Source organism: Pelecanus crispus, chromosome 6, assembly GCF_030463565.1.
Source record: "Pelecanus crispus isolate bPelCri1 chromosome 6, bPelCri1.pri, whole genome shotgun sequence".
NCBI lineage: Eukaryota > Metazoa > Chordata > Aves > Pelecaniformes > Pelecanidae > Pelecanus > Pelecanus crispus.
In genome coordinates, this window is record NC_134648.1 from 54,875,045 (window position 1) to 54,947,133 (window position 72,089).

At 38.9% G+C, this 72,089-nt stretch overlaps 2 protein-coding genes across 2 annotated transcripts in view; one reads left to right on the forward strand and one right to left on the reverse strand.

The window, feature by feature from the left end:
• The window catches only part of PSMC1 (proteasome 26S subunit, ATPase 1), a 10,903-nt gene extending 1,937 nt beyond the window's left edge, over positions 1–8,966 (forward strand). The window contains exons 3-11 of the mRNA XM_075711766.1: positions 1,047–1,143; positions 1,561–1,685; positions 2,419–2,604; positions 2,797–2,925; positions 3,886–3,982; positions 4,164–4,353; positions 5,753–5,904; positions 7,671–7,825; positions 8,643–8,966. Coding sequence (XP_075567881.1) covers positions 1,047–1,143; positions 1,561–1,685; positions 2,419–2,604; positions 2,797–2,925; positions 3,886–3,982; positions 4,164–4,353; positions 5,753–5,904; positions 7,671–7,825; positions 8,643–8,777 — 1,266 coding nt within the window. The 3' untranslated portion in view covers positions 8,778–8,966. The remainder of the gene's footprint in view (positions 1–1,046; positions 1,144–1,560; positions 1,686–2,418; positions 2,605–2,796; positions 2,926–3,885; positions 3,983–4,163; positions 4,354–5,752; positions 5,905–7,670; positions 7,826–8,642) is intronic.
• Positions 8,967–11,957: 2,991 nt separating this feature from the next.
• NRDE2 (NRDE-2, necessary for RNA interference, domain containing) lies at positions 11,958–45,850 on the reverse strand. Its single transcript, XM_075712124.1, has 14 exons — positions 45,772–45,850; positions 38,276–38,384; positions 36,029–36,253; positions 33,794–33,943; positions 31,851–32,313; positions 31,250–31,652; positions 26,903–27,036; positions 24,980–25,100; positions 22,766–22,941; positions 21,676–22,062; positions 19,823–20,751; positions 18,421–18,559; positions 12,893–12,964; positions 11,958–12,211 (listed from the first exon to the last, which is right to left on the reverse strand). The coding sequence occupies exons 1-14, from the start codon at positions 45,848–45,850 to the stop codon at positions 12,086–12,088; spliced, it is 3,513 nt and encodes a 1,170-aa protein (XP_075568239.1). The 3' UTR covers positions 11,958–12,085.
• Positions 45,851–72,089: the final 26,239 nt, after the last annotated feature.

The following is a 72,089-nucleotide window of genomic DNA, read 5'->3' on the forward strand; positions in this document are numbered from 1 at the left end:
GTCCCCTCAGCCTCCTCTTCTCCAGGCTAAACAACCCCAGTTCCCTCAGCCGCTCCTCATAAGGCCTGTGCTCCAGACCCTGCACCAGCTTTGTTGCCCTTCTCTGGACATGCTACGGTACCTCAATGTCTTTCTTGTAGTGAGGGGCCCAAAACTGGACACAGTATTTGAGGTGTGGCCTCACCAGTGCCAAGTAACAGGGGGACAGTCACCTCCCTGCTTCTGCTGGCCACACTATTCCTGATAGAAGCCAGGATGCTGTTGGCCTTCTTGGCCACCTGGGCACACTGCTGGCTCATGTTCAGCTGGCTGTCTACCCACACCCCCAGGTCCTTTTCCACCAGGCAGCTTTCCAGCCACTCTTCCCCAAGCCTGTAGCGTTGCATGGGGTTGTTGTGACCCAAGTGCAGGACCTGGCACTTGGTCTTGTTAAACCTCATACAGCTGGCCTCGGCCCATCGGTCCAGCCTGTCCAGGTCCCTCTGCAGGGCCATCCTACCCTCCAGCAGATCAACACTCCCACCCAGTTTGGTGTCATCTGCAAACTTACTGAGGGTGCACTCAATCCCCTCACCCAGATTGTTGATAAAGATATTAAAGACGACTGGCCCCAAAACAGAGCCCTGGGGAACACCGCTCGTGACCCGCCGCCAACTGGACTTAACTCCATTCAGCACAACTCTCTGGGCTCGGCCACCCAGCCAGTTTTTTACCCAGCGAAGAGTATGCCTGTCCAAGTCATGAGCTGCCACTTACTTTGGGCTTCAGCCTTCTGTGTTCTATATTCACTGAAAATTGGCAGAAATCTAAATTAAAAAAAGGGATATAAAATGAACAGCAGAAGAATTTTTTTAACTTTCTTAAAAGAACAAGAATAATATTCCTTTTGGGCTTCTTGCTGTGTATCATAAAGGAGACAATTTTGTTACGTAGCCATTCAGCTTAAGTTGTGCTTTCTCTCAGTCTGTGCGCCTAACATCTGTGTGTATTTTTTCATTGTTAATATCCTGATTTTTTTTTTTTATGGAATTCTTTTTATGAATAAGGATAAGAAGAAGAAATATGAACCTCCAGTTCCAACCAGAGTGGGGAAGAAGAAGAAGAAAACAAAAGGACCAGATGCTGCCAGCAAACTCCCCCTGGGTAAGCATTCTGCCTGCCTCGGCAGTCCTGTGGACTGTCCGCTCTTCGAGAAGTGCAGAGCCATCCTCTCCCCTAGACCTGGCTGTATGTAGGTTGCAAGTGATTAAACAGAAGGCCAAATGTAATTTTATTTCTAATTAATGTAAAAATACAAAATAAGGTTGTTGTTATACAAGATGCAGCCCATGAATTTCGAGGTAAGAGAGAAAGAAATTGAAATGTGGAGAAATGCAGGGGAAACACTATCTTTAAAAAAGTTTTTTACCTAGAATTACAGTGGGACAGGTGAAATAGTGACTGCTGCTCGTATAGAAGTTATTGTCAGAAAATGAAGCAGAATTTCTGATATTGAATTAGTGAATAGTTGGTATCGTGTCAAACTTGGTCTAAAAGATTGTGATTCTGCTTTGATTACAGTGACTCCTCACACACAGTGCAGACTCAAATTGTTGAAATTGGAGAGAATTAAAGACTACCTCTTAATGGAGGAAGAATTTATCAGAAATCAAGAACAGATGAAACCTTTGGAAGAAAAACAAGAGGTGAGGTTTGAGTAAACTGTTACTTCCAATATTACAGTAAGTGCTCTGAATGTAACCTACTTTGTACAAAAGCAATGGAAATAAAGTGCCATGAATGTGTAAGTCAATACAAATGTATTATGTATATCACAATTTTTCATTAAATCTCAATTACTGTCCAGAAAACGTTTTTTTTTCCTAGTGGTTTAATATTTTTAATATGTTGATTATTTTTAATATAATAATTTTAATAATTCAATTTAAAAATAAAAATTAAATTAATTTGTTTTTATTTTAAAAAATAAAGTTTTATTTGTTTTTAATTTTAAAATTTATTGAATTTAATAAATTAAAATATCCATTTTAATAATTTAATAAAATAATAACATATTTTAATACTTTATTTATTTAAATCTTAGTAAAAATTTTAGTCCAAGCATGGGTTACTACAGATGAGGCCACAGTGCTTTTTTATTTCTTAGTGGTCTGTCAAAGTGCAGCTCCCAGATATCCATCAACAGAGAAAGAAAGAATATTCTAGCTATGCACATCCATATAAGTAGCGTCCATAGGATAGGACTAAAATAATAGCGGATTTTGTTACTGGCGTATGCTTTTATGCCTTTTGGGGCAGTGAAACAACAATAGCAAAGACTGGTTCGGTTACGTTCGGTGTGAACTGTTGAGCCAGTGTTGTACAAGAATGTTTTTGGCTGTATTCTTGAGTTGTTTCTTGGATTCTTCTTGACAACAGGAAGAAAGATCCAAGGTGGATGATCTGAGGGGAACACCAATGTCCGTGGGTACATTGGAGGAGATCATTGATGACAACCATGCTATCGTGTCCACATCGGTAGGATCAGAACACTACGTCAGTATTCTGTCTTTTGTGGACAAGGATCTGCTAGAGCCAGGCTGCTCTGTTTTGCTAAATCATAAGGTGAGTTGCCTTTATAAATGAAGCACAAGTTCTTGTACTGTTTTTAACTGGCCTTTTTTTCTGAGGATCGTAGGGTCTGAGAGCTAATGCTGTTTATTTCACGCACCTAAATGGATGGGCATTGGGTTTAGGCTTGAGCTTGTATTAATAATGCTGCTTGCTTTCTTTGACAACTCTTAATGCTTGAATTAGGTTCATGCTGTGATAGGAGTCCTGATGGATGACACAGACCCTTTAGTTACTGTGATGAAAGTGGAGAAAGCTCCTCAAGAAACGTATGCTGACATCGGTGGCCTTGACAACCAGATTCAAGAAATCAAGGTATTCGGTTGTACTAATTTACACTGTTAAGTAAGCTGGCAACGTAGCTGTTGTGCTGGGAGCTTGAAAGCCTAACAGCAGGACCAGCTGCTGGGCGGGTAGTGTTCTTTTGTATCTTGCTAGTGCGTTTCTTTATTTGATTTTGCTAGGCAGACTCATGGACCTGAATCTCTTTAAGTGGGTAGCGTACCCATTCACAAACGGTACACAGAGAAGCCTTTCACAGTTGCTATGGAATCTGTAGAGCCTTGAGCTCATAAAATCGGTGCAATAACTTCTTATTTTGCAACATGTGAAGTCATTGATTGTTGCAGGATGAGAGTTAAATTGTAAAAAGTACGGAGATTGGTTTGAGTGTCTGATGCCGTGCAATCTAAGGATTTTGGTGGGTGGGGTTTTTTTGGCTTGTTTTGGTTTTGCATTTGTTTGTTGTTTGGTTGGGGGGTTTTGTGTTTGTTTTTTGTTTGTTCTTTGGGGTTTTTTCCTACCAGCAAAGCTCTGTCTGAACCCTGGTAGAACTCAACTTACTTGCTTTGGGTAGGTGTCCAAAATCACAAATGCTCTTAAAATATTGATCTGTAGTATCTGATAACTCATGGTTGAAGGCTTCCATTCATAAAGAGTCCCCCACCCCAAGGTCCTCCATGAGTGTTTGGGAGTCAGGAACTCCCAGGTTATAAACTCAGAATGATGCATTTAGGTTGGAGGATGGGGAACGCTCACTGCTTCTCTTCCATATGTCAAGTGGAAACAATAGGAAGACCTGTTCAGATAGAGCAGCTGTCTGCCTTAGGATTAGAGGCAGCAGAGACGCATAGTTTTCAAGGTCTGTCTTGAAATTAGTTAAGTTGTTTTTGCTTTCGTTGCTTTTATTAATGCTGTTCTCAAGATCTCCACAGAAGTTCTGTGGAGAGCTCTCACTCCTTATAAAAACTCAGGTTTGTTTTTCTTGTGCTGCAGGAGTCTGTGGAGCTTCCTCTCACCCATCCTGAATATTATGAGGAGATGGGTATAAAGCCACCCAAAGGAGTCATTCTGTATGGCCCACCTGGCACAGGTATCTCACAGTACAGTAACAACTGTGCTGAGCTAACACAAGTAAAATAAATTGTGCTTGCTTAGTGTTAAAGCATTGCCAAGTCTGTCACAAATTTCATATGACTGTTTTGTTAAAGCACTCATACGCCCCACCCTGCCCCCTGCAAACTAATTACAGCATTTCTTTCCACCAAAAATAGGTAAAACTTTACTAGCCAAAGCAGTGGCAAACCAAACTTCAGCAACCTTCCTGAGAGTGGTTGGTTCAGAACTTATACAGAAGTACTTGGGTGACGGTCCAAAGCTCGTGCGCGAACTGTTCCGTGTGGCTGAAGAGCATGCTCCATCAATTGTCTTCATTGATGAAATTGATGCCATTGGTACAAAGAGGTACAGCATTCTAGCTCCCACTTCGCGTGCAGGCATTGCCAGGGACAATAAAAGATTTACTAGAAACGCTCCTTTTGCAACCGTATTGATACTCAGTTTCTCAGCTCTGCTGCTACCATTTTCATAATACTTTTTTTGATGTAAGGATTTTTAACAAGTAAAACTTCAAATAACTTATCTGAAACTAAAGTATATCACCAGCTTTTTGTATTAAATAGATATGACCAGAGACTTAACCTCTGTTCTCTTGCTACCTGGTAGCATCTCTATGATAGTGTCTTAAACAGAAAGAGACACTACGCATAAGTTCATATGGTATCCTTTAAGTGTAAATCCAAATCTACAGTAATCGGCTTTAGCGATTTGACAGTAAAGCAGTGTACTTAATACAGAATATATCCATTTATTGTTTGCCTCTCCAGATAGGTAGCTAAATACTTATGCTCTTAGAATATTATATGGTAAGTTACAGAGTGTGATGTCATGGAGAAGCATCGCTTGTGCCACACAAAACTATTGTTCAGCCTGTATCCGACTTGTATTACTTTGAAAATTCCGTAGGGTGCTTGGAACTGTCCAGTACAAATAGTCTCTAAAATAGTCAAATGTCTTTTAAATAGATAAAAAGGTGCTCATCCATATTACTACACCGCTACTAGCCTGAAGCTCCAGTATAAGGCAGCTTCTGCCCCATACCTTTCAGCATATATAGAAAGGATTGGACTGATGGTGAAGTGCATAATGCGCAGAATTCTTCATAAATGTTACATTGCTTCAAACTGTTCCTAAACATGGGTGAGCTGTTTTGGATGTAGATTATGTAGTCTGATATTAGCAAAATGGAATAGCTAACCTACAAAGCAGAGAAACACAGCCGCTGGTACCTGCGTTTCAGGAAGAGCAGAGTTAAACCAGGATCCACGTTAGTAAGGCTAAAGGGCATACAGCTGTAACTGCGTGCATAAGGAAAAACTCTGAAATGGAAAAATGAGTGACAAGCTGTATTTGCTATGAAGCGGCTGCACGTGCTTTTAAGAATTAGGGTTTTTTTTCTTTTTTTATGTTAATTTGTTAATTTTGTTAGGGGAAAAAAGAGATTTACAAATACATAACAAACATGGAAAAAGGACCCACTTCTTTCACATGATTGCTGTTACTTTCTGCAGCTACAAGAATAGTTCAGTGTTTACTTACCTAGATGTCACAATATGATTCTGAAAACCTGCTTTTTGTTTTCTATGGGTGAACATTAAATGAAAAAAAAAAAAAAATCTGTTAACGGCTGTTTAAAAAAATCCAAAACACCACATGCTATTTTGTTTATACGTTTGTGGCAGTTATGTGAAGTATGTTCTTAAATTTGCATAGTGCTTTTTCTGACTGTATTGTTTTCTGAAAGGTATGACTCAAATTCAGGTGGTGAGAGAGAGATCCAGCGTACAATGCTGGAGCTGCTGAACCAACTGGATGGCTTTGACTCCCGGGGGGATGTTAAAGTTATCATGGCTACAAACAGAATAGAAACACTGGACCCAGCTTTAATTAGGCCAGGTAAGAGACCACCTGCTGTGTATGCTTCAGTCACTTTTCTTGTGAAAGGATGTGTCGTAACTTGTCAAACATGGGTAAGAAGAATGTAACTTACTGGTTTGTCTTTATTCACCATCTCACCTGCATTGGTGTATCTGTTAAAATCAGAACCCATTCATGTTTCCACATGGGAAAAAAAACTATAGAAGAGAGGAAATGTGTTAATTCCTCTCACATATATGTAAACAATTTGAATATTCTTCCTTTGTATTAAGATGGCACAGCTATTTTAAGTAATTATTTTAAGTAATTCGTTAACATCTTCAGCAGCTGGGGGGCGTCAGGCAGTACCACTTGTGCCTCATAGATGAGAACTTAAGCCTTAACAATGAGAGCCTGGATTTTGATGCAAGGAAACCAGTCTGCCTCCTACTGACCTGGCATGCTATTGTCGTTTGGGGGAACAGGTGAGGGAGAAATAATATCTTATTTTGACAGATGTATTACATGTTGAGCCAAGAGCTTGAACAGGCACAAGTAGTATTTTTAAATGGCCACTAAAAATGCACCAAAACATAATACATCTGTGGGGTCTGTTAAATCAGAAGGTAGAAAGCAATACGGAGATCAAAGGAACAAGCTAAGCCTCCTGTTGGTGTCCTCAAGTAAAGCCTAAGCATTAAAGAGGTTGTAAAGATCTTCCTTCTTAAAGTAACAGAGGTAAGAGAGCGCGAGCAGAGAGAATTTAAGATTTGTCAAACAGCTACTCTGAACAGTCACTAGACTGCATGGACCCAAGGAGTTTAGACAAAAACAACTTCACAGTATGAAGTTGCTGAGGTGTGTTTTGTGTTTGGAAAAAAAAGTCTGGTTTTTGTCACCATCTTAGCCTTACCCCCTCCACATCAGAAACAGTGCCATTAGGGTACAGAGGAGGTAATACTATACCAGTATTAAAGGACAAGGTAAGATGATCTAAAATTTGTTGGAAGAAAACTTCTACACCTGCCAGGTGTTTAAATTATAACCATTGCTTGAGCAACCAGGGCACTTCTAGCAGCTCAGCAGGCTGATGTACCAATGTGTATAATAGTTGGGAATATCACGTGGTGCCATCAACCCTTTTTAGAAGATACTGTAAAACTAAAGGAAAATGGGAGTGATTTGGAGATGGAAAATATCTTTAAAAAGATTGCTCATTAAAGCCGGAACAATTGAGTACCTGAACATCCGAAGTCCCTACTGCAATAAACATCTGGTAGGGACCTGCAGCAGAACTATTTATGCAGAACCTTCCTTATTCAGTTACGTTTTTGTTTGGTTTTTAGGCCGTTGGTTATATAGGGAGGAAGAGTTCTTCAAGTTGCCACAGTGATTTATTTTGTGTCTCTGTGCGGCAGAAAATTAAACTTCAGAGCTAAATGTAATCTCAGAGTAGAATAAAAAAATTATTACAAGAACATAAGTATTTGACTAATAGTTTTCTGTGCTGTGACACATGGGGTTTTTTTTATATTTATTTGTGACTCAAGGAAGGTTTTCCATGTTTCCCAGGCGAGCTGCCTCTTACCTGCACCGACAGAGACTTTCAGCAGGATGGCATCTTTCAGCTCTGGTAGCTTCCTGTTCATTGCAAATAGTCTGATCTCATTTTCTACTCTAAGACATGATTGATTGTGGTGTGAAGAAACAGTGGCTGTCAGTCTAACCTTGAAATGTTCTTCCTGCTCAGTTTCCAATAGAACTGCATGCAAAAAAACCTAAGACTGAACTTTTCTTTTGCACAGGACGTATTGACAGGAAAATAGAGTTCCCTCTACCTGATGAAAAGACCAAGAAACGAATCTTTCAGATTCACACAAGCAGGATGACGCTGGCAGATGATGTGACTTTGGATGAGCTGATTATGGCAAAAGATGATCTCAGTGGTGCAGATATTAAGGTCAGTGTACATCACCATTGTTATACTTCAAAACACAAATCGAATCTTCTGCATCCAAAAACATTGTCTTTTGAAACTGTTCTCTACCTACCTGTGGTTACATCACTGAGGGACAGTTTGATGGCTTTAAAGTGCCTTTTATGAGTGCCACGTACTCAGCTTTACAAATGGGAAATTTATCAAAATCTTAATTATGAGGTAGCTTGTGTTGATAAGAACACACACCTGTGTTATCGGAGTATGAAATTTTAAAAGTAGCAAAGTGGAAATCAGAAGGGGAATGTGGAATCTTGCACAAACATGCAAGCTATCTTAAACATTACTAAGACAGTGCAGGGTAAGAAGCATTTTTAGAGACTGGTGCAAGCAGATAAAAATGCAACTGTAGATTAGGATGCTTCAGACAGACAGTCTGCTTTTCGAAAGTAGCTGGAGCCCTTGCTGGTTACACCAGTGAGCTTAACTAAACATGGCATTACTCTGTCCTTCTGCACTGAGGTGCTAACACAGTCCACTTGACAGAGCTGGATACATCTGTTCCTCACAGGAGGGAAACTCTCTTGTTAGGAAGCTGCCTTTCTGTCATGGAAGTGTTACTCTGACAACAGGAGGACATACTCATCTAGCTTTAGCCAGACTGTTTTACATGCTTCAGTGCTACTGAATAGTATTAAACTTAACAAAATTTACATTCTTAACACTCTTCACTTCTACTACAGAGCCCGTTGGAGCAGTACGACGATGCTGCTGTCTTCTGAGGTGCAGCTTGAGGGGGTTGCAGAGAGACAGTAACTTATTCTTGCTTTCTCTGTTGCAGGCAATTTGTACAGAAGCTGGATTGATGGCTTTGAGGGAACGGCGAATGAAAGTAACAAACGAAGACTTCAAAAAGTCTAAAGAGAACGTTCTCTATAAGAAGCAGGAGGGAACCCCTGAGGGACTCTATCTTTAAGTAAGTCCCCTGTCTCTTTGGGGACTATCAGGACCTCTCTCTGTGGCTAGGATGGCAGTCCTGTGTAAAACCACATAGTCAAGCTAATTTTCATTCTTGAAGAGGTTAAATCCTGGTGGGTTGTAGTTTTTCAGTCAGTGTAACACTTCATTTCCCAATAAAACATTTATTTGAATTGAACTGTTTGTTTTGGTGGCAAAGACCCGCTAGTTACATGGAACCGTCTCTTGCTTTAGTCAGACTTAGACTTACTCTCAAGAAAAAGTCCTAGCTCCACAAGAGCGCTTGTCTCAGCACTCCAAACCACAGCGTGGCACATGGGCAGGGTCCCCACCTGTCAGTCCTTGTTTGGCATGGCAGTCTTTTACAACTACTGTATAATTGCTGCTGCCTTAAAGTAATTACTTTTCTATATCTCTTTTTAGGGGCTAAGTAACTAGGACAAAAGTCACTTCTGAGTAACCTCACTGTCCTAAAAATTAATGAAAAACAGGCAATCTTAAGTAATGCTCAGATACACTGTAAAAATACCCATCTCTATCTAGCACCTATGCTTACAAGAAAGCAAGGTGGACACTCAATAGTATTCTTAAAGATCTAAACATGTTTGGGTAAGGTACTTGTAATGTTAATGAGTTTTTCATAAGAGGGTTACAGTTCATTATAAACGTACTTTCTAAGTAATTTCCAAATGTTGTACATGTGATTTTTAAGGTTTATATAAAAGTTCCATATACAGACCACAGTTAAGCAATGCGCAGTCTTTGTTCTGGAAACTTTCTGTGGGAGCAAATGCTGGCCATTAACAGATGTTTGAGAGTTACACACAGAGCAATCCCTTTGATAACTGCCAGTGCTGTAACAACAATGGTAGCAGCGAGGCCAAGAGAACTTGGTTTTCTATGTAAAAATTATGTGGCTCATTGTTAAAAACCAACCCGACAGATGAATGGAGTCTTTTATTTACTCTGGATGACAGGAACCCTGAACTAGAGTTGTTTTTCATCTGGAGATAGAAAACCAACAAGTTTTATTACCCATTCTTACAAACCTTATGAAATCTGTCTCCTTGGAAAGGTCACAAAAAGCCAGTGATTTTTTAGCACTTGCCAATCATGGCAGTTGATCTCATCATCGCTTGAGGGGCTGAAAAGCTTTATGATGTGTGGCGAGCAAGGCTCTTTTTATTCAGGACGTGGCTGTTAACACTGGCTAGAAGCACCAACCATGAAGAGGTCGGTTCAAGTGACTGAAGGAAAACTGCAATGTATTAAGCTGAACCGAGAGCTGTGTTCTGGTACGCTGTCTGCTACAACAGTAACTGAAAAAGAAATATATTTGAAAATTAAATTCTTACCTTTTGCAGCAGACTTTAACTTCTGCCACCTTCTCCAACATTTCTGGACTTGAGTCACAAAGATCAGGAGAAAGTGAACAGCGAGTATATTCCCCGCAAGGACAGAAAAAGCCACTGGGGCCTGAATTAACATGCAGGACTTACTCCAGCAGCTCCAGTAAGTGGGCAGCTTCTGACCACCCCAAGCGAAGGATGTAGCGTGAGTGCTGCGATGGGAGAAGCTGTGCAAAGGAAAGGGCCCAGGGAGGGGATGCATGGAAGGGACAAGTGGCTGAAACAAGAGTCATCACTGCCGTCACTGGAGGTTTTCAAGATGCGACCAGACAGGGTGCTGGATAATCTCACCTAGGCTCCCTGTCCCACAAAAGGTTGGACCAGATAATCTTTTCGAGGTCCCTCCCAACCTGGGCTGTCATTTCTGAAAGCAGCATGTATTTTAAAAATAAAATATGGGTTTGGTGGTTTGTTTTTTTTTTTTTTTTTACAAAGACTTAACTACTTTTACAGCAAAACCAGCATCACTTGCAACCACAGCAGTATTAGAAGGCTCTTAAGAAGTGCTATAGTGCCATTTAAAATTCTGCGTATTCCCTGTAATATTTAAAATAATTTTAGAAAGGAATAAATGAAGTGCAGCCTAAACTAAAATGTATCGTATCTTGTATTGTGGTGCTACAGGCGAAACCGAGCCATAGGTTGTACGGCTTTGTCCACCCGTAGTTTTCCATGTAATCACATCTCACCAGCTGGATGACCCCAATTGTTTTAGCACTGTTAGTGACAGTTTTCTCCTGAAAAACCTCTGAAACAGTTTTGGGTTTTCCGTGGCTGCAGGTATCCTCTTTCCAGATGAAGATCCAGTTTCTGATTACTTGGGTCTCAAGAGTAGGGATGCTAAACGGTCTGTTACATATTTCAGCATATTCTGTCTTATAAAATAAATATATAACATAACTATATTTTTAAATTGTTACCATATTTCATATTAGTCCTCTAGGAGCTTGCCGAAAGACTCCTGGAACAGAAGCTACTAATTAAACAATCATGTTTTGACTACTCTGCCTTCTTTGGTGAGGATTAAATACAGACCAGACCTCTACTTCTCTTACGATGATTGCCTGTATTTGGGTCAAAAACGAGTAATCAATTACAAAAACTTGTTTAAAAGTGAGCTGCTTAGAGATGTATTATGGATACATTCTCATTTTTAATACACTCGTGGTTCTATTGAATTAAGAAATAAAAAATAATTCAAGTTCCTTTTGAATTTTCAAATAGTCAGGTATATTTTTCATAAATATTCATATTAAAATGGTCATCTGTCAAAACATACAAATACAAGTCCAAAATAGGTGCCTGCTCAAGCAAAGATTTAGCTTTTACTAGCAGTATATGTACAGATGTAACGGCTGTTCTGTTTGACTTAGTAGTTATATATACACACGCACGCATACCAAGCTGAAGGAAATTACGGAAGTCTGCCCACTGGAGGACAGTGGAGCATCCATCTGGCAGATGTTTATTTCCTGTGCTGCTCACCAAACCATAGTTGGCATGTACTGAATCTCTGCTGAACTCTAGGGAATGTAATTTCAAACAATAGTCTAAGAAATGTGGGCAACATTCAACAGGAGGCTATTTATAAGAGGGTATCCTTCTGTGGGAGCCAGCAATACTTCAGAGAAATGGATGCATTTTTGTGGGTAAGATGCAGTACTTGATTCCAGAATACTTGCAGCTAGTAGAACTCCATTTTAATAGCAATTTATATAAAAGCTTAAAAAAAAAAAAAACCAACCCAAAAAACCCCAAACAAAAAAAACCCCCACCAACTTAAAAAAAAGTACATAGTACCTAAGTCCCAACAGAGTTCCTGTTTGAAAAGAGACAGGTCTAACTGTTAGCTTTGGAACTAGCTTCTGTACTTTCTCTGCTCATCTACAGTGTTCTTTTAAACCTCTAATAGTAGATCCAGCTCTTCCATAGGTACCCGTACTCTCAATTCTTTTTCAGTCATTAGATCAAGCGTCTCTTGCAGATGATCAGGGAAGTACTCTACTGCATCCATATAGAGCACCTAGAAAGACAATGAGAACATTTTCTGTGCTAACCTTCTATCGTAGCAAGAAACATAGTATAAAGAAGTACATAGATATGCAACCAACTCTGTAACAAGAACGTAAGAAATACCATACACTTCTTTAAAATAATAAAACAGAATTAGTACTTCTACAGTGACAGCAATGTAGATGTTTAACCAAGTCTTTTCCAACTTTTACTAAATAATTTTATTCAAAAAGATAAAATGTAGGTCAAGAGGTGCTGGAGCATTTGCAGCATATACAGACATTACCTGAGGAGTTGCAGGTGCTTCTGAATAATTTCTTATACTATTAACTAAATACATTTTTATTTGCCTATATATTTCTGCTGCTACCATGCCCATGATAAAACATGGTACAAAAGACATGATCACTTCTAGATCACACAGAGAGGAATTTATTATCTCCTTGCCTCATGCAATGCAACACCTTTCTGTTCTGAAATGCAAACAGCACTGACCACTATGTTTGTTTCCATTTTGGATGCATCTCTTATTTGCAGAAAATCTTACAGTACTTCTCCTTCAGAAATCTCTCCTTTCATTTGCATATAATTCATTGCAACAATTACTAAAGTCTAACTTTTTTTTCCCCTCAAATACAGAACTTCAAAAATTAGAGTATGATGACAGGTTTATATTTTTTTCTATGCTTACCTTTGCCCAAGGACAGTTTTGAAGGGCTTTATAAAACAAGCCTTTGCTTTTTTCTTTTTTTCCTAGTGAAGCCTGTGTGAGAAAAAGATGTTCATACTTCAATGCAGTAATAGCTGAAATAATAAAACAACTATCGCTGAGACAAAGAAATTATTGCTGAAAAGCTCAGTGTTGTTCTGCTGAGGAATCCTTATTGCTACAGACTGTGGCAGCTACACAATTTGACAGGTTACACTGGTCACACTCTTCAATGTAATCAGAGATGTCTTTAAGGAGTTTCAGGGCTTTACTTATAAGACAAGTAATAGAACAAAGACTAGCAGAAAGAGCCTCTGCTGAGTGTTTCAGTTAAAGTCAGTGCCTTTGCCTACATTTGAAAATAATACTGCAATGGGCAAGACTGCAAATCATTAACCAAAACTTACACCCGATATACTACACAAATACTACACAAGAGCATCTTTGGTACAGTGAAGGTGATATTACATTATTTTTGTGCACTGAAGAGATCATGCACATACATTTTCTCACTCAGCTTGTTAAAGCTGAATCCCCTTACATACAAAAATGGATATGTCAAATTAGCATCTATCTGGAAGGAGTTAAACCTTCCTCCTCAAAGTACCCGTCCAACTATGTGATACAAGTACAGAGCACACAGCTATCATGAAGTTTAAAAAGAGAAGGGTAGCAGAGGTCAGAGTGCTGAACAGTCTCCTTAGCTTCAGTCATCCCAGTTACAGGTAGAAATAATTATGATTTCTTGTGAAGAAATCTTTTTTAATTGGGCTACTTTAAAAAACACTTAAACAGCATTTTATGACAAATCCAGAAAAAGCAGTAATTCCAAAATACTGAAAATACATTAAATGTTTTGAGGTCTTTGGAGAAGAAGAGATCTTCGATACTGACTTTACATTTTCCCTTGTTCTGACTGCATCAATACTGCTGCTAAAAATCAGCAGGTTCCGTTGTCAATCCTTAAAAATCTAGAAATTCTTTTTCATATTATTGATACATTGGTTGTAGAAACTTGTGCTGTTCTGGTGTCATGATCTCCCTCCCTGCTGTCAGAGCTGTGCACTAAGATGCATACACATCTTTTGCAGCTCTGCAAAGAGCTTTCAGTCATGTTCTGCCTCTATTTTTTTTGCAGAATCAGACGTTGGAAGGGACCTCTGGAGACCATCTGCTCCAACCCCCTTGCTCAAAGCAGGGTCAGCAAAAGCAGGCTGCTCAGAACCATATCCAGTTGGGTTTTGAGTATTTCCATGGATGGAGACTCCATAACCTCTGGACAACCTGTTCCAGCATTTCATCACCCTCACAGTAAAAAGCTTTTTCTTACGTTTAAATGGAATTTTCTATACTTCAATTTGTGGCCATTGCCTCCTGTCCTGTCACTAGGCAGCCCTGAGAAGAGTCTGGCTCTGTCTTCATACCCTCACATGAGGTATTTATATACATTGACAGTATCTTCCAGGAGCCTTCACTTCTCCAGGCTGAACAATCACAAGCCTCCCAGCCTCTCCCTGTACAACACATGCTCCATTCTCTTATTTATCTTCATGGTTCTTGAATATTCAAAGGGACCTGGACAGACCAACAGCAGAATATTGTGCATCAGCCACTCTTGATTTTGTATCATCTGCAAACTTGCTGACGGTACACTCTCTCATCATCCAGATCATTAATGAAGATGTTAAAGGGCACTGGTCCCAGTATAAATCCTTGGGGCCAGTACCAGCGGCTAGCCTGCAGCAAGAGTTCACACTGCTGATTACAACCCTTTGAGCCTGGCAATTCAGCCAGATTTCAGTCCGCCTCGCTGTCCGCTTACCTAATCCATGCTTCATCAGCTTGTGTGTGAGGATGTTATGGGAGGCAGTGGAAAAGGCTTGCTAAAGTTGAGATAACATCCACTGAGCTAGTCATCTCATCATAGGCAGCCCAGATTGGTCAAGCATGATTTCATAAAAAAATATATAGGAATTTAAGAGAAATAATTTATTTCAAAATCTATATAAAAGCTTTGTGTTTTTAAACAGTGAGAAGCTTTTGCCCAAAATACCAAAGACTGAGTATCTGGACACACCCAAAGAGAAAACAGGTATCTACAGAACTTAGGGTAATACTGGACGATCACAACTTCTTCTTCTATGACTATATCTGAAAATTTTCATGTTTCTAATTGATTGTGCTTCTCTGAATAATGTTATTCAAAGCTATTATTGTAAAAGTATTATTTTCCTCCACCTTATTAGCATCTAATAAATATTCCTTCTTGTTCTTGTGAAAATGGTATCTTCCATGAATGAATCATTAGGGATAAAATACACACTGGGTGATTTTACTTTGGCATTTGTGCATACTGAAGTCTCATTAGTAGTTTGTAAAGAATAACAGCAATTCAATTGTACATTCCTATATACAAAGTTGTATAAAATATTTACAAGCATGTATTTGTGTAGAAATGGTCACACTAACAGTCCCACACAAGAGATCTTCTCAAACACAAAACAAGAGTCTCTCCTTCCCCTGCTTCCTCTGTATTTCACAGCTTGCTAACTGCTCTTCCCCTCTGACAACTTATTACACCAGAGGGTGTGAACAGAGGAGTAATATTGTGCAATGAAATTCCCCTTACATGAGTTCCAAGCATTTCTTTTGTGTTTTCATCTTCCATATCGTACTTTGGAGAAGCAAGAAAAGAACCGAGATGACAAAACTGCCTACATGAAGTTGATTTTATTTATGTACTTCCATGGTGAACTACAGAAGAAATAAACATTATTGCTTTTTGGTGTTATTCTGCAATGCCAGTTAGCATAACCTTTATATGCAGCTTTTAACATTCAAAAAGACTGTGAAAATTCAAGGCAAGTTATAAAAGCTATAGCTATGTTTTCCTTACCATGCATTTATTTTGCATGTGGACTGTACCTTGCTTGCTCCAATGTCAATCAATCAAAAAATCTTGGTCTGGGAAAGTTTTTATAGTATGGAGAAAATAGAAGAAAATATTTGAGGGGTCCACATAAAATAGTCTTTTTTACCATATTCTTTATTCCACCATAAATCAAAACCATACAGATGTTCATGCATTGTTTTTTTCTAATTCATATCTGGAAGCTGTTCCAGGGATGAAGTTAGGAAAGCTGAAGACCGATTGGAATTGAACCTGGCAAGGGATGTTGAAAACAACAAAAAGGGCTTCTGTCTGTACATGGGTTAACAGAACGAAATGTAGGAAAAATATGGGCCCACTGCTGAATGAGACAGGGGACCCGATTACATGGAAAAGGCTGATGTATGGAAGGCCTTCTTTGCCTCAGTCTTTAGTAGCAAGACTGGCCTTCAGGAATCCCAGGTCGCAGAGACCGGGGGAAAATGTGGAGCAAGGAAGATGTACCCTTAGTGGAAGAAGATCAGGTCAGGAATAATTAAGCTAACTGGATGTGCATAAGTCCATGGGCCCTGATGGGATGCACCCACAAACGCTGAGGAAGCTGGCAGATGTCAATGCAAGGTCACTCTTGGCAGTCTTTGATTGATCACAGCAACTGGGAGAAGTGCCCAAAGACAGAAGAAAGTCAAATGTCACTCCTACCTTCAAGATGGGCAAGAAGGAGGACCCAGAGAACTACAGGCCAGTCAGCCTCACCTTGATCCCTGGGAAGGTGATGGAGCAGCTAATCCTGGAAACCATCTCCAGGCACATGAACAAAAAGAAAGTCATCAGAGGTAGTCAGCATGAATTCACTGAAAGTCACACTTGACCAACTTGATAAACTGCTATGATGAAATGACTGGCCTGGTGGATGATGGAAGAGCACTGGAAATGGGCTATCTGGACTTCAGTAAGGCCTTTGACACTGTCTCCCTTCAGATCCTCCTAGACAAGTGGTTGATGTAAGAACTAGATGAGCAGTCAGCAAGGTGGACTGAAAACTGGCTCAACTTCTGGGCCCAGAGGGTGGTGGTCAGTAGGACAAAGTCTAGTTGGAGGCCAGAAACTAGCAGTGTGGGGTCAATATTGGGTCGAATCCCATTTAGGATCTTCATTAATCATCTGGCTGATGGGACAGAGTATACCCTCAGCAAGCTTGCAGATGACACAAAACTGCGAGGAGTGGTTGATACACCCGAGGGTCACACTGGCATCCAGAGGAACCACAACAGACTGGAGAAACGAGCTGACAGGAACACCTCATTAAGTTCAACAAGGAGAAGTGCAAAGTCCTGCACCTGAGGAGAAACAACCCCAGGCACCAGTATGTGCTGGGGGCCACCCAGCTGGAGAGCAGCTTGGCAGAAAAGGACCTGGGGGTCCTGGTGGACACCAAGTTGAACAGGAGCCAGCAATATGCCCTTGCTGCAAAGAAGGGCTAATGGTATCCTGGGCTGCATTAGGCAAAGCATTGCCAGCAGGTTGAGGGAGGTGATCCTTCCCCTCTACTCAGCACTGGTGAGGCCACACCTGGCATCCTGTGCCCAGTAGTTAACTTCCCAGTAAAAGACAGACATGCACACACTAGAGAGAGTCCAACGAAGGGTCACTAAGATGACTAAGGAACCAGGGCACCTCTCCTATAAGGAGAGGTTGAGAGAGCAGGAACTGTTTAGCCTAGAGAAGAGAAGGCTTGGGGGGGGGATCATATCTATGTATATAAATACCTGAAGCGAGGATGTAAAGAAGAGGGAGCGAGGCTCTTTTCAGTGGTGCCAAGTGACAGTACCAGAGGCAACGGACACAAAATGAAATGCATGAGGCTCTGTCTGAACATCAGGAAATACTTTTTTACTGTGAGGGTTACTGAGCACTAGCATGGGCTGCCCAGAGACTTATGGAGTCTCCATCCTTGGAGATACTCAAAAGCTATCTAGACACTGTCATGGACAACTGACTCTAGATGGCCCCGCTTGAACAGCGGAGTTGGACAAGATGGTCTCCAGAGGTCCCTTCCAACCTCCACCATTCTGTGATTCTGGAAGTTATACAAAATCAGGATCTAGATTTGACTGAAACATTAGAGTCCTCCTAATTTCCTTACAGAACCCTAAAGTAGGTCTAAAACACAAATACCACTCATGTTTGCTGATTTTACTTACATTAAAAATAAAATCCTAAGTCCCTACAATTTGCTTCCCCTTTTCTTAAATTTTGTTGCCCTGCCCACTTACCTTTATATTGCAAGTAAGCCAGGTGGAATCCATCTATTGACATCTTATGACATTTTTTTTATCTATGTAAGATGGCAGCCACAATTACTTGCCTGAACCTACACTGTCAGAAGCTATACATCCTTCTAATCCATGTGAATTACATTTTCCTTAATATTCCCAGCTTCCCAATAAGGAGCATTACAATTTACCTTTCAAATCATATAGGTATGGCAGCAGTTAGTATTCCTTTTTTTTTATACAGCATTGCAGTTGTGTTCATGAGAAATTCCAAATATTGAAAAAAAAAAAAAACAAAACCCAAACAACCCTCCCATGCCCCCCAAAACTGATACTCTTCTTACCAGAAAGTTCAAATACATTCTCCACAGCAGTGGACAATGGGTACCATTTTCAGTCTGAACTGCATGTTCAAACAGAGCTACAATCCGATTTGTTAACCCAGTTTCAGGAATAGTAGAATGTATTTCACCAACATCTGCCCTGAAACAGAGAAGAAAAGAAACCACAGTCCCTTAAATCCAAGCTAAAGGACTGCATCCAGGTAAGAGAGGGTAAAGATCAATGTACTGTCTCTGTTCACATAGCACTGTATATAGCCAAGTTTTTGCATTTCATGCTACAAACTCTGAATGTTATAAACCAGATTTTTAGCACTCGCTAATGTAATCAACACATTTCTAAATAGGAAAAACAGTTAAAAAAAGATAAATGAAGTATTTTTGTGAAAATTCTTTTAGCATGTTGAAAAATTCACCCTGTCCAACTAGAGGAGATTATACTCTTTGAGTACAATAATCCATTATCATATGATCTTAAAACACTTATCTTAGTCTTCATTCAAGATCATTTCTCATTCCAAGCCTGGCATAGCAGCTCAAACCAAACTCAAGCCTAGGTCAGCAAGCCTTCTGGTGCCCAGGCAAGCCGTCATTTTGAAGTATACTGATAATTCTGTAATTTCATCAAGTGTGATTATTGCAAGATTACAGCTATGTAAAGCTTCCAGATAACATTTTCCTAGAAATCTCTGTTGCTACGTGCAGACACAAAGAACCAAGTTGCCAATGTTATTAGAGATACGTAGGTAGCAGTGGATAGGTAGCTCCACGCAATGGGCAGAGAACAGTTAGAGACTAAGCTTTAAGAATGAACACATACCTCTGTTCCCCACATCTCCTACCCTTTTCTCCTTTCCCAGGAGCAAAAAATCTGAGCCCAGACCACACTGCAAATTCAGGAAATTTCCAGCCTCTTCTACCTAGCAACAGCCCCATTTGAAAACTAAACTCTCAAGCACTCACTATGGAAACAGATCTGCCACAACTGTATTCTATGATCCAGGAGTAAAGTAGGGCAGCGCAGCTCTGTATTATGCTCTTTATTGCTGTAGTATTAAAATGCAGCAGTTTCTAAGCTCACAGTGTCTACTTTAGCCATCTAAGCAGGCTCCTAGTTATTGAAAAATTACTTAAAGAAATGCATTCCAACTTGATGTCAGTAACAAGTAATCAGACACAAAGCAACACACAATCTGATCCAGTAGAAAGGACGTGAAACTATCACCTGTCTTTAATTCTATTCAGGATTCTGCCACTGACTCACTACTCAGTCTTGAACAAATAACCTTCCCTAGCTACAGCCTCTTCATCTGCAAAATGAGAACTATGATAGCATTTTCTCTCCTCTGTTAAGTGATTAGACAGATCAAAAAAAGCATAATCATAAGGAGTTGCAAGATATTACCTCTGGACATTCTCAATGAGTTTTTTTCTCATCTGCTCTGCTTGGATTGCAAACAGCCATGGCTCTAAAGAGTTAGTAGACCTTGTGACACCATCAAAAAATCTTCGTGCTTTGCTAGCACTGTGAGACTTCCTTTGGATGTGGATATATGACCTCCAAAGAGACTGGTTGCTAGGATACCGTTTCAGAGCCTCCGTTAGTGCCTCTCGCAGAGGATTCAAAGGATAAACACTAATTTTCATGTGGAATCTGAGTAAATTTGTATGCAGCAGTGTGACACCTTCAAGAGCAGTGGGAAAATTTTGAATGCCAAAATTCTCTCCAGTATTTTCACATGTCTGTGGACCAGGAGCTTCAAGTTTTTCCAAAGTCTGTGTATATATTAATACTGCCGCATCAATCCCAACAGTCAAATACTGGAACAGTGCATAACAACCAACCAAGTTAACGAGCTGATTAGCATCGCTGACCTGATCCTGATCAGAAACTGGTGTTTTACTTAAATAATCTTGCAGTGCATGCTCGTATGTTTTACGAGCTTTCAAGACATTCACAGATAACACTTGTCCACTATAGGGCACATATGGCCCGCTTTCAGCCAATTTGGTCAATATATGAACAGCACGTGACATAACAGCTCCTTCTATGCTTTCTAGTAGTTCCACTTCCAGCTGAGCATAAAGCAGACTGAGGCTGCAGAGCTGGGGACTCTTTAATCCTCCTGCCCCTGCCATGCAAAGAGCTGTGTCAAATACCTTCCTGGCATCATCAGTGTTACCAAGCAGCCATTCTAGGTAAGCATACAGTTTCCAGAGAGAAAGGTGGTTTCGGTTGTCAGGTGCTTTAAGGAGATTCTTGGCCAACTTTTTACTCTTCCTCCCTTGTGCTTTCAGCTTCTTCTTGTTTTTTGCTTGGAGGCATTGAACTACCTGCCGGGGAGCATAAACAGAACAAATTTTGAGAGGGGTGGGAGAAGAAAGGAAAAAAAAAGCTCACAGCATTTTTTAATTTCATTACTGTGTTTGTTTTCATATTGTTCCATATTTCACCACCAGCCAGATCTGTTGCTACTGAGTACTGTAAGCTGTCACAACTGCATGTTGTCAGCTCCCTCCAACATAGCCAAATACACAGGCTTATCATTCTTACTCCTGCCACTGCCATTAAGTAATATCAAATTTCACTCTTTTAAAAGGCCAACTGCTTAAATAAAGAGCTGCTAACCTGTAATGGTTGAGAAAAAGAAAACAAATGATCCTGTCTGGCCAGATGCAGCTTATGACTAGCACAATTAAACCTCCAAGTAGCTTTTCACAGGGGGAATGTGCTGACAGACAAATGTGGAGATTGGATGGGAAGATTACAGGAGATCTTCTGGTCAGGTAATGTTTGGGTAAGAGACAGAAAACTTCCCCACAAGGAAACACAATACTAAACTTGCTGAAGCGTAGGAAGACAACCTGGATTTTCATCCTTCTGTGGGCATCTATTAGAGCAGTTTTACTTAAATAAATCCATATTCAAGTGAAAGGGTCTTATTTCCTTCAAGAGCACTACAAATGTAACTTGTATAGGAAGTAGTAAGTTTCTTGATAAGGTGCTCTTATCATGGTATTGGGGATTATGCACCTAGTAGCATAGTTTGGTAAAAGTACTTGGCTGACTCACTTTGCCTTTAAAAATATCACTTGCATCCATTCCTGTCTAGCATACAATGTATCATATAGTAACATTTATCCAAAATGGCAAAAAATATTTTGTTACATGTATGCCACTGTGTAACAGGTACTGAAGAAAGGGTAAGAAAGACACATCACAAAAGCAATTACATGCAGATTCCTCATTACCATTACCTTAGATATTTCATACTGTAACCAACAAATGGACAGGTTAGATTTCTCCTTTCCTGAAAATAGCGTGAATAGAACATGAAAAACATTCTGTATGAACTCCTCTCCTTCTTTATAGTGGCCTATGTGATGTCGCCCTCGTAGCATCGTGTCCATATGACCAATACTGTTGAATCCAGAAAGTGGAAAATCAACAGAAGTCAGTGGCTTTTCATCAGAAAGCACACTGTCAAAGATGTTATTTTCATCCATGGCAATATAGAGGTTGGAAGGAAAGAGTTTACTTGTACATGGAACTCCCAGGAACTGCAAAAATGAGTACAGTAGTTGACGTTGAAGATCTGGATTAGAAAGCTGGATTAAAGATGGTCCAAGATCATCAAATAATACCTAAGAAAATCCAAATTAAAACAAACTCCATTAATTTTTGCAATCAAATAAAATTAGCAAACCTGTAATTTATGTAATTAAAGAACCTTTTCAAGTCAATAAAGATTTATAATTACTATTAAATGGTAACAGAATGTCATTCAAATTAAAAACAGACAAATGAAACAAGCAATATGTTCTTCCAGTCAGACTGTAAATTTGCTATCAAGAGATTTCTTTGCCCTTTAGTATCAAAGACCTCCACAGAAAACTTACACAATGAAGGTCTGAAAGATAGTATTGCTAAGGCTATGAAACACATTTTTATTTGAAAATCAATGTCTGACTTGACCTATCTCCCAAGAAGATTGGGGAAAAAAAAAAAATATCCAACTATCTGACTTGGAGGCAACAAAACCTTTGTTTACTTAATGCGTCTATCTTCTCAAACACAGATTTCTGTGACATTTCCACATACAGATGAGAGAAATCACAAAATAGCAAAGGCAGACTATTTGCCAACAGCTCTCTCCAAAGTTTACCATGAGCTTCCCATGCATTTCAGAAGTCTCAGCACAAAACCTCAGGTAAAGTTTGACTTCCAAACACAGAAAATATTTTTTTCCAAATGAAGAAAATGATTACTCCTCTGAAATATCCATGAATTCAGATGAAAGGATAATTTGCCTTATTATCTCCCCTTGTTTTATTATATCACAGTGACCTGTCTTTCTGGATCTTCACAATCTTCTTCAGTTTCCTTTTTGGTTTTGTCTGGCCTCCAAGGTAACCAATGCCTTGCTTCACGAGAATATTCAATATCCAACCAAATATGCCACTTGGGGAGAGTTTTATCCTTTATTTCTTGATCCTCATCTATCTCTTCATCATCATCATCATCTAAAACCAAATCAAGACACACACACAAAATTATTAAAGAAAGCCACCAAATCCAAAGGCCAGACTTGACATACAATCAAACTACTTTAAAAATGTAAACACCTACATTGTTAATAGAACAGACACAAGACAGAGCTGAAAGTTTCACATCATAGTTCTGGGTTTTGACATCAGCTCTGTAAGAGTAGGATGTTTTCAAACTTTTTGAACCAGTGAATCAGTGTCAGCACTCAAAGTTTCTCATAGAGGAGAAACAGAAAGACTGACAGGCTGTGGTCCACTTTTATCAACAGCAGTTTGCAAGCAAGAGCCAAGAGTCAGTCATCTTTTTGTGCAACTTAGGTTCTTCACTTCATACCTGGGCATAGAATCTCAAATGTGCTCTATGAGTGCTCATGTGCATAAAACATTTAGAGAAAAACACTGTAAGTAAAAAGTAGTACTATAATGTTAAACATCACAAATGAAGTTTGACAACATCACTTTAAAATACCTGGTATTTTCAACATTTTAATTAATGTGCAATTGAAACAACCAGTGTAGTGAAACACACACAAAAGGAAGTGCTTAACCACGTCCCACTTTTATGATGATCTTTCTGGACTATGAGATACAATTAGCATATTGTTCCTGTGACAGCAACACATTAATTCTGTCCTGAAACTGATGAGCACCTGTAGGCTAAGGGAAAGCTTGTAGAGATTTTTTCAAATACTTTTTTCTTTCTTGTTGTTGAGGAAAAAAAGTTCTCAAAATTTATGGTTACCTGCACTATTTTTTTCGGTACAAAAATCAGGCCATTTCTATACCACCTCCAAATTCTTGATCCTGACGTTTGCCATTAACTAGGTGAAACTGTCCCACTTCCAGTTCTTAAATTTCAGGTAAAACAAACATGTGGTGGCAAGTTTTTTACTCTCTCTATATTTTTTGTGATCTATAGCCTCTCCTTTACTCAGCAACTCTATGAAAAATGACAGCATTTCCATGATCTAACCAAAGTTAAAAAAAAAAAAAAAAATTGTCAGTTTTAGAGATTATGCTCAATTATAGATTGCACCTGAACTTTTCGGCTTTACAAGCATGGGGAAAAGCACTGATATATGCTGGACCTGCCCAAGACTGGCAGTGGTCATCTTCTCTATACTGAGTCTCCTCAATTTGTGGGCAAAATGTCTATAGCCATCAGCAGTGGAACTGCTGACCTCAGTTAAGGGGCAAGGAAATTCCATCTTAATCCAGGGACAAGGGAAGCGCAGGATCATTTTTCAGTTCCACTGTTTACTAAAAGCAGAGCCAAACTTGCTTCATTAGAGTTGCTACAGCAGCAGGAGCAGCAAAAGCAGAGACAGCTCATCTTTGGTCAGACACATTCCAGCCCCCTGCTTCCCTTCAAGATGTATCTGTTAGAGAAATAGTCCTTGACAGTAAGGGAAGCACTGTAGACCAGAAGACAAGGTGGGACTAAGCAGCAGAAAGGTGCTTTCTGCATCCCTGCTCACCCAGAAGCATTCCAGCCAAGTGAAGATGCAATTCCTTTGTTTTCTGCATCGCAAAGAGAAAGGAAAGGTTTTCCTCTTATTTCTACTATATATTTGCTCTAAGAAACTGAAATCTGCTTCTAGAAATAGAATCATTAAGCTAGGAATCCTTGAGGCAACTGTCATCTAATACTATAATCCCACCTGCTCTACCAATATGATGAAAGGGTCTTAAGGGAAGTAGCTTCCTTCCACTTTAGATAGGCGTGGGTCTCAACCAAGTACTCACACCTTTAGCCTTTTCAGCACAGAGTGGAGGACATGCCACCCTCTGCCTTAATTCTCATACCTAGGAGGAAAACAATATTCCATAAACAATATTGTACACAGAACACTCAACACGTGCTTTTCCCTGTGAAGCATGATGTACTTCATCTTGGGAAATATTTTTTAAAACTTGTATGCAAAAACATGAGAAGCAGCAGCTTGTATCATTCTAATCAAAATGTTTAGAAGAACACATGGACATATAACTACACATATTGACATAGGCATACCAGGCTTAAGAGCAATCCAGCCACCCTTTTCTTGTTGGTGCATCCATGCTTTCCAGCCTCTTGCTCCTTTTTCTCCAATTCGTGGTTCTCCACTATCCCAAAAGGGTTCAAAGAATTCCACCTGTTGTTTTGGGCAGGGAGAACCAAAATAAAACACAGAGGAAAATAATTTTTGCTGACGTACAAACACTACCTGGGTCAACTTCGCTTTTCCAGACCCTACAATCACTTATCTGGGTGCAACTTCTGTATCTGAAGACTTTGTTAGATGCTGCTTAAGAATCAGCAGGAACAACTGACTACTTCAATTATGCCTGTGGCTCAGCAGGACTGTCATCAGCTCTTCCCATGAACAAAGATTGTTTTTAAAACGTATTAGGCTTTAAAGAAAGCCAAAGACTTTTGTTCCAAATGTCCTATACAGATCCTTCAAGGATAAGGATCCAAAGTCCCCAGGATGTGGCTTTTGGAAACGAAATGTCCCCTCCTCCCTATCTTCCATGGGACCATGAATAACTTGGCTAATGGAATGATAATTCAAACAATCATACACCTATGGTCAAATCAAAATGTTACAGTTGGACATAAATATGACTGGACTGAGGACAAGAGGAAAAGACCAGTAAGGTCTTTCTTCTCTCAGGTTTCAGGGTGGTCAACAACTTCAGGGCACTTTCCAGTAAATAAGAAGTCCAGGGTTCTGGTCCCGACTTTGTCACTGTCTGTATGCAATCTGTCATCTTTAGATTCATCAATTCTTCCCCTGCTTTGTGTATACTTAGCTATAATGACCATCTCCCTCCTGTTATATGTTTTTGCTGTGTATCAAACATTGGTTTGGACATTGAGATGTGACTTAATACAAATATTAACAATAAGATTTACTCTAAGAAAAATCAAGCGTCAACATATCAGAAAATGCAGGGCTTAATGGCAACTGCAAAATCTAATTCTGCCCCTTATGGATTTATTCTTTGCTCCAAGTGAGAAAGAGAACTGTGGAAACAGTACGGAAACAAGTAATTCAAGACTGAGTCATAATGCTTCTGGAAGAGGGCAGAATGTGCGATCAGCTGTAAATCTGGCATTTGCCTATTTTCAAGAACTGCACTTCCCAAACTAAACACTGTCCTTTTAAATAGAGGTTCCTTTCCATCCTGCTTGCTTAAGAGAGTTTTTAAACACTACAGATTTCTGTCCTCTGTGGCAGCCCAGCTGCGTAACTGGTGGCCCTCCCTACCACTCATTAAAAAGGAAGCAGCTCCTGACAATTCAGTGGGATGATGCTATACCGGCAACAGCCCCCTCTAAATATTAACTTAACTGATTATTATTAAGGTGCACGCCCAACATTCTCCTCAGCAAATCAACAGAAAAAGTGATTTAGTACTTTAACAGAATAAACTGAATGGAATCTCATTGATCAAATACAAGATACTCTAAAGCATGAAGGTGTTCCTAATGCAGCCATCAAAGAATTACTGAAAACAGCAGAAAACAGAGAAGCTTAGAAAAGTTTACAAGAACTGTCTAGAACAGAAAGAGATTATAGGTCCTATCAGCTTTCTCCATCAACAGCAACAAAACAACAACAGTTTTGGGGAAAAGAAGCAGGGGAAGTGCTAACTAGACACAGACACGGGTCAGCCAGCTCATTTTTTTCCATCTTTAATTAGTAAAAAAAGAAGACATGAAATGACTGGTTATCACATTTCTATTATATATAGTAGAAGCAGCCATTTGACATGTAGCTCCAGAGGACCCACAAGCATTTTTCCAATGCAAGCATCACCTTGAAGAACTGCAAAGTAAGTTGTGATTCAAAATACTTCCCTATGTCCTTAAAAATTCATCAACATTTTTCTGTTACAGCATTCTCTGTAATGCACAAGGACATACACTCATTTAAATGGAAATTGCTACCTGTCCTCTTGTTGGCAGATCTTTCACACTGTCAGGTTTAAAGAAGGTGAAGTCAATCAGAGCCTGAAACAAAGATACTGCTTTCTCAGAATGGCCAGCCTGTCTCAGAAAGTGGCACTGCTGAATAAATATAGCTGTAAAGTAAAGAAGATAACATTTTAATATTTGAAATAAATCTTGTTGCAAGTATTTTATTACAGCCCACAAATATCCAAAAGACATACATGAAGTGCTGTAGAGCATAATTGTTTTGGAACGGTATCAAAATCCAAAGCACAGGGAGTAACTAGCATAAATGCATGTCAAAAATATAGTTCAATTAACTTTAAGACCTCTCGCTTTTAAATGCAACAAAGAGATGACTTTTCATTCGTGCCATACATGCACTGTCCTTGTTGATGAATAGAAGTTATATGCAATGGTCCCAACTCCAGTTTATCCAACATCTGTCAGAGTAGGTCATAGCCCTCTCTGAAGATGCTGGGCATTATTACAATATTACAATTACAATGACAATCACACAGTCAGTGATTACAACAAAAATCTTTTTTGCCTCATTTTTGCATGAGATAGTTACATTGGTAATATGTTGGTAATATACCATTTTCATTCCAACTGTGATTTGCACTTTCTTTTCCTTTACATAAGAACACAGTTAAGAGAAGTCCGGTCTTTTGGTCAAAGCATTACTGCTTGAAAGTAGAGAAGACTCCTATCCGTTGCTCTTCAACAAATTATTTCTGTAATCACTGCCATATCGCTACTACACACTGAGCCTCAAGTCTCAGCTTAAAAAGCAAAGCAAAACCCCAGTTTTTCTGTTCATGTATTTGCAATGAGAGTCTTAAATGAAAGAGCTAGAGAAATAACAGGTATTATAAACACCTCTATTACTAGGCAGTTCAAGGACATTTCAGAGACATTCCATCATGCCAAATTACACTCAAGTCTTAACAAAACAGTGGCTGTTCACAAATCAAATTGCTTTAAATCATAATCTTAATTGGCTTGCAAAAACACCCAAAACTTAAATAATTCATTGACAGTTTTGAAAACAGTTCTTCAAAAACTATTGTTTCTTCACTAAATGCATTGGCTTTGAAAGGTTTTAAACAACCAAAATATTTAAGTGTCTAGATACAAACATGTAACAACATAGGTTAGCATCAATTGCTTCTAACGATCATCTTATTTTTTTAATACTAAGAAGTGGCAAATGATTCACTCCTTTTACCTGTATTCAGATTTACACCAGATGTGTGCACATAAAAATTTGAATTCAGCTAGAATACACAAACTAGACATTTCATCCAGTTTTGCTGCAAAGTCAATGATTGTTTCTGGTAACAAAGACTCTGAGATTTCTGAAGCTATTTCAACAACAAAAAGTACATTTAAGTACATAATAGAATCCTCCAAAGTATTTTAACCAGTTTAGGCACTGTGTCCAACTGACACTAAGTTGTCCTTTCCTAGTTTCTCAGATTCAGACAGATGAACTTTGATTAAAACGGTCTGAATATAGAGAAAATCTCATCAGGACTTGGTGCCAAACTGGAGCCAAAACCAATTTATAGCATAAGTTTTTCTGCATGATAAAAAAGAAAAAGATATTTGAAGAAATGCAAAGATCAGCATTTTCTTTGTGGTAAAAGCTGAAAACAATACATACTTAATTCAGTCCATGATGTTAAGACACTTCTGCAGCTGAACTGACCTAAAAGATAAGGATGTTTCTCCCCAACCAGTAGGTATAATTTGAAAAACAGGACTCCCTTTCCACAGCAAAATTTGAGAATGCTTACCTTCATCTGCTTTATATTAACAGTTCCCAGCAAATTTAAAATATTACAAATACTACTCTCAAAATTTAAGTAAAAAATTTTCCTGGTTTCAGCTGAGATAGAGTTAATTTTCTTCCTAGTAGCAGGCATAGTACTGTGGTTTGGATTTAGTAGGAGAATAATGCTGGTAACACACTGATGTTTTAGTTGTTGCTAGGTAGTGCTTACACTAGTCAAGGACTTTTCAGCTTCCCATGCTCTGCCAGGTGCACAAGGAGCTGGGAGGGGGCACAGCCAGGACAGCTGACCCAAACTGACCAAAGGGCTACTCTATACCATATGACGTCATGCTCAGTATAGAAACTGGGGGGGGTTGGCTGTGGGGCAGTGATTGTTGCTTGGGGATGGGCTGGGCATCGGTCAGCAGGTGGTGTGAATTGCATTGTGCATCACTTATTTTGTATATTTTTTTTATTATGATTATTATTATTATTACTACTTTCTCTTCCTCTGCTATCCTATTAAACTGCATTTATCTCAACCCACAGGTTTTACTTTTTTTTTTTCCAATTCTCTTCCTCATCCCACCAAGGCGGGGGAGGGTGAGCGAGTGGCTGTGTGGTGCTTAGTTGCCAACTGGGGTTATGCCACAACAAAACTGAGCTATAATTTTAAATTAATTTTTACCTGCTTTCTTAAATTTAATGGTTTTTAAACACACACCCACCTTTTTCCAAGCAGATAGCACTGTGTACTGAATTGAACACTAGATGGCATAGTCCAACACTATTTAAAATTAGTTCTTGCACATTGTCATTAGCAAAGGTCAAAGGTTGAAGATATAAGCCTACCATACATCTACACTGCTACTCACCTCATAATTAATTTGTGAAACTCTTTGTATATTTATCTTAAGGAACAATTTGGTAATCTTCCTAATAAGTACACTGTCACTTCAAATTCAGCCCAAAAAGTAGATGGTTACAGTAATTAAAAAAAAAAAAAAAAAATCTCAGATCAAAAAGTCTCCCCGCTGGAAATTTCTCCACTCCTATCATTTGAATTCCAAAGGCGGGGGGACAGACCCCAAACCAAAACACAAAACCCTCATCAGTGTTCATAAACAAGTCACTGTAATCTTAATACAGAACAAGACATTAAGAGTGGAACAGAAACACAAATAAAGTTGAGTTAATTTTCATTTTAACCTATCTATAGACATTGCCAGCAAACAAGTATTTTGAAAAATGTCAATCTAATATAGTTAACTAGTTAAAGAAACTCCATTAAAAACCAAATTTCTCATAGCACCTGACAAACAGTATGTAATGAGTCAAATGTGTTCTGTGCAGGGAAACAAAATGAAAGGAAAACCTTCCTGCTTGAAAAAACAGATGTTGAATAAAACATTGGTCCTGAGAATCATTCATTGTGGTTAGCGTACAAAGTGACTGAAGTGTTGGAAATTAGAGACAGTAGAAGCAATTGGAAGATATCAGGCAGTACAATATCCACCTGCCAGCACAGGATTTTTTCTTTACAGCACTTTTTCCAGTGCTTGATCCAAGATGAATCAACCAAAGACCGTAAGAGATCTGAACACCTGAAACTAATTTGTAACCCAGCATCTCAATCTATAAGTCCAGACTGGATATTGCATAATAGATAGCATCATTGCTCAAACAGCAATTACAGCACTTCGATAAAAATAGAAGTTCCTTGGACCACACATGAAGAAATGCAGACTGCTTCATAATAGTCTCCTCTAGATTTAAAAAAAAAATTAAAAGGAGAAAAAAAACCCCAAACATATTCATGGTGACACTATTATTTCCCCCTCCTCAGTGTATTCATAGATTAATAATCACAATGACCCCCCAAGGTAGAGAAGCAAAACTGAAATGGGATAGGTTAAGTCATTTAGCTCCAAATAAATTTAACTGAGCATGAACGCGTTTCTTCCCTGGATCCAGCCCAGCATCCTAACCATCTGACTAATCTTCCTTCCAGGGATAATTATATAATAAATTAAAAGTGGTAGATATATGCATACAATAAATACAAAAGGCATGATCACATGGTATTACAGTTCAGAATTCTCCATCTATGAACTGGGATGCTCAAGAAAATTTCACATCAGACTTCCCATGCCCCTTCTCTTTTCTGGATTAAAGTAATTAACTATAAAACTTTTGAACAAGAGATAATTGTTTCTTTCACAATCTAACCTTTTTTTTAAATAAACACTTTTCAAAGATAAAAGCACATCTCTTGGCTGTTGGCTGCAATTCTCCAGCTTTGACGTTTGTACTGTAAACTGCTCAGCACATTAGACTTTACTGGATGTTACATCACAAACTCTCTTGGGGAAGAAGAGCATCTGCTATATCCATATTTGGTTGGAATAGCTGCTTTAAGTCTTAGCTAAGAAATCAGGATGCCAGACATTTTGAAGTGAATAAAATCTTCCTGTAATACATAGGAAAGTCTATTCTTATAGAGGATGTAGTCAACTCCTATGAAGACCATTCTTACCATTGAATAGAAATAGAAAGAACCTTACCTAGCATAGCTTCTTCTGTGCCAGGCAGTAGAGGATGTGACACCATACTGCCATCCTGTACAGCTGCCAATGTAGTCAAACATTTTCCATAGAGACTATTGATTTTTGAAACAGAAAAGGTAGTGAACTGACTTTGACAGAACAGGAGATATTTCTTCCACAGCTCTGGATTATTGGGATGTAAAAAAATGAGCTTCTGCCATTCTTTGATCAAAGCTGGTGGTTCCCAGAATTCTGTGCAAAGCTTCAGCCTGGCGAGTTTCAGATCAACATTACTTGGATTGCTTTCAATTGCCCTCTCTAAAATAGCCAGTTTCTTTTCTAAGATTAGCTTCAGTGATTTTCTTCTTACTTCCTGCTCTCCTTTACTGGCATAAGGGCTAGGCCCTCTCATTAATTCATCCTTAAAACAAAAGAAAAATCATGACATTAGGAAGAATCATCACTAGAATCACGAGAAGAACGCTGACATTTGTGAAGATGAATTAACAGCTCATTCTTCACCAGTAGGAGATACACAGTCTTAAACAAATGAAACTGCAATATAATGTTCATGTATTTATTACTTATAATATGCAATTAGGTCTCTTAGAACACATACCTGAAAAGAAACAAATTCCATCCAAGCATTAATATCTCTTGGATTTTCTCTGACTTTCTTGTTATGTTCTTCCACTTTTGTCATTAGAATGGAGTTAATGTTTACCCCAGGCTCTTGAACTGTTTGCTGCATATTCACAGGCTCGTGGTCTGCACTCTTGCACCCTTTTCCTTGTAGCCACACTGTAGTTGATGGATCATAAATCCCAAGAGGATTTACCTCCGTTGTGTCAGAAGGATCATCAGTTTCCATTTGGAAAACTGGTATAAAAGCAGTTGGGTCAGACGGAGAACTTTTATTGCAAACAGGAATCCCATCTGTGTTCAGCATCTTCACATTGTTCTTTGTGAAGTAGCGCTCAGGTCGCCTCTGTAATTGCTTCTTTTTTGATGCAGAACTGTCCCAGGTTATACACTGTTTCTTTGCATCTATGCCAAGACAGGACTCTCCTCTCCTTTTATATCTTAGAAGGAAAAATACAATTAAACATCTTCTAAAATACATATTAGAAAAGATGCCTCCTTTTTAAAAGAAAGCATGGAAGAAATACTTCAAATTGATGCAAATAATGTATGCATAGACCTTCAAAAGTTTAAAAACTTCGTAACTTTCTCCTTATTTAAGACTTCAATTTATGTCTATTTTCAATGTCATAACAATTTTTATTATCATTCTAAGTTTCCTCTGAGTTCAACAATATCTGTCATACTCAGCAGAAGAAAAATTTTTTTTCCTCCTATCACTTCAAGCCATATAGACAAACCTGGAGAAAGAACAAGAGACAGCATTATTTAAGGCTATTTATATTTGCTTATTTTAAACTGAAAAGTCAGATACCAGTAGTTCAGTCTGGTAATATCTTTCTGTATCCCCAAGCCTCTATCCATTTTATATGCCAAGAAGTGGGGGGGTGGGGAACGGGGTGGAGAGGAAAGAGACCAGGTTCATAAAGGCCACAATAATCCTATGGATTATTAAAGGAAAACACCATCCTAAAATATTACCAAGAAGTCATTTCAGTGGCAGACATAGTGATAAAATAACACTTTTCATCTCAAACAATAGCTGACAATCCAAAGGTGGCAGAAAATTGGAATGGATCATAACCAGGCAATTTTACTGCAAAGGTATATACACTACAAAAATAAAACCCACAAATCCTCCCTCCTCCACAAATAATTACTTTTTATATATAGTAAACAATTTTCCCTGTGAACATCATGAAGCAAGTGTACATACATAATGCACAAGACCGGTGTAGGCTCCTTTAAATGGGCTTCTCCGTTAATGCGGGGAAATGTTCTGAAGGGTCACCATAGTACCAGTAACCCGCTAAGGATGTTGAACATGCAATTTGATCTAGTCATCCGACATGTAGCAATGCCTCAGACAGATACCCTTTGGCACAACGTCTGGGTGATCTATCACAGAATCTGTTTGCTAAGAAAGTATCTGTACCATTTTTTTGCAAGGTTATCAAACTACTCAAGTAAGTCAACCTGTTGGCAAATCTAGTATGAAATAATCAGTACCTTCACTTCCCTTTCAGACACAGAAACAGAACAACAGAGATTAAAAGGGGCAACCTCCCAAAGACGATCTATAACAGAACCTGGGATTTCTGACCTCAAAACCATGCTTTTGCATCTGCCCCACACTGCCACCTCCAGATGGCAGTTCTACAAGTTCACATGCCCAGTCTACTACACAGACAATGTTTTTAGAAAAAAATGAAAATCATGCACTTTATTCCCATTATTTCATGGCATCTTTTGCCTTTTAAAATATTTCTGCCCAATGCAAAGTCAAATTTTGAAATAAACCATTCAGTTAACTTATTTTCTCATCTTCTACATAAAACTCCACAGCCAGACTCAAGTTAATGATTCTTGAGATAGTGACTCTGTGATAGTCTGAATACCATAGAAACCAACATATTGTACCTTGCTATGTCCCCTCGATACAGGGATTTGTAGGCCCAGTTTGCAGGGTCTGGTTTCTTGTCTATTCTGAAGGTTTCTGCTGTGAAAGCCTGGATATCATCAAGCCAAACAAATCGATTGCTGGTAAGATCTGATGTTTTCTTATCTAGACTGAAGAAAAGGAGAAGAAGTATATTCCAAACATTGGTGGCTATATTCAGCATTTACAAAAGCCAGAAAACATTGCATTTCTGTAGTTCATAATAATTTAATTTACTCAAAGTCACGGTACATGATCTATCATCGCAAAGTCAGTCACACACTGGGAAAGAAACAACTAGAAATACACTAATAGGGCCATCAAAACAAGACACAAACACTCCTTGCACTTCCAAAAATTAGATTTAGGATTATGAAATTAATTGCTTGGTAAACTATAATCTAAAAGCCATATATTACTACTTTTAAGATTTATGTTTTTCTTAATTGTAGCATCTTACTAAAAGAGGATAACCTGTAAGAGGATTATGTTGATTAGCTGTAATTACACCCATGGATTTGACAAAATAGTGTGCAAAGGGCTTTACGGATTACAGTTACACAAATGAACTTAAGTGGAAGTTGTCACCTGTCTCCAAACTGAACTTGCAGTCTGAATTCATGTTACTAATATGTAACTTAGTAAATGAGTTTTATAGTCTTGAGAAGCTTTCTAAAATTTCACAAGACCTGTTGCATTTAGAGCAATTTTGTGGTTCAGGTTTCAAAAACAGTCTCCTGAAAACTCAATATTCTCTCAGTATCAACAACTTATGGGAAGAAGTGAAAATAGACATGCTGAGAGAACTTCAACCCTTTCATCTGGGCAAAGCACTGGCTGGTTGGCCCAGTCTAGCAGACAGCTGATGAACCAGGTTCAGCACTTAAGTCCATTCCGTCCAGCCCAGTCACCCGTCCAGCAAAGGCAAGAGTGACTGGGCAGAGCAGAATAGTCTTAGCATCCCAATGATTTTTACTGTCCTTCCTCAGAGCCAAGTAGGCCTTCACCGTCACAAGCTAACAAAAGAGTCTTCATACGGGAGGTGGTGAAGGTGGCTAGAGGCAGCAGACAACTCCTCCAGTACCACTGCTACTCTTCCACAGGGAAACAATGTTAAGAGCCCTTGGCATAGACACATGCCCACAAGCCTACGCTCTCAGCTCCTGGTAAATCTGCCTTGGGAAAAGTAGTAAATTGGGTGAAAGTCAAGGACTGCCTGGACTGTACCAAGCTGTAACAACAATTTCTCAATGCCACCAAATCCTCACTCTGCCCCCAGGAGCAGCTGCAGTGCTGTGAATTAGAGCCAGAGCTGCTGATGCTGAAGAAAAAACAGGAACTAGGGAATCAGAGAGGCAAAATGGCTGCTCAAACTAGCGAACATGAGAAATAGGGAAAGGTGACTTACACAGCCAGTTAGATAGGGCCACTTTGAATGGAACAATCAAAAACCAACAGATTGAGAAAAACACAGATAGGTATGCCAAACCTGAATACCCAGTGTGTTCACAGAACCTCTTTTACTGCTCAAAGATCATGCTAGTCACTAGATACCTATTTTCTTGTTCCATATAAAAATGACACCTCCACTAATTACACAGTACTCTAGAGCTCCTGGAATTAACAAAAAAGATCTAGCAAACCAATTTCAGTTGTTCAAACACTCATCTAGATGTACCATGAGCAAGAAGTACAAAGCATACAACAATAAATGGCTGAACATAAATGTTAAATCGTACAACAAACTTTGTCTTAATATGAAAAAAAAAAAAAAGTCAATGTTAACTGTGTCAGGAGGAAGTTATACCACAAGACAAACACAGCTGTACGTTAAGACTTTTGCACTAATTAAGAATAACGTTTATAGCAATCCCTCTCCAAACTCTCCCAGTAAATCAAAGATCCATGAAAGGAAACAAGATGCTTACAAAAACTCAACATAAGCCTCTACCTGTCTTGAAAAATACACTTCATTACCGCCATACCATGCTTTGTTCTGCAGAATGTACTATACACAGAATATTTTAGTCACAGTTTTTCAAATATAATTAAACGAGTGTTTCTAATTCTATTTTCATTGCTCTGAATGCAGGTTTAGTCATACATAGCTTAGAAAAAATTACGCACCAGTGGCAAGAATTTAATTCATGAAGTTGAACAGACGAGTACAAGAACACAATGAATTTACATCTTGCATAGCATTAATAAATACATACTTTGCTTCTGCTTCTTTTTCGTGATTTCTGCCACTTCTTACAGTTTTGTCCTTGATACGCTTAGTGTCCAGGTCCGATTCGCTGCTACTGGAGTCCCCTCTGGTTTTCTTTTTTGTCTTCTTAGAGTGGTGATGCTTTTTCTTTTTCTTTTTCCTTTTCCTACTTGACTGTTTCAGACTCTCATCTGTATCACTTTCCTCTGACAACTCTGATCTTGAAGTAGTCCTGCTTGGAAACAAGTGTATATATATCTATATATCTAAGTAGTAAAACTGTAAAGAAATATCACCATAAGAAAGTTCAGAATCATTTTACTCTTTACCTTTATTCTCTCTATATTTTTGGAGAAGAGAGTTAGCAGCAACACATATAATGAAAGTGGTACCAATTTGCATTAAACAACAACTATATTTTTTCAGCTGCTGGAATTACTGACAACGAGTAAAGTTTTAATTGTCAAAGGCATTTTGATGTGTGATCTGTATAAATACCCATTTGTTATCATCGCCAAATTAAAGAAGGTGACTGAGCTGATAAAATTTCCTAACTTTGCTAAGACAACTTAGTTTAAGATAAAAGGATGAGAAATCTTTCAGGGTGACCTACAAAAGAAAAAAGTCCGCACTTTTTTTCCTTGTTTCTTTATGTTCTACATAAGAAATATAAAAAACATACTTTTAAAATAATTTCCCGATTAGAAATTCAAATCTTACCTCCCAAAGAACAATTTTTTATGACTACTGAACTCATGTTATCATATATTATAATGTAATAACAAACACTACATGCAACAGACAACTGACTTACTGAGAGACCACACAAAGGACGGACTTTTTTGACAAAACACACATATATGATTGTACAAACTACATACACTCCCACACTTAATGATCAAATGAAATAATGGAGGTCTTCTCTAACCCTTAATTAAAGCACAAGCTCTTTTTAAACAGTTTTTCTGGAATCTTTCAATAAAAGAAAGGAGTGACAAGTCTCAGTATTCCTAGTATGTCAGTAAAAGAAAATGCAGTGTTTCAGAACCAAGGCACCTCAGAAAATAATCTTACACAATTTATTTAAGGGCACTAAGACAAAAGAAGCTATGGGAGAACCATTAGCAGGCCTTTACAACACACACACACGCTCCCCCAAACCAAAAAATGAACCAAACCCCCCCCCAAAACACCAACTATGTTGGAGTAATTAATTTTTATTGATCTGAGAATGTACCCTAGTAATAGGCAAAAAGATCAAACATTTCTCAGTACACTATTTTTTGACAAATTCTTTTTGAAAGGTTAATGAAATGTGCCGGGTTTACTATGTCATTCTATCTGAATGGTGATTTTATAAATTCCTTGGTTTTATGACATTAAAGTCCTGAAAAGATTTGAAGAAATATAAGCAGTATATATGACTGATAAACAGAACAATGATTGCATTTCAATCACACAATACACATAAATGTAAGGATAAGTATACAAAAAGGCGTATTCAGCTGTGATTGTTATTATAAAGACATTCTCCATCATGACCACCAACAGTCATCCTAAACACAGGAGCTTGTATCAAATTAAAAGTGACTAAGTTTTTGAACTTGACAACTGCAACTTGATTCCACTAATTATTAAGTGTTAGTTATAGTGTAGATATGCCAAGTATAGCAACTATTCTAGTGAAGAACTAAACTAGTTCTTCAGCAAACGTGGCTGCTTAAAGCTCATTTTTGTAAAAGAATATAATCACCCACTTCAGTGGTCAGCATGTTTTACACAGCCGCACAATTTGATACATGTAATATTTCATTAATTCACATCTTCAACTACTTTTTAAAAAGTAAAAAACTCGACTGTGAAATGGCTGACTGAACCAGTTTTCACAGAGAAATCACAAAGATGATGCTTAATCTTTATATTATTTCAAGGGTCAGTTAGGACATTCAAAAGCTAATGAAGAATCATGATCACTCCGTTCCCTTTCCATTCTGACATAACAATGATTTAAATGCAGCTGTGATAAAAAGAAAATGGGAATGTAATCGCATAAGTATAATTTCTCTTTATTTTAAGTTAAAGGACACGGAAGCATTATTCACGCTTTTATATATGACTCAGTTCAGGCCTTTTTAAATACTGAACAGTGGAATGAAAATCACCCCTAAAAGCTCCTGATTTTGGTCTCGCAAAACAAAAGATAAACAGGACATAAGAAAGAGGCTATTTTAAAAGATACTGAAGTATAGTCTACCTTATTAGTGGTGATTTTTCAGGGATGAGGTTTGTGACTTCTGTAGTGCGCTGATGCAGTAATAGTGCATCTTCTGTAGAGAAGCTTGGGTTGCTAAGCCAGTCCAATTCTGCAAGTAAAGAAAAGTGTGAGATCAATACAAATTAGCTTGCTGTGCTTTTTAAAGTTGGGAGTTCATCTAGTCAGCAGACAGCTAAATTCGCAGCAAATGTCACTAAGTCATGTGTAATAATTGAGCATATAGGAAGGCAGTCCATGAAGTTTCCATTTAGCAGAACACTAGGTTTTAATGAGATAAAATATTTAGGAGCTGGAACCTTCCCCTGACATCAATCTAAGCTTTAAAAACCCCATTGTATAATACTACTTTTAAGTTCATACTGAAAGCAGATAATACGTTTTATATGCTGCTATATACTTTAAAAAAAACCCAATCTGTCCAATATTAATTTTTACCATGTAAAATGTCTAACTTTATATATTTATATATTGTATAAAGATGTTATATATGCATAATTATATAAGATCTTATAGCTTGATATGTTTTATATTATATTATTATATACAATATATAATACAGATATTTACATATTTGACTTTAAAGACTAAAACTGAAAAAAATTAGAGAAAGACATAATTATTTGAAAGGTATAGTTAATGAATGCAATACAACTTACACAAACTTATAAAAATGTACTTTACTCACTGTATAGAAAATATTTTTAACATGATTTTATTGATAGGGACACCCATTACTGATAAGAATACTCAAGTGTTTTATACAAGGTCAAAACGTGTCACTGGATTCTCAGATCTTTAACCACTGAAATCATCAGGCTTTTAAATAGTGTGGAAAAAATGCTAATTAATGCTAATTTTTATGTATTAGTCAGCATTAAGTATTCTGCATCTAGACCTCAGCCATTTCAGTCATCAGATAAGTTCAGATACTGACAGGGTGTGGAGGGGGAATTTTTTGCCATAATTTTACTGATATTAATACTTCTATAACAATTTTCATAGAGATTTCATTTCTAGAATTCTTTTAAGTATGTGAAATTTTCTAACATATTAAATAACGAATGTTATTTCAATAAGCACAGAATTTAACATCAGCCTCTCCGGTGCCAGACCACAGGAGATGACAACAAAAGGAACAAATTTGGTCTCCCTGCCTGTTCTCCATGCTCTTACAACCATTTTTGCCTCGGTGTTCATCCTGTCACATGCTTCTCTCTGTGCTTTTGACTACACTGACCTCTAATCCTTAAATAGCATGAACCCATTGTCTGCCAAGCCATACATATCTCCTCCTTCTAAACTATTTCTTTCAGAAATAGCTCTTCATACCAAAATTCTTTCTTCCATCTCATATCCCTGAATTGTTGTTCACAAAAGGATTTAAAAATGGAGCAGGCTGCAAAACAGTTTGTTAAACCTAAGTTAACCTCATCAAGAAGTAAATACAATAAGCAAAGTTCCAGTTCACATTTCCCAAGAGACTGCCCCGGCAACCAAAGGCCCGGCAGGGAGGGCCACCTTCCCAGGTTTGACTTGCACCTCCACCTCTGTGCAGAGAAGAACCCACAATTCATGGCACTGTCAATACCAAAACACACTTCCCAGGAGCGCGCCAACCAACACGCTGCAGGACACTGTAATGCACCACTTCCCAGCTCACCAAAACGTAGGATGTAGATTGAAAAATAAAAATTCAGCTGTATAATACCTATGCGTGTTATTGCAACCTTTTGCCTGGCAATCAGAATCACCAAATCTAAGGCAAATACACTACCCTACTTTGCTGCAAATTAACATGAGGGTTTTTTTCCCCCTTTCAGGAAAATACTTCAGATATATTAATGTAAAATTAGCATAAAATTTGAAACCTTAAAACTGTGATCCTTACTTGCCTATTTAAAATATGATAAAAATCTACTATTTAATTTAAATTAATCCACCCTGGCACAAACACCTTCATTTTAAGTATGTGTCTATGATTCTAAAACTGTAAATCTACCACAAAGCATTCTTCCAAAACCTTTGGTGAGCTTAAAGGAGAAAGATTTATGCTGGATAATATGCAAGCAACATTTCACTTGCCTATCAAAATAATTATTCCCCTGCTGGGCAATAAAGTGTTATGCAACAATAAGTTAATTTCTTATTTCGATCCTGTAAGAGATGTATTAAGAACCAATATAAAATCAGAATTACTTCTTAGAAGAACTTCACTTAGTGTTTTCTATGAAACACCAAAACATTTCTCATGGATAATTCTGTAACCGCTACATATTTAAAACACACAGGAGTTAAATAAATTCATACACCTCATAACTGCATAGTCAAATTGGAGTTAATAATTCAATATATGTCATGCGGTATACTAAGTGCCACTTTACACCTGAGATTTTTGAGGTATATTTATTAAATGTGATATTGATTTTTTTTAAATTATTGTCTTCCTTATATTCAATTATTTCTGCTCATTTTGGTAATGAAGATGGTGTGTAAAGGAATGCAGGAGCAAACTACAACCCTACAACATTTTTCCACTGGTCACACTCTGGTCTTCCTTAAAACATGGACAAATTCAGAGAAAGCACAATGGACCAGAGCACTCCAGATTTCAGTAAATGCAACTGATCTGTGCATAAAGCCTATTATTTATCTAGAGAACTAAAGGAGACATTTAATTCCCTTAAAAAAAAAAAATCCATCTTTGTTTTGATTTGCATTGTATTGCCCAGATCCACCTAACAAACCAAAAAAATTTACTGGTTGGCAGACTCTCTGGTCTAAAGGTATATCAGCACAAAACTAATTTACTAGCCAGACAGATCTCCTTAAAATTATTGTATCTGTTGCAAAGACATACAAAATGTATCTAATTTGTCTTTGACCTGATCTCCGATAACATACTTCAGGCACAAAGATATTCTCTGTAGCCTTTGAGCTTCTCTTCTTTTTAATAAATTGTTTCCCTTTGTAATGTGTAATAAATCATTTACTAGTATTATTTTTTGGTAGAAATAAATTTATTGTAAGGTAGTTCTGTATTGTTTTTAAAGAATTTATGGTTCAAAAATCACTTGAAATATATTAATACTAATACTCATGACACTTAATAAAACACTGGGTTACTTTTTTTTAAAAAGTAAGCTTGAAGGCAGAATGAAGTTAAATAATTTGCCTTCAGTCATACAGAGTTGTTGATGACAAAATTCAGAATTCAAGACTTACAATATTCAGACCATTAAGAAAAAAAGTATAAGATGTTTAACTTCTAAGATCTTGATCTAAAGTCTTTTAAAATGCTGTATGCATCAAAACAGGCTTTTCATTGATTTGAAGAGCATAATATCAGGTCCTCCAAAGATTAATGCTTTTTTTTTTTTTTTATATTATTCATCAGTGTAAACACTTTAGATACAGACCAGCCCAAACTAGGAAAAAAAACCGTTTGCATACAAGTATGCTAAATTGTACAACCCTGAGCCTTATGGCATTACAGTGCCAAATAACTCCCAAATGGAGACACAGACCCTTAGCAGCACTAAGAGCTTCAGTCTTAAAAACTGAAAAACGGAAAGCAACTGATATATTTCTTTTTAAAATGCATTATTGATCACATTGACAAAATGAACAGAGAAGAAAATAAACGAAGCAGGAAAGCTCCAGCTGTTTTAGAAGACACAATAAAACATGGGGCTGACCAACCATACAAATTTCCCTGAGGTACAAAACACACTTTAAACAAAAGAGGCTACACCTGAACTGGCAGAAGAGTGGAAAGCAGTTATCTTTATATTTCTCTGTTTAAAAGGCTGTTCTAAGACCAGAACCACATTCCCTGCAGCTCACAAAAGGATGAAGCCTGATTTCTGAGTTCTGTCCTTTTACACTTTACCTTCACACTCCCCACTGCTGCCACAGCTTCAGGAATTATCTGGGTTCTCTAGACCCTTCTACAGCACTTTCCCACATCCCTTAATTATTGGCTGGGCAAATGCAGCCTGTGCTGTGTCAGATTGTCATCTCCAAAGACGTTTATTAGTTGGCTAACATACGTATGCTCATTGCCAAGCCCATCTATCCTGGTAACAGTTCAATTCATGTTACAGCCACTCTCTCAGCAGTAGCACTTTATCTAGATTTATCTTTTCTAAGCAAACGTAGATTTTCACAGACCTCCTCTACTTTTGCCATTTCTCTCTCCCACTACAACAAATTTGACTGAAAGGGTTAAAACTCCTGGGGAGGAAGAGAAAGATATTGAGTGAGTAGGCTGGCAGACAGCATGCATGAGATCCATTTCCATAGCAAATTTGCCTTAAATATAGCAAAATAATATCTATTATTGCCATTAACCATTAGAAACTAATTCCAAGACATTTTGACTTAACTTTACCTAAAAGTATCTGTTATTCCCTTACAGATGTGAAGTCACTCACTAACTTGGTGCAACATGATTACCACAGTGAGCACAAGCAGAATAAGGTTTATTTTTTATATTTTAAATTATTGTTTGGGGCCTCCAAGGAAAACTCACCTTGAGAAATGGAGTCATAAACACTAATCCCCTGACTGTGCCTGTAGCTTGGTTCTACCTGAGCAGATGAGATCAAATTGCTTTTTTAAAAAAACTGAAGACTCATACTGACTGCAAGAACCAACCCCTGTAGCACAGTCAATATGCCTCTGTGGATACACCAGGGAAATGTTTAGAATTCTCCAACTACAGTATTTTCTGAACAATTTAATCAAACTGACCTAATACTCTGGAAAGAACTGAACAATTTTTTTCCATTACACAACATGCAACTCCAAACCTCCTTATAAATAATCTCCAGTGAATCAGCTGGATACAAACATTTCAAACATCAAAATGCATTCCAAACTTTAAAACTCTACCTTTTCATTTTTCTTTGCTATTTTTTCTTGTCAGATGTCTAAAAAGTTTATCATTTTAGCAGGCCAGATTTATGTTCTTAAAGGACATAAAGAATAAAAGATATGAGACTTCTTTTGTGATAATATGCATGTACTTGTTATTGTCCTACTCTACCATCCACATTCATGAGCACAACCGTAGAAGCAATCCAGTGGCATTCTTTTTATACCTTCCCAAGCAAAAAAAAAAAAAAATTGAAAATTTACAGTGTATGTCTACAGAGACAATTTTTAAGAGTTAAATATTAAAAATTTACAGTGCATGTCTACAGAGACAGTTTTTAAGAGTTATGCAAAGACTTTCATTGCCTCTCAGAATCCTGAAGATCTGCTTTCAGCAAAAATCAGTGCATCGTCTTACCTATAGAATAGTTCAGACTGTAAATAATGCTGTGCATAATGCTTACTCCTGTGAGTGGGGTTAATTATTACCACTGCTCTATTCAGTACAGCTACTGATAAATTTGTAATTTGTCTTCTACCAAAAACTAATTAAGCTTGACAACATAATTGTAAGAAACCATATAGAAAATTACTTTGCGCTCTAGAGGTTGCTGCAACTCAGCAATCTAGCAGGATATGAAGACTGTACAGCAATACTTCAGTTTCAGGCAGCACTTATATTTATAAATGGTTTAGGAAGGTTTGTAAGAGTGAGAGACAGAGGTGGTCAGAGGAATGAAACATGGCCAGCGTATTTACATTATTACCTCAACTTTTACAATAAAACAATGAAGCAGTCCTAAACGACTGCAAAAGACACCTCAGTTTTGCGTATCGTGTTAAATACAACATACCCTGTGATCTCTGTATTATGATGGACTTTGGCTTCATATCAGCTCTGAGGAAAGAGAATCATTTATCAGAGAGATACCAAAGCTGCCCGGCAAGTTCTCAAGTTCTCACAAGCTGAATGTGTGAAATTTGATATATGCCACCATAAACGTGGTTCTGAGTTAATACTTAATTTTTATAACTTATACTGAAATGTGGTCATTAAAAACAAAGTACAACACTGGCTAAAACATAAAACAAACAAATGTTGTTCTTTAAAGTTTTGTCAATAATTCTCATACAAAAAACTTCCAGTAGACCAAAATGTAACTCATAAACAGTGCTAATAACTGAAATCTAGAGCCCAAAGTCAGTCTTAACATCTTTTTCTGTGTAGTTTGATCTTCCAGACAGGTGGTCTGTGGTGACATAGACTTCGCATAACAAACCTAAAGGCTAAATTCCCAGAGTTTTAAAATATAAGGAAGATCTTACTACTAGAGAATTTTACTGTAACCACTGCCTGGCAGAGCAGCTCCCCTCTTCCTAGAAGCTGTAATTTGGGATCTTACTACATCCACTATTCCCTCATTATATGGCATCCCTCATGTCATTACCAGAAAGGCTCCTAAACCTGGCTAGAACATCTCTGTACTGGCAGGCCGAGTATCAACAGCTGCAATACCATCAGGGGGTAATGCAGAACTGGTCAGAACAAGGAGCAAACCTCAGCCTGTATTGCTAAAAGCTTCAAAAAACTCACCACACTGACTGGACCAAATATACAAGAAATGTAGCCTAGATAAACACTTCTCTTTTTTTTCCTCTTTTTTTCTTTCCCCTTGCTGTGGTGTCTAGAGGATGGGCAGACTCAAGGGTGGTGGAAGCTGGCAAGCAAGAAGCGTAGTGCAAAACATCTCCCAGTAGAATTTATAAGTGTTGTGCATACTTCAGAGTTTGGCGATACACCAGATAGGGTTCTTTAGTCATTTAATAAAAGTATAACTTGCTAGAGAGCAACCATGACAGTCAAAGTGATAAAGTGAATCACAGCCTCACTCATGACCTCCCAAACAATATCTTTTACAACTAAAATTTGGCTTAATAAGCAAGGAAATGAGAAAACTTTTTAAGTTATCCAAGGCTAGCGGGGAGAAAAAAAAGGCGGCCTCGTTTTCTGCATAAAGTAAGCCTCCTCTACCACACACACAAAGTTAACATACGCGTATTTTTCAAAGATGCGTATTTCTACAGCATCTACCAGCAGATAGCTGGAAGCAAATCTGAACACACCTGAGAACCCGCCAATGAGAAGCCAGCACCACCTGCACGGGAACGTCCCTGTTTCGGGTTGTCCCGAAGCTACCTCACGGAAAGCAGCTTTATTGGCAGGGTACGAGAGCCTTATTCAAACGGGCCGCTGCGCGCCGTACGTACGCTCGCACCCTGCACGCCAGGGAGGAGCCCGGGCCGAGGGGCACGGCAGCCGCGCAGAGCGCACTCCGCGGCGGGGCTGGCCGGCCGGCCGCGCACCTCTGCTGCGCTCCACAGCCGCCGGAGGCGTTGGACGCAGGCCCCCGCTGCCGGGGCCCCGGGCCCCAGCGGCAGCACCGCCCGCGCCGCAGCTCCATGGTGGGCTGGCTGGCGGCCGGAGCGGGCCCGGCGCGGTGCAGAAGGCTCCGTATGGGGGCGACTGGAAGCGGAAGGGCTTCCCGAGGGCCGGGCCGCGGAGGGCTGTTGGGGAAAAGAGGGTTCTCCCAGGACTTTACCTTTCCTGGAGCCCTCGCTGCTGCCGGTTGGGGGCTCCCCGGGCTCGGCGGCACCGGCAAAAGCCGGGAACAGGGCCATGTCTCAGCTTACCGCCACTACTATCTGCCCGAACTGCCCCGCGGAGCGGCGGGGCAAGATGGCGCCGCGGCGCCGAGCATACTGGGAGGTGTAGTTCGCCCGCCCGACCTCCCAAAATGGCGGCGGGGCCCGGTGGCTGCTGGGGGAGGAAAGGTTCAGTGCTGGGGCGGCCGTTCCAGGCGTCCGCGTGTCTTGCGCCTCCCGCCGCCGGCACTGAGGGGACTGGAGGAGGGAGCTGCTGGGGTAAGAGGAAGGGATGAGGTTTCCACAGCCAGCCTTTCCTTCCCCACAGCCCTGCCTTCCGTCGTGAGGTTCACTGAGAGGGAACACCCGAGCAACATCTCCTCGAGACTGGAACGCTTAGCTGCGTAAAGGAGAATGTTGTAAGAAGCCGTGCTTCCTTTGTGTTAGTATCCACTGTACGTGTGAAGGCTCATGTAGTCACACAGCCTGTCTCAAAACACCAGTAGCGAGGGCTTAGGGAAGAAATAACATCCTGCAGTCGGTCAGTCCTTCATAAGCCTCCTGACGAGGGAGTCACCTGTCATGTTTAACAGTATCCACGAGCCTACCCTCCATAAAGGAACTGGAAAAAAATTTTTTATGCTTTTACACTTTGCACCTTCTTGGGCAGGATGTTCCACTTTTTAATTGCGTATTGTCTGAAACAGTATTTCCTTTTTGTCTCAAGCCCAGTGCCCCGATTCTTGTCTTGTGAGGAAAAATAAGCATCCCTATTCACTTTCTCTGCAAAATTTTATACACTGTTAAGATACTTCAGTATTCTCCTTTCTGAACTGAAAAGTCTGCCCTTTTTCTTTGTATATTAAAGCCACTCCATAATGTTCTCCTTGTTGAACTTCTTTGATTTCTCTAACTCCTACACTAATACTACTGCACGACCAGAATTTCCTGTAGTGATTAAGCTATAGGTGTACAATGGGTTTAGGGATTATATGGAATTATGATGACTGGTTTGCTTTCTGCTCCTTTCTCAACACCTTCTGATCATTCTCTTTGGCTTTTGGCCTCTCCTGAGCTACAGCTACTCTTAAGAGCCCATTCCTGAGTGGCAAAAGATAGTAACTAACTATTGTGTGTAGATGTTAGGATTAGCTTCCATATACACACCGCACTTACCGAGCTGATTTTTTTGGTCATTTTATAATTTATTTCTGAATGTTTCAGTGACCTTTCTCAGTCAGCTTTCCAGTTGATTATCCTTGAATACTTTTGCACCATCTGCAGATTTTGCCAACTCTCTGTTCACTGCCATTTGCAGCCTTTCTGTAGACGTTGAACAGTCAGATCCCGAGGAATCCCACTGGTGAGTTTTTCCTTTAGAAAACTATAAAACTATTTCTTAATCCTTGTTTCCTACCTTTAATTTATTATTAATCTATAAAATGCAATTCATTTTTATCAACAGGAGAGAAGACTATAAGTACAGAGAGAAGAGGATTCAGAACAAAATAGTGGTCATGGACACTGATAGTCTGGAAGTCATCAAATGAGTGGGGCCTGATTGCCAGCTTGGAAAGAATGGGCTTTAAAATGTATGCTCACACACTGATGTGGAGCAATGTTTATGTTCAAGTCTGTTAACATCTATCAAGTTTTGTAGTCAAACATTAGAATGTGGAAAATGCAGTACATAATATATAGAAATATATATCTGCCTAGAACTGATACAGAAGATAGGGAAAAAAATCTAAAAGAAGCACATTACCAATTTGTGACTAAATTCTGATGAGACAATTTAAAAAAATAATCATCACATGCACTTTTTAGCTTTTTTCCTGAGAAGAGAAAATCTATGTAATTATGCTACCTGAACAAGCATTTGTCTTTCTGTCTGCCTGGCATAAGTTCTCCAGGTAGTTTTAGAACTCGTGACCAATTTCAAGCAAATTTAACAGGAGGTTACAGGTTATTACATTACTGCAAATTACATGAAAACAGGTGGCAAGGCAGAGCAGGATTTTCAGTGAGAGGAAAACTCCAATGTGCATGCAGTTCATATTGGGAGTCTAATCTATGGGGAAAGTTGAGTCAGAATTCTCCCGCTCATGGAAATATTTGTTATAATCTTATTTGGATTAGTTATTGAAATTTGTGTGTTTATTCTGCATACTTCAGCACTGAGAAAACTATCACCTATCAACAGAAAATTAATTATTTCCCTATTCTCTTACAAACCAGACTCAAAGCCCTTTCAAGATACGGATGCTCTAGATGCAGGATAAACTAAATGGATTTCATAACAAAAGCATTCAGTTCATTTGCTGAATGTCATTAGTCACATTGTCTCTCAGCTGCTCATAGTGATGGCAGCTAACAACTTCTCAACAAAGAGAATACAGAAAATGTGCTATTTGAGAGTAAAGCAAATGACCAAAGAGTGAGTTTATAAGAATCCTAAACACAGATTTATGCCCTGTGTCCCTGGAAATGAGCCCCAATTATGGATGGAGAGGGATAAATTAACAAGGGGTGTTATTACTGTTGCCATACATAAGTTACTGTGACATCAAAAAACAACCCCACCATATTTAACACTAGCACATAAATGTAGGCAATATTTCCCGTTATCACAAGTGGAAGTTAAACTTGTGTGAACATTGCTTTTAGATTATTGCATTTATTTGTACAAGTAGTTCCTGTTTATCATTAGTAGAAATTGGCCATGTAGTAAAATCTTCTACATGGACATTTCCTTGACTTACTGAGTGAGTAACGCCCATTCTGATGAAATGTAGTTTTCTGCAATGTATTGTTTTATTTTGCAGCTTTTGTCTTAAAACTCCACAAAATGCATTTTAATAATGTTATATGAACCCTTTACTAAGCCTTTACAGGCAAAAAGTAGTTATAAATAGTTTGCCTCAACTCAGTTGAGCCAGGCCTTTTCTTAGGATTTAGTAAAGAACCTGACCAAAACACCTCTTCATGTCTAAAGAATAAAGTTACCTGAAACACTCAGCATTGTTTCTTCAGTTCTATCCTAATAACAGCAAACCATCAAGCCTTTTATGATACAGATAAAAACACAGCAGCTGTATATAACAAGGGTTCCTTGTTAATAAGAAGGAACGAATTAACTAGAGGAACTAAGAAGTTCCTTACTTAAGAACACTCTGGTCCACTTTTTCCATTGTATCTGCCTATTTGGCGTATTAAAGTCTGGTATAGTTAATATTTTTTATTAATAATCCATTTTAAGGATTTTTCTTCTTTGGTAAGGGTTTTTCTTCTTTGGAAAGCCTTACGGGGAGTAATGTACTGAACTGCCTAAGCAGATGTGAGAGTGATAGTTTTCAGTAGATTTGCGACGAGTTCTTTTGTATATTTTCACAAAGATCATAACATTATATTTAGGGACAACTCCCTCCCCCCCCCCCCCCCCCCCATCAGGTCCATAAAATTTTCCTTATTACAATAAAATTGTAGTAGATATTTGTGAATCTGACTTCTGTGAAATGGGTGCCATATGAAGCAGTAATTCGGGGCCCCTCACCAGGGCCTGAAAGGCCACAGCAGGCCAGTTTGGTTCTTGGCCTCACATGCTCACGTTTTGCTCTGTCATGCTCTCCACACCCTAACTTTACAGCCTGTGATATCACGCCTCTCATATCTTTCATATTTTCTGTTTCTTTGCCACACTTTCTACTTCCTCTATAGTAAATCCTGTAGTTAGTTCTTCCTCCCACTCTGATGATCGAGGAGCTCCTGCTAGGAGTAGGTTCATCTCTCTATAAGATATCAAGAGACCATCCTCTTTACAAAGGAGGGTTTGTTCTCATATGCAAAAACTTACAGAACAGGCTTATAGCACAGCACTATAAACAGTGTAATTTAAAGCATACACAGTGGGTACCTTGATTAAAAGCATCAGAAATAAAGGCAACCATTTTGAGTAAAGGCTACATTGCACTCATTTAAAGAAATAAGCATCCCTAAAATATTGTAAAATTTTGTAAGACTGTAAGAGCAGAGGTCGCATTAGGGAGGACATGAAATGAATTCTGACCACGGAGTTAGAGGGACAATTGGATGTATTTACATGTGCCGCCTTCAGCTCCCCTGAATGACCTCTACAGGATGGATTAGCTGGCTTCCACCTCTGTGCTCCACCAGCCTTTTCAAACCTCACTGAGGTACCAAGTGCTGCCAGCATCATGCACTTTGTATCACAACAAGAACGCTTATGCAGCTTACTCTAATAAGAAAATGCATGGTTTTAACATGACACATTTAGCATGTTCCAACAGTGAGAGGAACTGGGCACATGTAAAAGGAGGGTGCTTTAGCTTTATTTCCCTGCAGTGAGACCTATGGAGCACAATGTGGTTTCCAATAACACAGGTTCCTGTTCTGATGGCGTGCCAAGTTTCCAGCCTTCCTCTCCATTTTCCCAGCCCCTTCTCAGGTTTCTTTCACTAAGAAATCCTTTTGTCTGTGCCAGCGCTACTCAGATGTGTTGAGATCTACTGAGTAATTTTAACAAGGGCTAATTTTTTATTGAGACCCGCTAGCAGGCAGAAACGTGAGAGCTCCGGTTTCAGCTCTGCCCGGTGCGGCACGCTGCTGCTGGGCTGCAGCCTCAGCACCGTCCCATGGCCAGCCTGGCCACAACAACGAGGAAGAGATGATCTCCTGCAGGAGCATGGCATGTTTAGGACTTTAACGATGCCTGATAAGGTCCCTGTAGCTATTTTATTTCCTCTTTCTGCCCTGCTGTCAGAGTGCTATGTGGGCTGGCAGCTCCTGGGGGGACAGGAGCCGCGGGGGCCAGGACAGCGGCCCCCCAGCCAGGAGCAGGGCGCCAGGGGCAGCCCCAGCCCCGGCCATCGGGCACCGCCCTGGGGCCAAGGACGGGCCGAGGCTGGGCTGGGCCGTGGGCCCGTGGGCACACCCGGCTTGGCGGGGCCGCTTGGCCGGCCAGGGCCTGGCCGTGGGGAGCTGGAGACCGGCCCTGCTGTGGCATCGCTGGGGCAGGGGCTGACGGCCCCGGGGGCTGCCATGGGGTGCTGGGCCGTGGGCAGGGTCCGGGGATGCCCTGGGGAAAGCCAGGCAGGGGCAGTCAGGCCTGTCAGTGCCCTCAGGGCCGTGACACCTTCGCCCCACTCCATTCCCCTTCGAAGCTGCTGTTACACTTCTCACCCCTTCACGCTTCCCACCTCTGGTATTCACTTGAAGAGGGAGAGGACTGGCCTTCCCCGAGCCTGGATGTGGCCTGGCAGCCACCACTGCCATGCCGCTGGCTCTCTTCGCTGCCTGCTTGCTTTCCTGGGTACCAGACTCACGCCATGAGCATCAGGCATGACATGGCTGGGACATTTCAGAGAGGAAGCAATGTAGAGCTCTCCATCATCTCACGCTTTGCTGTTGTCTTTGAGAGGCAGCTCAAGAAGATGTCTTCTAAGAAAAAATTCTTCTTAAATATCTAGATATTATTCTTCCAGTCCTCAAAACTGACAGATCAAAACTGAACATGGTTTGATACAAAGGTATAATAATTTCACATCTGTCTTTCAAAAGCACTTCTATTGTATTTTTAAAGGCAAGTGAGCTGACTCATATTTAGCAACAAATTCCAATTACTAACTTTCTCTTAAGTTTTTAATTATATATTGTATTACATGTACAGTAAGTATTCTAGGTGAGGATATTGTATAATACTGCTATTAAATTTGATGTATCATATTTTACCCTCAAAGTACCTATTTTGCAGGTCAGTATGCATATACTTCCTAGAGTCTTTTACACAGAGATTTTGAAAATTAAGTTATTGCTCATTGAAAATATGCAATTCTACTGCCTCCTTCTTCTTACAATGTAATAAATAATACCTGAATAAAATCTTAGCGGTTTAAATTATTAATAAAAGACGGATATAAAATTACATGGAAGTGGTGCAAACATTTTTCCTTCAACAAATAAAATTAAATAGAAAATAAACATATATAAGTTGACCTTATTCAGAGATGCATTACTGCTAATACTTTTACAAAGGCTGTCAGACCATGTTTCTAATGCTTTAATACATCTGGTAATTAATTTACTGATCCAAGTTCTGTTTGTAAAATCTTCAGTTATGATAAGCTTGCTGGGTTATCAAATGCTTGCTGGGTATCAGCCATTACAGGTATGTTTGTGATGGACATACGTAATAAAGATAACTGTCTCAGTTCAGATATGCATTCTGATTCTGCAATCCAAAAACCTAAAGGAGATTTTTGCACTTGATTACTCAAGCTGCATGGCAGTGCTGGCCTTGAACTTTGAACTAAAGCCATGGTCAGACTGACCCTGTATGCATGTATGAAATATGTATACACTGTTCCATAATACAAAACAGAAACAGCAACCAAATTAATACGAAGAACATTTGTTTCAAAGCCATACTCTAGATATTAGGTTTTTAGACATAAACCTCAGACTTGTAAAGTATTTTAACTTCTGCTGTACATGGACGTATGCATATGTGAATATAAATCTGTATTTTTATATAGATTACAAAAAATGAGGGTCTTGATATTGTTCCTAGTACATTTACTAAGAATTTTGCTGTGAACAAAACCACACCCAGAAGAGGGAGGAGGTATTTTGCATATATAAGCAGAGCATTCTGTTTGCCAGAAGTGCCCTCTAGCATTTTATACAAGCTTTTTCAGGACAAAGACTATAGAGAATTTTAAGACATTCTGAATGATCAGAACTTCCTATATGTCCAAAGCCATGCAATTTCATCCAGTTTCTTTTTGTAGAGAAACAGAGGCAAGGAGTTTGATTCCTGAAAAAGCCCAACCCAACCCAGCCAACTAAAAAAACTACCCCCCCCCAACTTGTTTCTTGCCTATTTTTATATCTTGTACCATCCTTCTTTTTAAAACAAGACCGGAATAGATCTTCCTGTAAGAAAGATGCATTTGACATACTTCTTTTATTCTCAAATCAAAACAAGTGAGTGTTACATGCCATTCTGACAGAAAACATTCAACTTACTGCAGCATTTTGAGGTGGCTTTGTGGCTTTATCGTGCAGCCAGAGGTGAAGCTTCAAGTTACCGTAATGGGGTGTTTTTTTGGTGTCTTGGGATCATAGGATCAGATGTTTTAATTTGGGGGAGGGGCAATATCCCTGATGAACCTTTCAAAATGCAGCCTATGAAACACAGTTAGCATGCTTAAATAGCCAGTATTTAAAAAATAAAAAGGGTACACTGTTTAACAGATGGGATTTTCCATTTTCTATTGCAGGTAGCAAATCTTCTGCATTTTCCCTGGGTTTCATGACTTCTTATGTAAAATCCATGCTAATTTCTCATTAGACTTTTCCCCCAAATAAAGCGTACCTAGCCATTTATCCCTAGTCTCTAAACTTCTGTGAACATAGATCTGGAAGGGATGGTCTGAGTCACTGAGTTCAGCCTTCTCTGCAGAAAACCTTACCACATAAGTCTGTTCATATATTCCATTTTGAAATTTGTTGGGCTTTTCTACCCACAAGTCCTGTTGCAAGACAGGTCCAGAACCTCGATTTTCCAATATTTGGCAACGTCCCAACTTCCTCCTTAATTTCATTCATGCACTGTTTATATCCATCTGTTTCTGGGCTAGCATTTTCCTATTGCTTAAAATAGCTCTTCGCTTCACCAGGCTGCTAACCTGGATGTAATCTATACACAGACAGTAATCATATGCCACTCAGCCTTTCTTCCATTAAGCAATTTTAAAATTTTGTAAGATCGGTTGCTCAGTCCATGAATTTTTTTCACTTTTCTCCGTTCTTATTCTGAACTAGAATTGTACACAGTATTCCAGATGCAGGGGTACTCTACAGAATGGCCTACTTCTTTACTGAAAATATTCTACAGCCCTGCATTTATTTAGTTGACTTATAATGACCATGGTCAATAATTACACTCAGGCATTTCCAATCTATTGCTTCCCCTGGATGAATCCCCCTATTATACCAGAAAATCTTGTTATTAATCCCTAAGGACACAGCCTTGTATTTTGTATTAAATTTAGCTTCACTTCTATCCCTCCAGGCTGCTATGTCACGTTTTCTAGGAATGAAATTCTTGATATGCTCATTGTGAGCAAGGCCTCTCAGTTTTTGCCATCAGCAAGTTTAATTAGCACTTTCTTAGTTTTGTGCCATTGCCTTTTTTAAATAAGATTGGGCCAAATGCTGGTATAAGGAGCCCCACTTGAAATCCTTCTCTGGTCTGATAGTGCCCTTTCCAGCACAGACCTATTGTCATCCCTCTTTTAGCCAGTTCTTTATCTAACTTACATTTCTTGTGCTATTTCCCATTTCAACTAATAATCTCACAAGTACTGCATTGTCAAGTGCTTTACTGAGATAAAAATCAATTGGATCTACCAGGTTTCCATCTACAAAAATTCTGCTGCCATTAAAGTACACTCATGATCTACCTTTAGTAAACTTGGACTGCATTTTATCCCATCTTCCATTTATATCCATAGCATTCATTATCTTCAAAATTTGTTTTAAAGCTTTGTGTGTTATTGTAGATTAACAGAATAATTGCAAATGTATTAAATGATTATAAAAATAAAAGTGAAGCTTGCTATATAGCACCACCCCAATGCAACAGATGGATTAAAATCTCTACCACAAGCCATAAAACTTCATGCCCTAGTTCTTACGTTAGTCAGTAATGCTTCCCCATTTGAGCAAGTTGAGCTCTCCTAGTTCAGCTTCTGTGCCATGGTTCTTTTCACTTTGTGTATATTCTGTTCTAACAGCAAAATTATCTTTGACTTTCCTTTCTACATCTTTGTCTGTTCTGAAAGCTGCAAAAATTACTCATTAGGCTGGGGAATGTAGCTAGATTACATATAACCTGAGTGCTTTGGGGCTCCCCCTTCTTTTTGTGCTAGTTGCAATGTACTACCTATGTTGCTAAATAGCCTTTTGCTTTTGGTTTTACTCTTTTGCAAGATCTAGCTCTGGGTTAGGTTTGGCAAATCTTCCTTGAGTCTTGCATCTCCAAGTCATAACTTTCTTCATTCATTCATTTCCTTTCTCCATTCCATAGAGAGCTTTTCCTTGTTTTTACTCTGCTGAGGTGGTTACTTATCCCGCTTCCATACTTGGAATGTAAATTCCAAACAGTTTTTGCATCTCTGAGTTAGATAAATTCCAGATCTCTGTCATGTTTAAGCCTCTGATTTATTCAGTCCATTCGAATACTTTTATTACTATGTCTAATCTACCAACATTTGTTTTTATGGTATTAAAAAAGCCCTCCAAAATTTTAATTGTTGAAAGAGCTTTGTTTATTCTTCCATTTAATTTGGATTTTTCAACCAGGTGGGGATGGAGAGGGGACTGCTCTGTTTTTACTTTAAATGCAACCAGCTCTCTCCCCATCATTACTACCTACCTAAAATTAGTCTAAAATAGCATCATTTTGTACCCAGTAAAAAAAAATGCTTTTGTTGTCACTTGCAAAAATGTCTGGGCTGTACTGGTATTAGTAGCTCATGTTTTCCACTGTACGTCTGCATTTTTGAATCTCTCTTCAACTTTGTCAGAAATTTCCCTCATTCCCATGTTTCACCAACAACTGAGCTGTGATGCTTGCAGACTTTCCTTTCTTCAATCTCCATTTGTGCTGCAAAATTCCATTAATTCAGCTGCCATCAAGATAGCAAACTTTCCTTCAGTTTTATAGAAAATTTCAATTTGTAAATAATATCACATAGGTATCCATTATTGGTGTGGAGAAGTTTTATTACCGGACAATTTGTATAATGCTTGAGTTGTATGCAATGTCATCTCTCTGACAGAATGCTGACTGCTGTCACTAGACAACCAATAAAACAGGCATTGAAATTAGTTGATATATGCACAGTTTAAAAAAAAAATCTACAACATAACCAACTAGAATCCTGCTGTCCTGAACTATTACACTGTTTCAGCACACTGAGGATTATTACGCCTATAAAAACACCAACCTAACATACCTAAATTATGGATGGCATCACTAAGCCACAATAATATATTAACTGGGACTAATCAACTATATAAAATCCTCTATCTTATTAGCAGTGAGAGTCCTTTTTAAACAAACTGCAGTTATTCTACTGAAGTGCTGTTACGTTCAACCTGAAGAGCAGCAATATGCTGTACAACCTTGAGAAGAGGAGACTGCATAGGCAAGTACACTTGGTAAGCGCTATAATAGCATTAGGAAATTCAATTTTAATGTAGAGAAGAACTGACATTAATTTTATTTTTATGGTCCTTCCTCAAAGGTACAACCGTGCTTCTTCCATGCACTTCTTTTTCACCTTACCTGTCCCCCAGTGTCTTCCTGCACCCATTAAACTGCATAAATGGGTGAGTCTTTTGGCTCAGAAGTCTGGAAAAGAACAGCTGTACATGCATTAAATGTATTAGGAGGAAAAGTAAGGCTGACGGTAATTCAAAACTAGTTCCTAGTGCCATAAAATAGCCTAAGCCAGAATAATTTGAATGTCCATGTATCTTCATCAGGGTAGGAGTGAAAAAAAATATGTATGTCTATACAATTTTGTATTTCATAGCTTATTTTATACACATATACAGGAGCGGAGCAGTTTGAAATTTACAAATGTCCAAGAAAATTGAGTATGTAAAAAATCTGCTACTCAGTCTGTACCACAAACATGAATATGCACCACTTCATCAAAACATTTGCAACAATCTTCTTTCCCACGTAAGCAGGAGGCTGGACTAGAAGACCTTCTGAAGGCCCTTCCAAGCTGACCCATGCTATGATCCTGTATGAATTCTCCCTCCCTCTAGAATTCTCTCTCTCACAACCACCATCTAGACATGCACAAACCCAGACAACAACCCTTTGTCAAATAGCTCGCAGCCTAAATCTGTCTCCCATATATACATATTTCTTGTTTGGTACCCAACTCAGGATGATCACCACCACACATGACCATTTGCTCACAAATGGCCAGTCACATACTGTTCATTTTCTTTTTCCACTCACTCAGCATTGTACAGCAATCATTTATCTGTCTATCCCAAATACTCTTTCCTCCCTTAACAAATGTTACTTTCTTTTTTAATTCTCCTCAGATCCTTCATCACTTATCATCAATTTATTTCAAATCTGTTGGGCTTTCATGAACCCTGAGCTCATTTTCACAACTGCAGCCATTATCTGAAATACTTTCTACTCATCTGGCTATAAGTAGGTCCTTTTTGGTCAGAGGACTTCTTAGCTATTTTCACGACTTCACTTTTGGCAGCACATGAAATCCACCCTCAGAAATACAAGTTTGGACATATCACTGGGATGGAACCAAGGCAATACTAAGACAAAGGAACAACAACCATCACATCAGTCCAGGCTAGACTTTAATAGCTTGCAAAACAAGCATTATATGTGGTTCAGATGGGTGAGGGAATGTGATAAATATATGGAGTGTGAAAGATTATCTTCTCCTTTTTCACTCATATCTATCAGTCTGCCTGTGATTATACTCTGCTTCCCAAATACTGTGCGCATCTCTGCAAAACAGCAAGGTGGGAGGTAGCTGTTGTGGCCTCGGGACATAAGATCTCTCTAATTATCTAATAATTCTTGAGAGGTCAAGCAGTGGAAACCAAAGCCCATAGCCAACAAAAAAAAAAAGTGTTCCAGAGCTTGTAATGAGTGACTCCATGAATGAAGAAGCCAGAGACTGATTTCTGTAACCAGTGTTGTTTACTTAAAAAATGTTTTATATTATGCTTAAAATCATGTGGAATACTCTTCCTCAAATTCCTCTAAGTCAATGTGTCAATACATTGTCAATACTTAAGTCAATACATCAAGCATTCTGCTGACCCCTCTCTAATAACACAGTCTCAGTTACCTTTTTGAGGTAACTGGAGTGGTTCTAGCATTTCTTTTCCCACTATAGATTAAAACACTATAGATCTTTCCTCTTCAATTTATTGTGCTGGTCTCATTTGTTACGAATTTAGGATACAAAGTGGTACAGTCAACCTAAAGCATTTCTTACTCACTTAGGTGGAAAAGGAGTGCAAACAAAAAGCCCCGTTTCTCATTCACAGGCCATATTAACAAACAAAATATAGAAACAATCTTTCCTCTGTAATATGTAATGCCACATATAGTGTGATCTGCTGTAGTTTTTCCTCAGCACATAGCCCACAGGCAGCATATCCCCTGCGAGACACTCTGCCATTTCTCAAGGCATTAGCAAACTACTGCTGTAACTGTGGTCCAGGTCAATACAGCGCATAACAAGTGTTTCCCTAGAATATTAATTGTTCATGGAAAACAATACTTAGATAACAAAGCTTAGGCACACAGTCTCTATTATGTTGTCTGTCAATCTTGCATTGTTGATTTTCCTATTTCCCAAAGAAGCATTTCCAACTTTCAACCACCGCCAGTTGCAGATTGGATTCTTTTCCACTGTCCATTGTTAGAGGAATTAGGAATTTGCAGAGGACAAAAAATAACCTTATCTACTGGTCCAAACCACACTACCAATTAGGCAGAAGATGGAGTTTCTGAGAGATTAAATATCAGACAAGGTAAGCCAATGTGTGTAGCTCAAAGCAAAAATTAGGCACGTCTGATCTGCAGCAAAAGTCCAGAGACAGATCTGTATAGGACCACTGTAGATAACTCTCAACATGTTTTGTTGCTGAACTTCTGAACACAGAGAGTCCTTTCATTAGACTAAAAGGAGAGCAATGGCATTTACTACTCATCTAAACATACCTTAACATCTGCTTAGCCATCTGATAGATTACTGGTGAGGTATAGGTTCTGGTTGTATTTCTAACAAATTAAGCCACAGTTCCCCTTCCACTGAAATGAATGTGAGCTTCTCTGCACCTCCATTCAAACATGAATTCCTCACATGCACCTGATGAATGTTGTTTTCATAGGTTATCTTGCTTCTGACTATAGATTTGAAGGAAAATAGTTCCTTTTGCCATTTGAGATCTTGTGGGGGGACAGGGTAAAATACAAAAGGAAGGAAACATTAACCTTTATCCTACTAAAAGTTAAACACCTCTGGAAACCTATGAGGCTTGATCCCAGAACTTTATAGGACCAAGGTTGGTCATGATTTAAAATACTAGACTGGAAAAATAGTTAAAAGTTCCATTTAGCATTGTCTCCTTTCCTCTTCAAACAAGTGAAAAGCTTTGCTTTATTGAGGGAAAGTATTTGGAAAATTACCCAATAAAATCTCAGTACCCAAGTGTATTATTCCTCTTGATCAAAAGGCACCAGAAAAGAATTGTGAGGAGCGTGTAGAAATAGGAATACAGTCTTTCTCTAGAGCAACGTGAGATCATGTGAAAAATAATTGCAAGACACAACGGGTAAAAGAGTCAGAAAAATGTAAATTTAGTACTATTTGTAAAAAATTTCTTGTACAAGTGGAAGACTATCATTTAAATATGGAAAAGCTCTAAAATGCTTCAGTGACAGTTTATTATTCCATACACTTTACTTTGATAAACAGCCTTAGTCCATTAATTTCTGTCTACTCTTTTCATTATTATCCACATTAGATATGAGCTGTTCTCTGCATAATTTAGCCTAGCAATTACATTAGGTTATTATTCCGAACTAGAGATCATATATAAAAAAAAAACCACCAGAAAATCCATATAGAAATAAATAGAAATGCAGCTAACACAGAAATACGTACCCGACCATATTTATGCAATTTATTAATGACTAAGAAATTATTATTAGTGTTCATCAGTATATCCAGAATGACTTCATTAATCTTTAAAGTATAGCCAGCCATGGTAGCCAATCCTGTAGCAATAAAACACTGCAGCTGTATTTCCCAGGAATTGTAACCATTGATTCCTGATATTTAGGACTGTTTAAAGTCCTAAAATCCAAAAAAACACTGAAATAGTATTCTTCCACCTTTGCTACCCAAAGGGTGCCAGTGAGTTTTAGAATGAAGTACTTCTTTTGAACTAAGCATATTGCCATTTTAATGAAGAAAGCACATCATATGCTTAAATAAAAAACTTCTGGCACCTACACACTGAAAGGGGAAGCTGCACTCCACCCCAAACTATGCTACGGCCTTTGGCAGAAGCATACAGTAGCCTCGTATGAACTGTGGAATCTCTAAACACTGTCAAAGCAGCCTTCATTTAGGAAGACCTGCATAAAGCAGGCTCCACTAAGTTCGTCCAAGTTAATTTATAGAACACTGTACCTTGGTTTGTGAGTTGGTATCCCAAATTTGTTAGGAAACAAATCAGTAACAATATACTGGAAAGGAAAAAAACTCAAATGTTGACATTATAGAAGTGCTTGAACAGCCATAATCATTAATGGAGGCCCTGTACTAGAGTACCACCACTGAAACATGAACCTGAAGACTTTAAGACCGTAGTCTAGAAAGCATCCTATTTTAAAATGCTAAGATCAGGGTTTTTCTTTGGCTGCTAGAAGTAATTACTTTTTATTGCTATTCAGTAAATAACTATTTGAGAAAAGTAAATTAATAGGACTAGCAGTTTCAGACAAGTCTGGAGATAAGCTCATTCAGATAATCAGCACAATATGTTCAGTGAGTTGTCAGGAGCATAGATAAGTTGGGGAGGGGTGCAAGGAGACACTAAAGAGGAAAGGGGGGGAGGAAAGCAATAAGAAAGGCTAGAGTTAGAAATGAGAGCTGCTGAATGCCATTTGTAAATTAACAGCTGAAGCCAAACAGAGAGTTTCCTGGTAATAGAATTAGTTCTTCTCAAGTCAAGAAAAATACAGTATTTTCTCTGTTGTTCAGGGATCTCTTTCCCTGGGGTTGCCAGCTGTGTTTTGATAGCCAGATTGGGTGGGAGATTTCTCCAGCGGCAGATTCTGACATCTTTCTTCCCTGTCAAGGAAACAGCGCGACAGCCATCCGTTCTTTTGCTTGTCAAGGGAATTCTTTTACTCCTTGGCAAAGTGCCCGCTCTGTATTTATTCCCTTTGTTTGGATTTCTTTTCCTTTTCAATGACGTTTTCTGCACACAAGGATTCTCGCCCTCTCAAGGAAAACCACAGTTAGACCTATCATATGCCACCCCTAGAAGTGACTTCTGAAGCCCGATGATCGTCTGTCTCTCCCAACCCCATACGGTTTTCCTTCCCCACAAGTGGGGTGGAGCAAGAGGAGGCAGCAGCAAGGACAAGCAGGGATTTATTTCTCCACAATTTCTGGCCTTGTGACACCATGCCTGTGGGGCAGAGAGCCCCCTGCGGCCACTTTATTTGTAGCCTTTTCCTCATTGAAGTTGCTGACAAAGATGACTGGGAAACCCGAGGCTCTATTGTTTTTCATTCCCAACAAGCCATGAAGTGCACAATGGTACGCAGCTCAGTGAAGCCATCTAGTTTTTCACAGAGTACTGTGTGTGGTTTGTAATTTTGCAACGCTGCCATTTTCTAAGTGGTGGTTCAGCACTAAAACAAAGCGAATACCATTTTCATGTGCTAAAATGAAATAATTCTATTTATTAATGCCATTCCTAAATTGTTTATTTGCAGGGAAGAGAAAGCCTTCCCTCAAATCTCCAGCTACCTACCAACATTTTTCATTTTTTAGTATTTCATCTTCTCAGAGTAAACATGTTTGGTGATCTTGGAAGCATTGTTTTATTTGAGATTCCTCCTAATTTGCAATGGTACAGCTATTCAAATTCATGGAATTACAGGAGTATAGGTGCCCTGTGGCCACTGTTTACGATAAAAAATAGTAGCTTAAAGCCTTCTAATACCCTCTCTGCCCCTCAGCTGTGCCAACGCAATTGCTTGTAGGGCTTCTTAAATAAGCCTTATTAAAAGGTTGTCAGCACTAAGTCAAGGAACCGATTGGATTTAAAAGAAAATACTTACTGAACTTGAAAAGTTGTGCTAGCATAACTGCATGGGTGGCGTGACACAGACAGAAGAGTGAACAGAGGAAGCGGGAATACCTCAGGCTGATACTGCTGCTTGAACAGCAGTAAAACAACAGCCTATGCAAGATCAAAATGGAGAGCAGGCTTGCAACACCCATTGAGCCAATTCTCAACTGTCTATGATTAGATTATCTACGTTGCAGATTATCCATGCCATGAATGTGAAACCACCTTGCATCCGGCATAGTTATTAGCTGAGATCCACCGCTGTACAAATGTCTCTTGCAAGACTCTGCCTGGCCTGGAAACAATACAGGCACCTTCATGCAGAGCCAGAGATCATAAATTCTGTCGAAGCAAAGCTGCCTCTGAAGAAACAGCTGAGGATTCTCCTCCCCGTGTTCCCAGAACCAGGAGTGACAGACAGCATGCTGCAGTCACACCTCACCGCTTCCCCTCAGAAACAGCTCCAACCCAGCTGGGCTTAGGCCAGCTGCAGCCGACTTCATGCGGAGACAGCTGAAACGATCCCCAGCATGCAGGATTATGGGAGGCCTTTAGGTCAGGTGAATACGATACACATACACAGATCCAGTTTGGATATCTGACCCAACAAACGCTCCTACAGGGAACGAAGGAGACAGCATTGAAACAGCAGCAGCAAGAAGCCTGGCCAGTTTCTGGAGGAAAGTATGGGAGCAGAACGAAAAGGCCAAAATGTCATAGGTGACACCACCAGTGAGGCATTTACGCTATAAAGTATTACTTGCAAAAGAAAACAGGAAACATTACAATTAGGAGTAGGATGTTGAGAAGCATTCCATCTTTGGCTCAGCTCCAGCCTGACTGAGCTGGGTGACACAGAGGACCCAGCTGAAGTTATAAGGCAACTATTTCTTGGTTGTCTGTTACAGTGCTAGCACAAAGCTTACAAGCACAGTAGTTTCCTGCAAACTATGATAAAACAATCACCTCTCAGTGTGTACATTTTAGCACTAGATGGTAGCTTTGCAGCTGATTATTCTGTATTACTTATATTGCACCATAATGTGTTTTCAATTTTGGATTATTTTAAAAGAATATAGTTTGCCATAGAAAAGCAAGCCAACTTCCAAGTGAACATAAGTATTCTTACTCTAATGCAATAGCTATCACTTCGCCTTTAACGGATCATCAAAAATTCAGAACTAATTATTTTAATTCTTTGCAAATGTTCAGATAAGGTGCACAATTTCATTAAATCAGTTAGCTTCGGGACTTTAATTTTGTGTGTTTTGTCTGCCCCATATAAGCAATACCGCCAAAGCCAAACAGGCTGTTCGCCTGTTCCTGTGTTGCAATCCTGTGTGATATTATATTCTCTAGTAATGCCAACTTTTTTTGGCCTAAAGAGTCGTCCAGCTTTCCACATCTTTAAGGTTGTTTCCATTAGGAAAAGAAACTGATGGAATTTGATATGATCCCTTTATTTAGGAAGAACGGGCATAACATCCTGGTTTATGGAGCACAAAGAAATTCAGACGAGCAGGAGCAACTTATTTGCCTGTAGTTCCTAGACTCTCTGTAGGCAGCTGTATTCTAAAATCTTCCTTCTAGCATTTCTGATGCCACACAGACAGAATTACAGCAGCTTCTAGATCACTTCCTCCGTTCTGAAATGATTTCTAAATCTTCATAAAACCAGCTGGAATGTTTGGCCCTCCTATTGTCTGCATGTGCAGGTGACCCAGTCTGAACACAACATTTTCTACTGCCCGTTATCTAAATCAAAGTAAATTTTAATTGTTTCTTGTGGTTTCTGAATGGAAAGTGGCTCTCATGGCCACAACTTTGAACAAAACGGTTGAACTGTCCAACACCCAACACAGTAGCATGCTCTTCAGACTTCACTTTTTCATATTGTCAAACAAATCCCTTTGGAATTGCACAGAATCTCTTAGCTTAGCCAGATATCACAGGCAATCCCATGTGGCCATCCACTGAAGCCAAGAGAATTACTGCAGGGATGGATTTGGCAGTGCAGCATTTTGAACTGAGTTCCCTTAAGCAAGAAATCAGCACAAATGTACAAATCTGGCTGTGTTTGAAGGTTCTGTTTTGCAGCCATCTGTGCAGGCTTTTATTGTTAAACAGGAGTAAAACAAGTTCTGGACTAAATGATACTCATTTCTATATGCATTTAGATAAAAAAAAATACACAGAATTAGGAAAGCTGAAAATAACTAGAAAAAGCTGTTTTGAATTATTAGAAAGCCCAGAAAACATTATGTTTGAGTAAAACACTAAGCATCCAGCTTAAGACATGTTGACACTGCAAATTAACATCAGAATCCCAGTATAATTTCTTAAGCTAAAAGACAGTCAGCTGAAGGCAGTTTACTGTGTGTTGATTTCTCAGACAAAACATGAGAGCTGAAATATTGCCTCCTTTGTAATGGTACATAAAATCTTGTATCATTTTTGTAGAAGAAGTAATGATGTACTTGATCACTGTTTGCCAAATCAATGAGTAATTACATGGAGAAACATATTGCTACAGAAACCCACTGAGGTCAAGAACCGAGTAAATTCTAAAAATGTACACGAATAACAAACTACCCAGAGCTGCAGTTGTTCACAGTAATTCTGGAAGCCTTATTACATGTCATGCTTCAAATTTAAGAAAATCTCTTACAGTTTAGAATACAATCTTTTATGGGCATAGACTGTCTCCTGTTACGAGCAGCAAGTACTTTGTTCAAGGACCTGATCTTGCCATAGCTGTAGAAAGATACTGACCCAGTGAATCTCAGGTCTGATCCAGAACAGTATTTTCTATGTATCAACCTCTGAGCTTCCTGTGACATTCCTGCTGTTTGGGAGCTGAAGAAGGCAGGGTGGATGCCAATTTCAGTTACTTTTTTGCCATTTTGCTTTATCAGTAACAACCATTTTAAGGATGAAGTGCATAAATAATGACACCAGTTTATAGATTTTTTTTCTCAGCATAACAACTCAACTATGTTTTAATCTCTGCAGTCAGATGGTTTTTTTTTTAAATGCAGCATTGCACAAAAACTTGATCCACATTCTGCTTTCATTCCTACTTGGGACCAGCTTCCGATCAGTTTAAGCAGGGGAACACAGTGAGGGTTTAAACACTGAAGCGCTCTCAGATACAGACAAGATCAATAATCCTGTTAATTAGCAACATTATTTTTGCTTGTTTAACACTCTTTAAATGGCAAGGAATGACACAAGTGGCAGATACATACTCACCCAAGAGGCGGAGCAATCACCACTGCAAAAGTAGTTCCAAGCAGCCACTAACCATTCACACTGTGAAGTCCCCCCATGTCTCCAGTATGCTCTGGCATAGAGCAGTTACTCTGAAACAGCATGTGTAACCCAGGAGTAAGCTCCTCTACACCTGGAGTTCTGTATGATCAGCAGCTAACACCAACCAGTGACTTGCTGCTGTCCAGGCCAGCAGCTCTGGCCTCTCCACCGTCCCTGCCCCTGCTGTAGGAGCCTAGCCAGAGCCACCTTTTCCAAGACTTGGGGAGCAAGACAAGGTAGGAAATAGAGTGGAGGTGGATGAGGGAATGGAGCTGGCTTCTTTTTGTGGAGATGAGGGAGGCAAATTAAAATTTGGGGCTTCAATATGTGATGCATGGACACAGGTACAGAAGTGGCATAAGAGGGCAGGTGTGGAAGCATGTATCTTCCTGCACATCCATGCAGACCAGTCTGGGGACAGAAGTTTGATGCTACCAGTTGCACCAAAGGCTTAACCCTGTCCAATGGATTAAGCCTGGGAGCCCTGCTCTGTATCAGTCTGTTTTGCTGTCATGGAACCTATGCTAGGATAGCTAACAAAAAAAAAACCTGTTCCGGAATCTGTATTAGCAGATATACAAAGCATTCAAGCACCTTCTGATAAAAATGAGTTACAAACTTTATTAGGAACTTTTGGGCTTTGGAGGTCATGCATTCCTGGATTCCGTGTTTTAGGGGGATCTCTACAATTTGCTGAAGAAAAATGCAATATGGAATTGGGAACAAAATCATCATGAAACATTAAATGCTTTAAGTGATGAAATTTTGCTAACCAATCTATGGGACCCATTAACCCGGCACACTCAAGTACACTTCATATAGGCATAGGTTACAAGGGACATCAATGGGGATTATGGCAACAAGATGTGCATGGTAAAAAAGCTTACCTATTATGTTTTCCACTAAATCGTGGCAAGGCTCCCAAATACACTCCATCTGAGAAAGTGCTGTTAGCTGCATATGAAGGGCTGCTAACTACCAAACCATTAATTCAAGAAAGGGAAATCAAGTTATGTGCACCCATTCCTGTTTTAACACCAATTTTAACTGGTAAGCTGTTACCCTTAATGGCAGCCCGAGAAACTGCTGTACAGTGATGGGCTTTGCATATACTTCACCAGGTGACAAGTGATGGGTTGAATAAAGAAAAAAATTATCAGAGAGTGTAGAGCAAATTGGGATGCCTAATGAATACTCCCATCTGCCCTCCTCTGCAACAACCGATGCGCCGCCATGGGAAGGTGAGACAAAGTTTGGTTCACAGTGGCTAGGGAACTGGGTGAAAAACAATCAGCAAGTGAATGGTAGAGACATATGGGGAAAAACACACTGGAAAAAGATTTATGATACAGACCAATCTAAGTGCATATCCATAGGACATATATCTGCCCACCAAAAACTAAAAACCCTGAGGCAAAGTGGGATCAGATGGCTGATCATTTGGCTAAAATAAATGTATTGCAACACTCGAGGCAGAAGGGCTAGTAAGTGATTACAGGAATGGCTAGGACACACTGGGAATTATGATTTATTTCAACAAGCTGCAGGGAGAGGATGGCCTGTGACAAAAGCTCTGGCAATATATATTGTAGACACGTGCCATTTTTTTTCAAACAATGGTACAGTACCCGTCAAAAGGACAACAGTTTGCCAGTCTTAGGGAAGGTAAAGTACTCTGAGAAACTCGTCAAGTAGATTGTATTGGTCCTTTAAAGTGAACACATGAAGGCTGGAAATACATCCTTACAGGATTAGAAACAGTGGTGTAGGGAATGTGCACCCCACCCAAGCTGCAACTGGTCCAGCAATCATTGCTGGTTTAAACAGGTGGTTTGCTACTTTTTCCTTGCCCAGAGAAATACAATCTGATAATGGATCATATTTTAAAAATAAAGTTTTACAAAGGAAAAGGAGCATGGAATTCTGTAGACACTACAGGGAGTAAGTTAACAATAACTGCAGCTTGGATTATGGCTGAGACCTAGATGTCTTCTTTTGCAGGAAAATACGGGGCTACCTTATCACCATGGGAACACTGACAATGAGAACGAATGCCTGAGACGTGTCTCAAACAGGTTCTGCCTTTTCACATTGCCTTTGGAACAGCTCAGGTGTTGAACATCACTTGCAACCCAACTTTGAAACTAGTTACAGGAAGAATACTGTCTGCTTTAGCACGAGGTCAAGGACTGATAGTAGGTGATAATGTTACAGTAATCCTAAGATCTAAAATTAACCTGACTTTAACTATATGTAATACTGGATGGGAAATTACAAATGATTTTAACAATAAAATGAAGTAGGTACTATAGACATATAAGGCAACTAATTGTACCTTAATGGCTCATTAAGAATTACGCTCAAATTGTAAACAGTGAGAATAATATAATAATATACAGCAATTTTTCCATAAACCACTAATAATAAATAGGAAGTTGATGTGAATGGACAAAATTAAGATACCACTTGTTCTAGATTGTGTATCTTATAAAGCAAGGAAAACAACCTCTTAACGAAGGTACTCCTTTACTTAAGGCAATTGCATGATGGATAAGAGCCCACTATTATGGCTCCAAAAATAATGACAATGAACATACATTTGAACTTAACCAACGTTAAGCACTAGTGCATGGAACAAGACTTGTGCTGAATATAGTGTCCTCTCTATGATTTGTGGCTACAAAATCATACATCAGTAGGACACAGAACTAAAAGAGGTATCATGCAAACTTTGCTGGGTGGAATTGGTACCGCATCAGGAATATTGAATTCATTTGATACTGAAACTCTAGCAAATACAGAATCAGTATTGGAAGAAATGAAAGCTGGTGTAACCAGAATGGCAGCAAGGTGGCTAGCAGCAGCTTTACAAACTTCCAGACTGGCAAGGTACTTGGCACCTTTAGCAACAAACTAATGTATCGCTGTGGTCCCCATTACTAACCACCAAAACCATACCACAAGAAGCCAGCTCCACTTTATCTTGTATTCTGTTTCAATTAACTAGTATATATCATGTTAATCAGATCTCAGTAGCCATCACAAGTAGTCAAAGTCAAACCTTAGAACCAGTGTTTCCTGACTTGGTGAAAGACGAATTCAAAGGAGGATGACTTAGAACTATTGAGGACCCTTAGGATAATGCAGCTACAGAGGAGTTAATACTCCATTTTCTAGGAATTGGGGAGATGAGTGCCACTCCACACAAAAATCATACCCTTATGCCAATTTGCTGTCATTCCTGAAGTCCTTAATAAAAAGATGTGGATATCTATAGTAGCGGGAGATTGTTTGCATTGTAATACACGACATTTACAAAATTAGTAAACCCTACACCTACTGGCTATCAAGCTGAGGATGGACCTGCCCTACCATGCCTAAAGCTCCAGAATTATGCAGTATGAAACACTCCTCTCGTATCTGCATCTGGCAGCGTGTCTACAGTAATGAGATACGAGTACATGGCAATGGTTTTGGATGTGTGTGTGTATCCACCTTCAATACTGTCCACCCCAAAGGTGATATAAATTTTGGTCATGGCAACATTTGCTGCTGTAATATGACATATATTTTTGACCAAATAACCAATCAGATTTATAGGTTAACTTCTTGTTGGCTGAACAAAAGATGTCTTATTTCGCACTGTTTAAGACATCAGTAACATGTGGAGTGACCTTCGATCCACAAGATGACTTTCTCAAACAAAATGCCAAGGTTACCCAACATCTGTCTGAAACTGGAAAATGTGTAGAGGAAAGACAAGTAAAAATGGTGTATGATAATAATGAACTGATTCAATTAGTGAAAGTGGGAACCAGCCTTACTGAACATCATTGGTATAATATCTTTAAAGGTTTGTCACCAAAAGCTACCGAGGTACTGAAACTAATGTTACATCCTATGCTTGCATTGTTAATAATCATTGTATTGTTATTTGTTGTAACCTTGATAGTGACCTGTTACCTGAAAAATCAAAGAGTGCATGATATTAACTCTAGTTAAATCACATACTAAACCTGTAAATAATTGGTTCCCCATATGCCCTCACCCTCAGCATGCACAGGCGAGAGGGCTGGTAATTCATATGACGAATGCATCAAGCTCACTGTGCAACAGCAGTAACTGCTGAATGCTGGGCTGAGCCAAGGGGTGGAATGCGAGCAACCTACACCCCCATGCGATGGACCAAGGCTCAGAGGAGATGAGCAAAAAAAATAATTACCTCAAGGAAGACTGTAAAGAATGACCACCAATTATCCTAAAGCTGAACTTAGGACGAGAGGAAATGGGCTCAAGCTGCACCAGGGGAGGTTTAGGTCGGAAATTAGGAAAAATTTCTTTATGGAAAGGGTGGTCAAGAATTGGAACAGGCTGCCCAGAGAGGTGGTGGAGTCACCATCCCTGGAAGTGTTAAAAAAATGGGTAGATGTGGCACTCTGGGACATGGTTTAGTCTAGTCTACCCTTCATTGGTTTAGAGTGGACTTGGTAGTGTAGGTTAATGGTTGGACTGGATGATCTTAAAGGTCTTTTCCAACCTAAACGATTCTATGATTCTCTCAACACAAAGGGGACTGGAGGGTAACCTTTGGTTTAGATATACGGCTGTAACAGTGGGTCATCACGTGGTATGAACAGCCTTCCCCTTCTTCCCGAGCTAGCCAGACCAACGTGGCAGGGGAGAAGTGTATACGTGGCTCAGCGAAAAACAGAGTATAGAAACTGAGCAAGCAACAACATGCGCTTTGGAGAGCGCAACGGGCTTGAGCTGGCTTCAACCCGCGGACTCCTTCCTGGTGACTGGGGTGCCCAGCATCATGATGGTGAGCATACAGAGACCCATAACAAGAATTATGTTTTTATCATGATTCACCTGTATATTTCAATTGCTGTTTTATCCTTGTGTTGTGATTTCAGTACATTGCTGTATCACTCTTCTAAATCAAAATTCCATGTAACACTGAATATATCAAATAATTAAATTTGGTATCAAACACGAAACCCTCACGGGGAGTATCTAAAAGAACCTGGTCAGAAAGTATTGGACTCTGACACATACGAAGTCTGATATTACAATCAAGCAAGATCAAACGGGGGAGAAAACCCTTCTTGTAAGTGGGAAATAACTGAAAAGGTGAAGACTCCGTTTGTTCTTACACAAAACCAATTATGCTAAGACTTTTATCGTGGTGCTAAGTAGTATTTCACATCAGGAAATTCAGTTGACAGTAATCTAAATGGCAGTTTGTGCTCCATGTCTTCTCCCAGCTAGAGTATCAGGGTAGATGTGAATAGTTGCAAATGATACTAAATGGAGAAAATATAATGTAGAGTATTTTCTAGTACAGGTACAACTCAGTGAAATCAGACATCCTCCTAAGTGTTTAGATTCCAGGCACTACCAGATTTTCCAGCAACTGGTGAAACTCTGCAAAACTTCACTGAATGCTGGAAAATTTGTTTCTCGTAAGTGCTCCACTACAGTATCTGACAGTATCACAACCTCTTAGATCAACCACTTTCCTAACTCACCTCAAACTTTTCAAAAGCAAAGTAATAAGGTCTTCCTAAGGAATCCTTTTCAACTAAAAATAAATTTGCACCAGTTAAAGAGAAAATAATGTATAATAATACTTGATGTACTAATTATAACACTTTTGTGTTCTTGTGCATGTGTTCTTGGCTGACCCAGAAGTCACTTATCAAGTTTATCTGACATAAGCTTTTATTAAAATAGAAAATAAAAACAAACAAACAACAAAAGAGCATCATTTTAGCAACTTTAATAGCTTTGCCAAACTTTAATCACTTGGGATGAAAATTTCCGTGATGATTGTCTGCTTTGGCCTGTACAAACTTCATTCAAAATTGTTCGTAGTAACAGTCTAATAATAACAGCTACAGAAAAGCCCATATATAAATTAATAATTTTGTCTTTAGAATAGGGCTTGACTAGCTTGCAGCAAATACAGCATAGTCACACTCCAAACAAAGAGGTTAAAGCAAAATTCTGAACAGCTATTCACTACATGGCATCATCTAACCTGAACACTGAATCAGACAGTGGTGACAAAGAAAAAAATAGCACATGATGCTGTTGTTCAAGGCTGTCATATAATGTAAACAAGCAGCTTCAACTTTAATGCTTCCCAGCTTTTCCATGCTTGCAACTGTATTTGCAACTGTTATGCTTTTATTTGGCTGTGTGTTTACATGTGTACACTTGCATGCATACGTAAGTGCAATAAATACACATATCAAATAGAAACAGTGAGTCAAGATGGTGGAGGATTTCCAAGAAAGAACACATTACCTGAAAAGGAAAAATTCAAACTATTCTAACACGAACAGGTAGTTCCATATTCTGTTATTTGGTAGTACCATTCAGGCTCCATAAGATGGCAGACCTGCATATATTTAACAGATGTTAGTGCAATGACATTGCTCTAAATACATGGCTTTTAAAATGGTTGCTTTAAATGGATGATGCATGCTTTTAGTCAAAATGTTTTGAATGTGATATATTTAGAACCATAACGAACTCTGCTTACTACTCCGTATTACCTTTCCCATACTCACTGATGGCTTTGGACATGGCCTATATAGAGCACCCATAAAAAAATAAAATGTAGCATTATCACTCAGACTTGATTGATTTGGAATTACCTGAACTTGACCAATGTAACTCTTTCTAATAAATATGTAATTGGTATTTATTCCCATTGACTCATTCTAGCAAGTTGTGCTCAAAGCAAGCTAATTCTTAGAATACAATTGCTGTCCTGAACACACTAAAGCTCTTGAGTTTATCTTTTAAACAGTCTGCTTTACAGGAGACTATTTGGGGCAACAGTGATTTACTTGTTAACCCTGAAATTGCTATATTTATTTCCCATTGAATGATGATGTCACTTCTAAAAGCTTTTTTCAGGTTCTCTGAAATTAATGTAGCTCTATTATTTGTGCAGTTATTATAGTAAATTAATACAACAAATTGG

What these genes read in the sequence shown, in the direction of transcription:
- NRDE2 (XM_075712124.1), bottom strand. Translation starts at nt 45,850, where the DNA reads ATGGCCCTGTTCCCGGCTTTTGCCGGTGCCGCCGAGCCCGGGGAGCCC. An exon ending in TGGAATTTGTTTCTTTTCAG is followed by an intron (nt 31,653 to 31,850) that starts GTATGTGTTCTA and finishes TTTTGTTTTAAG; the next exon opens with GATGAATTAATGAGAGGGCC. An exon ending in CACAGAAGAAGCTATGCTAG is followed by an intron (nt 27,037 to 31,249) that starts GTAAGGTTCTTT and finishes TTTACTTTACAG; the next exon opens with CTATATTTATTCAGCAGTGC.